Source organism: Beta vulgaris, chromosome 2 (assembly GCF_026745355.1).
Source record: "Beta vulgaris subsp. vulgaris cultivar EL10 chromosome 2, EL10.2, whole genome shotgun sequence".
Lineage (NCBI taxonomy): Eukaryota > Viridiplantae > Streptophyta > Magnoliopsida > Caryophyllales > Amaranthaceae > Beta > Beta vulgaris.
Window position 1 is genome coordinate 15,538,986 of NC_079203.1, and position 67,886 is coordinate 15,606,871.

Here is a 67,886-nt window from a genome sequence, read left to right on the forward strand (position 1 = left end):
TGGGGTTGTAAACTGTCCTAAGGGCATGAGAGTGGGCCAATTTGTGTTGTACCTTAAGGATGAGGCTGACTTATGGTGGAGAGAAAATGGAGCTAGACTGAGTGTTGTGGAAGGATTCACTTGAGATGCTTTTGTTACTACCTTAAGGGGGAAGTTTTACCCTGCGTTTGTGAGGAACCGGAAGTTCATTAACCTTACGATGGGTAGTATGACCATCTCTGAGTATTACAACAAGTTTATAGCACTCTCAAGGTTTGCACGTGAGGTTGTAGCTACTGAGGAGTTGAAGGCTCAAAGGTTTGAGCAAGGGTTGACTGATGAGATATAGTTAGGGTTAGGGGGTGAGACCTTTACAACCCTAGATATTGTGTATGGGAGAGCAATCCACATTTATGGACTTCATTCGAGGCGGGATAAAAAGAATGTTGTGGTAGATGAAAAAAGGAAGGATTACAATGCTGGGGGAAATCAGGAAAACTTCAAGAGAAACAAGAATGGGAATTTTCAAGGGAGTAATAACCATGATAACAACAATAAGGGTCGAGCTGAGAGTGTATCACTGCAAGAAGTGTAACAATAACCACCCTGGTAGAGACTATAAGAGATACCCAGTAACTTGTAACTAATGCCAGAAGACGGGCCATAAGGAGTATGAGTGCTTTATTAAGCAAAAGAAGAAACAAAACGACAATGGGAGTGGTAACCAGGTCAGATCGGGGTTCAACCAGTCGGGAAACAAGATTCTAAGCCTGTAGGGTCGAAGAACAACCAAGAGAACTATAATAAGCCTGCTAGTGAGAACCTCAACCAGAATAAGGCTACAGGTAAATTGTACGTGATGAGTCGCAATGAAGCTGAAAGATCTGCCAACGTAGTTTCTGGTACTTTTTCTATTAACTCTGTCCTTGTTTAAACATTGTTTGATTCGGGGGCGACTTATTCTTTTGTGTCGTCATCTTTCCTTAAGAGTATGAGGTTAGTAGATGGTGAAGAAATTGACTTGCCTATTAGTATACCTGCTCGGGAGATCATAAGGTGTACCAAATTGTTTTAAAAATTTGCCTCTGAAGATAGGAGATTGTGTGTTTCCATCTGATTTAATAGAGTTCAATTTGGGAGACCTAGATGTTATTCTTGGGATGAACTGGTTAAGTCTCTACAAGGCCAATATAGATTGTGAGGTCCGGAAGGTAGTGTTGAGAAACCCTTTGGGAAAATTGACCTCCTATAGACGTTTTGCGAAGCCTAAGAACTTCGGGGTTATCTCTGTGATGCAAGTGAGGAAGTTGATGAAAAAGGGTGTAAATTATTCTTCAGTAGTGTGCAGGACGTGAGTAAGGAAGTTGGGGGTGAATATTGAGGATGTCCCAATTATGAACGAGTTTATGGATGTATTTTCGAGTGAGATTCCGCATATGCTGCCTGCGAGAGTTGTTGAGTTCACCATAGACTTAGTTCCTGGAATTGCACCCACATCAAAAGTACCTTATAGAATGGCACCACCTGAGATGATTGCATTGAAGATGCAATTGCAAGAGTTGCTGGATAAGGGTTATATTAGGCCCAGTGCATCACCTTGGGGTAGTGATAGCCACTGGTGCGAACGGGGCGGGTTGGGTTGTGGGCTGTAGCTGGCTGGGCTGAGATTTCACGGTCCAGGATCGGACCGTGAAATTCATGGGTTGGGTGGGCTGGTTCACGAGCTAAAAGATCTTGACCCACACCGGTCTGTTACCGGTTTTCACGGTTCGGGAAGCGGTTCGTGGGTCTAGTGGGCTGGACCGAGCTGGCGAGCCGGCATGAGAATTTTTTTCAAAATTATTTGTCATTGAAATTATTCATTATTGTTACATAAAATCTTCAAAATGAATTAAAATATATACAATTATTAATATTAATGAATAATTTCATTATTTTTAAATTTGATTGAATTATAATATATGCAATTTGATTAAAATATATACAATTTGATTCAAATATACACAATTTGGTTCAATATTTACTTGGACTGGGCTATCCGGTTCATGGGCCGGGCCGGACCGTTTCATGGTCCGAGCAGGGCGGTTTTAGTAGTGGGCTTTAGTGGGTTGGGCTCAAGAAGTCTGGCCCACGACCCATTTGTTAAGTTCCCTGTTTTGAGTTTTGAGTGATGACAAACCACATTGAACTATTATATTGCATGCATGTTTCTATTTGTATGTGTAGGTGTCAAAGTACGAGTTCAATGGATAGAAAGACGAAGCTTGTTAAGCCAAGTCTTGAAGAATTGCATGAAGACCAAAATCATGTTGTAGCATTTAGGTCTTAGATGCAATGTAAGTGGTATAAAGATGTTCATGTACTATAAAGGTTTGAAACTAGGGAGATGAGTTATTTGTGGATGACAAGAAACCTCGGTTACTTGTCATATACAACTACAAGTAAGCTTGGTTGATTGGAACAGTCTGGGAACAGATATGAACCAGTCCTCTAGGGTTTATTTCATGCATTCGTATTTTAGGAAAGTTTTCTTTCCGCGTAAAATTGATTTTCAAAATACACGGATGCATGGTTTGTTGTGTGAGCAAGATTTCTTAAGTATGGTAAGTGTGTTATATGATATTATACTGATTTATTTGATATCAAATAAAATTAGAGAGTATATTTTCCTTGGAATAATTTCCATATTTCCGAGGAAAATATACTCTCATAATATCATGTAACATTTACTTACCAAGGCTTATTTAAGGAGTTCTGCTATCACACAAACGGTGGGGATTTTGCGCGCATATTTTCATATACTCTAAGCAAAAGCATTCTCTCTCTCAAGCTCTCAAACCTAGCACAAACCCTAATACCACATAGATCTTAAACTACTCTCATTCTAAGCGTGTAAGGCTGTTTATTTTGGAGAGAAAACTTGTTGTAAGTGAGCAATTGTGAGTTCAGTTTGCTGGGGAAGTTATCGGGGATCAACTTCATTTGAACCATCATAGTTGGTGGTTGGGTCGAACTTCCATAGGTGGAAGTTGGGGAATCATCTTGTACGTAGGTGCATAAGTGATTGAGTGTAATTCTTTTGTTATTCTGAGTTGATTAATAAAAGAGTGAGTGAGTGGAGGACATAGATTATAGAAGTCGAACCTCGTTAAATCCTTGTGTTGTTTATTCATTGCTTTTATTTCCGCTGCTAGAGAATGTTCCTTTACTGTTCTTACTATAATCGAAAATTTACACATTCGGACAAACACTCAATTCACCCCCCTCTTGAGTGTCACTTACACTTACAATTGATATCAGAGCCTAACTTCTTGAAAGGGTAACACCTAGAGAAGGAAGATATAATGACTACTCAAGAAATGACCAGTGGACCCGGAGGATCAAGGTTGCCAAAGTTCAATGGAACCAACTATCCTTGGTGGAAAAATTGCATGAGAAATCTGATCATTGGCACAGACTATGAGTGCTGGATGATCATCAAGAATGGACCAAGGAAGGTGGCTAACAATTCAGATGGAACAGAGAAGAAGGAGAGTGAGTACACTACTACAGATCTGAAGATCTCGAGAAGAATGCAAAGGCCATGTCACTACTTCAACAAGGTATTGCTGATAATGAGGTAAGCCGTATTTTAGCATGCTCTACTGCTAAGGAAATATGGGAAACCCTAGAATTAGCCTATGAAGGCACTAGTGAAGTCAGGAGATCTAAAGTTGATATGCTTATGTCTAAATATGAAACTTTTGATATGAACCGAGATGAAAATATAAGAGATATGTTTACTCGTTTCATGACAATTATCAATGAACTTAAATCTCTTGGAAAGAACTTTACTAATGAAGATTTGGTGAGAAAGATCTTGAGAAGTTTGACAGGTAAATGGCTGCCCAAGGTGACTGCTATTCAGGAGGCTAAGGATCTAACGACCTTGTCCATAGAACAACTTATTGGTCATTAATGACTCATGAGATGTTGGTGGATTCAAAGGAGGAAAGCACAACCAAAAGTCGTGGGTTAGCTTTGAAGGGTGAGGAAAATGATGAAGATCTCGATGAGATTGGACTCATGGCTAAGAGGTTTGAGAGGAGTCTCAGAACGCAGTTCAAGGGGAAGTCTTGGAAGAACAAGGGCAACTCGAAGAAGACCAGCTCCAGCACTGGTTGCTTCAAATGTGGAGAAACTGGACACATGATCAAGGATTGTCCAGCATGGAAGAATGATAAAGGAGGACAAGAGAGAAGAAAATGACTAAGAGGGCTATGCTAGCCGCCTGGGGTGATTCTGATTCAGGTGGTGAAAGCGAGGAAGATGAAGCCCTAATGTGTGTGACTGCACTGATTGGAGACATAGACTAGAGGCTACCAGTTTAGGAAAGAAAGGACACATGTGTCTCATGGCAGGAAGCAGCTCTTCCGACGAAGAACAGGTAACTATCTCTAATATGCAAGAACAAATGAGATATTGTGATAGAGATGAGTTACTAGGTTTTATTGATTTGCTATTGAACAAAATGTTAAAGCTAATGCTGCTTATAAAGCTAACAAAAAGAAGTTGAGAGAGGTAACTCGAAACTTAGACCTAAGTGAAAGCCGTTCGCTGAACTTGAACTTATTTGTACAGAACTGAAAGAAAAAATTTCAGAGCTTGAAATAAGTTTGGATCAGAAGAATATTGAGCTTGAGATGCTAAAACCTCAATCAGATTTTTCAAAAACTGATTTTTATCAAAACAATGATAGAGGATTTAGTAAACTCAAGGAGGCTGAAGTTGAAGGTATAAATTTCGAGTTACTCAAACAGAAAAGCTTTACTTTGAACATTCTGATTTAATTTTGGCTCATAATTATCTGATTGATGATGTGGAAGAATTGTTCAATGAGTATGTGGATTTGAAAGCTTCTTTTGCTAGCACAAGTGGTCCTAGTGTTAATGTTGAAGACTTATGTTTGGAATATGAGGGTAAGATCTGTGATCTTCAATCCGAAATATACGAATAAGAAAAGGCAAGAACATTGCGACCACTTTGAACCAGATCCAGGTTTCAAAACTTAAGGATGAGCTTCATAAGGCAAAGTTGGATCTTGCCATTGCTGCAGAATTTAATGAAGCTCAACTTAAGAAACTTGAAACCAAGGAACAGATTTGAGTGACTGCTTGAGACAGATGAACAGGTTGCTCGATGCTCATAGTACTTTAAACATTCTGACCTCACAACCTAGTAATCCTTAGAGGTTTGGATTAAGGTATTCTGGAACCAGTTCCCAACAGCCACCAAAGTTGGGAAGAGATGAGACTGTGAATTCAAGAGAGGTAAGTACGTGTTTGCAAAGGACTGCACTATGTACCTACGTGGTAAGAATGGTCATGTTATTAATACTTGTTGGACTAAGCAAAAACATGATAAAAGAAACCAGTCTCATGTTCACAATGCTTATCAGAAGGGTCACACACACAATTGGTCTAACAATGGAAAACATGATAAAACAAAGAAGACCAATGTAAAACAAATCTGGGTTAGAAAGGACAGAGTCAAACAGTTTCCAAGGACAAGGAACCCAAGAAAATCTGGGTTCCTAAAACTAAACCTTGATTTGTTGTGCAGGTTAGAGTGAGAGCAAACCATACTGGTATTTGGACAGTGGTTGCTCGAGCACATGTCAGGAGATAAAAGTCAATTTCTCTCACTCGTAGCCTATGAAGGAGGAAGTGTCACCTTTGGAGACAATAGCAAAGGTTTGATTAAAGGTATAGGTAAAGTTGGTAAGACACTTTCTCAAGCTATTAATGATGTTTACTTTGTAGAAGGTTTGAAACATAACCTCTTGAGCATTTCTCAACTATGTGACAAAGGAAACCATGTTGAATTTGAAACCAATCTTTGTCATATAGTCAACACTGAAACAAGGGAACTGGTCTGCAAGGGATTTCGACATAACAATGTTTACATAACATTTTTAAGTCAGATTCCAAAGACCAGTGCCACTTGTCTTAGTGTTATAAAGGATGATCATTGGCTGTGGCATAAGAGACTTGGACATGTAAGTTTTTCTTTGTAATAAACTGAGATCTCAAGACTTGGTGACAGGTTTACCTAACATCAAGTTTGCTGCAGATCATATTTGTCATGAATGTGCTAAATGTAAACATGTCAAGTCCTCTTTTCAGCCAAAGAAGTTTGTAAGCACAACTAGACCTTTCGAACTTGTACACATGGACTTGTGTGGGCCCATGCGTGTGCAAAGTCGAAATGGTCATAGTTATGTGTTTGTGTTAGTTGATGATTATTCTCGTTTCACTTGGACAATCTTTTTAAAGTTTAAAAATGAAACTTTTGAAGAATTTGAAATTCTGGTAAAAGTCCAAAACAAGATTAGTCATCAACTGGTCTCTATCCGGTCTGATCATGGTTCTGAATTTGACAATGTCAGCTTCGTAACCTACTGTAATGATCATGGTGTATCTCACAATTTTTCAGCTCCTAGAACTCCACAACAAAATGGAGTGGTTGAAAGGAAAAATCGCACTCTAGAAGAAATGGCAAGAACAATGCTTCTAGAGAGTGGTCTTCCTCGAAACTTCTGGGCTGAGGCTGTGAGTACTGCGTGTTATATTTTGAATAGGGTAATGTTGAGACCTTTACTGAAGAAAACACCTTATGAGCTCCTTAGGGGAAGAAAACCAAACATTGTACATTTACGTGTTTTGGGTGCAAATGTTTTGTACACAACAATGGTAAATCAAGTTTGGACAAGTTTGATCCAGGAGTGATGAGGCTGTTTTCGTTGGATACTCTTCACACAGCAAGGCATACAAAGTTTTCAATAAAAGAACCTTGTGTGTTGAAGAAAGTATCCATGTCTTGTTTGATGAGACTAACATGTTCAGCAAGCATGTGCAGGTTGAAGATGCTGATGAGTTCGAAATTGGTATGCTGAACTTTACAGAGCTAAGGATGAAGAAGGTGCTGAACCAGGCTCACCAACAACTCTCATAGAGAGGAAGAGTCTGGTCCAGCACAGAATCAGGTAGCTCAAGAGGTAAGGGAAGGAGATAGTGACTCAGATGCTCATCCACATGAAGATGATGCAGATGAGACCACTATGGAAACTGGTTCACCTGCTCAAAACAACAATGAGACAGGGGGAACCAGTACAGGAACAGGTTCAACATTAGAAGGCACAAATGCAAACTTGATATGAACAAATCTTTTAAGTACAAGTCCTCTCACCCCACTGATCTAATCATTAGTGATATTAAAAGGGGGTGCAGACAAGGAACCTACTTTGCAAAACTTTTGTGCATTCTATTCCTTCTTATCAAATGTTGAACCTACTGACTATAAGGTTGCTTTAACGGATCCAGATTGGGTTCTAGCCATGCAAGATGAACTCAATCAGTTTGAGAGAAATCAAGTATGGCATCTTGAACCCAGGATCGAGAACATGTCTGTTATTGGAACTAAATGGGTGTTCAGGAACAAATTGGACGATTCAGGAATTATAGTCAGAAACAAAGCTAGGCTAGTGGTTCAAGGGTTTAATCAACAAGAAGGAATTGATTATGATGAAACCTTTGCTCCAGTAGCCAGGCTTGAAGCTATCAGGATATTAATTGCATTTGCTGCTCAAATGAACTTTAAACTCTTTCAAATGGACGTTAAGACACCTTTCTTAATGGTTATTTGAAAGAAGATGTTTATGTAAAGCAACCCCCTGGTTTTGAGGATAGTGACTTGCCAAATCATGTTTTTAAACTCGACAAAGCTCTTTATGGTCTCAAACAAGCTCCTAGAGCATGGTATGAGAGACTTTCCAGTTTTCTTTTAGAAAATGGCTATAAGAGAGGATCATTGACAAGACACTATTCTTGAAAGAAAGGGGAACTGATCTGTTAGTGGTCCAAATATATGTTGATGATATTTTGTTTGGAGCTACTAATCCTGATTTGTGTAATGAGTTTGCAGATTTGATGAAGAGCGAATTTGAGATGAGTATGATGGGAGAACTTGGATTCTTCCTTGGCTTCAAATCAAGCAAACCAAAGATGGAATCATGATCCATCAACAGAAATACCTCAAGGAGCTGCTGAAGAGGTATGGTCTGCAAGATAGCAAGTCCTATGAAACACCTATTCCAACTTCTACAAAATTGAGCCTTGATGAGAAGGGAAAGGATGTTGAGGGCAAGCTATACAGAGGTATGATTGGCTCATTGCTTTACTTAACAGCCAGTAGGCCAGATATAGTGTTTTCAGTAGGGTTGTGTGCGAGATTTCAAAGCAACCCTAAAGAATCTCACCTAAAGGCTGTTAAAAGGATTCTAGATATCTCAATGGTACTGATGATATGTGTTTGTGGTATCCAAAGGGCAGCAGCATGAGCCTCATTGGATACACAGATGCTGACTTTGCTGGTTTTATTGTGGACAGGAAGAGTACTTCTGGAATGGCCCACTTCTTAGGTTCTTGTCTCATTTCATGGGGATCTAAGAAACAAAATTCTGTAGCCTTATCCACAGCTGAGTCTGAGTACATTGCTGCTGCTTTGTGCTGTGCTCAACTCTTGTGGATAAAGTCACAACTAAAGGATTTTGGGGTCTGTTTCGGAAGTGTTCCTATTTTATGTGATAACACAAGTGCAATCAATATTTCGAAAAATCCTGTCCAGCATTCTAAAACCAAGCATATTGAGATTAGGCATCATTTTCTAAGGGACAAGTTGAAAAAGGTAATGTTGAGTTGGAGTTTTGCAAGTCAGAAGATCAACTAGCTGACATATTTACAAAACCTTTGAGCAGAGAAGTGTTCATCAAGCTTCGTACCTTGTTGGGTATGATTAAGATTAGACAATGAGCTCTTAGGTCTTGACTTGTCCCTTTGGCTAGTCAAATGATGTCAATTGTGTATATATTTCTTTTTCTCTGTAATTTTTTTTTTCTTTGCTTTTTAGGGTTCACAAAGTTCTTATGCGATGTGAACTGATCATCTTAGTACTTGGGTACTTAAGCATAAGTCTTAAAAAGGTAAGTTGGCACAGACCGTTGCAGACCACTCGGGAACCAGATTCTTGAGGCGGTCATTCTCTGAATATCTTATTTATTTTTCAAATTTCAAATTAGGAAAATAAATGAAGTGACGGTTGTAATTAAGGCAACTGCAGATCCGTTTGATTTTTTTTCTTGCCATCTTATATATATTCTTGCATGTGATCATACTTTCCTTATTTCCTTCTTATTCTCTTTGATCACATATCTTCCTGATATTTTTTCTTTTCCAAATTTCTTTTTCTACTTCTTTCTCGAATTCTTGAAACACAAATTGTTCAAGTTTTCTTTTCTTGTTCTTAAGTGCTCAAAACAGAATGAATTCAGTCTCATCATGTCAAAAAGAAGGAGTACTAGGTTTGTAGAAAAGGAGGTTGAAGAATCTCCCGAAATTGCAACTAAGAAAATAAAGGAAGTGGCTGAACCGGTGGAGGAACCGGTTATGGAGGAAGAGATTGTAGGTGGAGGAAGAAGAAGTTGAGAAGGAGGATGTTGTAGTTGAACCATAGAGGAAAGAGCTGAAAGCAAAGAAAGTTGCTGTCAAGAAACCGCCATCAAAAGCGGTTAAGTTTGTTGAGAAGGAGGTTACCAAACCCATCACCACAAAACAGCCAGTCAATACCACCAAGCCCAAAATCCCTACCCCTAAGATCACACCTAAACCAGTGGAGAAATTAAAGAAGAAGGAAGGTGCTGATGTTGAGAGGGAAGTTACTGAGAAGGAGGGTGTTAAGGCTGTTGCTAGCAAGGGCACAAGGGTAAAGACGGTTGCTAGGAAGGGTGCTGAATCTTCCAAAAGCAAGGAGATTGAGCAGGAACCAGAACCAAACCAGTTCCCAGCTGACAAAAAGAGGAAGCTGACTGCTATTGTTGCTGCAAAGGGTTCTAAACCCAAGAAAAGTAAGTCTATCACTCCTGAGCCTTTGTATGATTTGAGGGATAGGTCTATTCTGGTTGGTTTTTCTGTTGCAAAGAGTTGGGTTGATCAGAAATTCTTGCATGAGGTTAAGGAAGCTTTAGAATTTCAGAAATGGTCTATTTTGTTTGCAAAAGAACTTGATTGTTTATGCCTTTGGTTGAGGAATTTTATGAACACCTGCATACTAAGGATGATGGGTCCTACTTTGCTCTTGTTAAGGGCACTCCCATTAATTTATCTGAGAAGATTTTGGCTGAAATTCTCAAAGTCTCAAACAAGGGACTTGATGTGTATTCCAGGGAGAACTGGCCCACAGTTTATAGGTCAGAAGGGCATGACATATGCAGGTGGTGTTCTGAAAATGAAGAATGAAGCAAAGGGTGATGCAGCTGGTGCAGGGACCAGTACGGAATCAGTTCAGGCCACTCATGCTTTGGTAAAGCAGTTGAGCGAGCAGAATCAGATGATGCAGAACATGATGACCATTGGTACTGAGTTGTGTTCTGCACTTCAGGAATCCTACAAGAGGGTTGAGGTTTGCCTTGACAGAGCTGGCATTCAGTGAAGAAAGGCTTCTGAAGAAACGGAAGAGTCATCCCATGCTGCTGGTGATGAAGATGATGATGAACTGGTTTCCGAGGAAGAGAAAGAAGAAGATGAGGAGGAAGAGAAAGAAGAAGAGGAGGAGGAAAAAAAATGAAGAAGATGTTTCAGAGAATCTTGAGGAGGAAGAAGATGATGATGGGACAGAAAACAACTCTGGAGCTGATTGATTTCTTCTCTTTTTCTTCTCATTCTATTTTGCTGCTAACCCCTCTCTTTTATTGAACTTTATCTCTGGTTGCCCCCCTTTCCCAAATTACAAAAACATTTAATCGTATGTAATTTGGTCTACTACTGGTATGTAATAACTATTATTTAGGACTTGTAGCTTTTGGTACTTTGTAGGAACAATGGTAGCATCAGCATCCCTAGAATGCTGTTTGAGCTGCCTATTTAGCATGAACTTCATAAAATTGGTAGTTTAACTACTGATTGTGTTTTGTTACTTGTTAATTTGTGTGGTTCCTTGATCTATTTTGATGATTTCCGCCTAATCTTAGGGGGAAGCAGGTCTGGTGTTACAACCTATGTGTGTTGCAGCAACTAGAGCAAGGCTGAGTGCCTTGTTAGAGGTGACATACCAGAAGTGGTCTGGAAGTGAGTGTATTCAAAGCACTTTACTTCTTTTCACCCTAATGGCTTAGAAATAAGTCTGAACAGCTACTGATGTTCTTCTTGCGAATGCATGTTTAAGTCTAAGAGCTCTGAGTCTAATTAGTATTTGCCTATGGTACTTAGAAACTCTTTCTTAAACTTGTCATTATGTACGATGTCGTTGTGTAAACGTGGTGTACTTGTAAATGATGCTTAATCTGCAGGAACAGTACGAGACCAGTGCCTTGATTCTTATCTTAAGAATTCAATTTGTTTGAAAAAGTTCCCAAAACTAATGATATTATTTGCAGGGGGAACTTCAGGGTTTGTCATCATCAAAAAGGGGAATTTGTTAAGTTCCCTGTTTTGAGTTTTGAGTGATGACAAACCACATTGAACTATTATATTGCATGCATGCTGTTTCTGTTTGCATGTGTAGGTGCCAAAGTACAAGTTCAATGGATAGAAAGACGAAGCTTGTTAAGCCAAGTCTTGAAGAATTGCATGAAGACCAAAATCATGTTGTAGCATTTAGGTCTTAGATGCAATGTAAGTGGTATAAAGGTGTTGATGCACTATAAAGGTTTGAAACTAGAGAGATGAGTTAGTTGTGGATGACAAGAAACCTCGGTTACTTGTCATATACAACTACAAGTAAACTTGGTTGATTGGAACAGTCTGGGAACAGATCTGAACCAGTCCTCTAGGGTTTATTTCATGCATTCGTATTTTAGGAAAGTTTTCTTTCCGCGTAAAATTGATTTTCAAAATACACGGATGATGGTTTGTTGTGTGAGCAAGATTTCTTAAGTATGGTAAGTGTTATATGATATTATACTGATTTTATTTGATATCAAATAAAATCAGTGAGTATATTTTCCTTGGAATAATTTCCATATTTCCGAGGAAAATATACTCTCATAATATCATGTAACATTTACTTACCGAAGGCTTATTTAAGGAGTTCTGCTAGCACACAAACGGTGGGGCTTTTGCGCGCATATTTTCATATACTCTAAGCAAAAGCATTCTCTCTCTAAAGCTCTCAAACCTAGCACAAACCCTAATACCACATAGATCAAAAAACTACTCTCATTCTAAGCGTGTAAGGCTGTTTGTTCTTGAGAGAAAACTTGTTGTAAGTGAGCAAATTGTGAGTTCAGTTTGCTAGGGAAGTTGATCGGGGATCAACTTCATTTGAACCATCATAGTTGGTGGTTGGGTCGAACTTCCATAGGTGGAAGTTGGGGAATCATCTTGTGCATAAGTGATTGAGTGTAATTCTTTTGTTATTCTGAGTTGATTAATTAAAGAGTGAGTGAGTGGAGGATGTAGACTTATTAGAAGTCGAACCTCGTTAAATCCTTGTGTTGTTTATTCATTGCTTTTATTTCCGCTGCTAGAGAATTGTTCCTTTACTGTTCTTACTATAATCGAAAAATTTACAACATTCGGACAAACACTCAATTCACCCCCCCCCCCTCTCTTGAGTGTCACTTGCACTTACAACCCACCCACCAATTTCACGATTCGAGATGAGCTGGACCAGGCTTTTTGCGGGCCCGAACCATACGGCCCACTAGGTGGGCTGGGCTGGATTGGCCCGTAGTGTTGGCCATCTCTACCTTGGGGAGCTCCTGTAATTTTCGTGAAGAAGAATGATGGGAGTATGAGGTTGTGTATTGACTATAGGAAATTGAACAATGTAACCATCAAGAACAAGTATCCTTTGCCTAGAATAGATGACCTATTCGATCAATTAAATGGAGTGAGTAAGTTCTCAAAGATTGATTTGCATTCAAGGTATCACCAATTGGGGGTAGCTGATAAGGATGTACCTAAGACTGCCTTTAGGAGGCGTTATGGTAACTATGAGTTTACTGTAATGCCATTTGGGTTAACTAATGCTCATGTCATATTTATGGACATAATGAATAGGATTTTCCATGAGTTTCTAGATAAGTTCGTGGTGGTTTTCATTGATGATATACTGATATATTCGAGGAATGAAATAGAGCATGATGAGCACTTGAGAATTATTTTGGAGACGCTTAGAATCAATTATATGCCAAGTTCTCTAAGTGTGAGTTCCGTTTGAATAAAGTAGCATTTTTGGGTCATTATGTGTCTAAGGAAGGAGTCTCTGTAGATCCTGCTAAGATTCAAGCTGTGAGTGAGTGGCCAACTCTAAAAAACGTGTCAGATATTAGAAGTTTCCTAGGTCTAGCTGGCTATTATAGGAGATTTGTGAAAGATTTCTCGAAGATAGTGAGGCCCATGACCAATTTGATGAAGAAGGAGCCAAAATTTGAGTGGAGTGAAAAGTGTAAAGAAGCCTTTTAGATTTTGAAGGAACGTTTAATTTTCGCACCTATTTTAACCCTACCTAATGGGAATGGGGATTTGAGGTGTATAGTGATGCTTCAAAGAATGGTTTGGGATGCGTGTTACAGCAGAATGGGAAGGTAATTGTGTATGTGTCGCGTCAGTTCAAACCTTATGAGGCTAATTACCCTACCCACAATCTAGAGCTAGCCGTCATAGTGTTTGCATTGAAGATTTTGAGACATTACCTCTATGGGAAAACCTGTAAAAATATTTACCGACCATAAGAGCTTAAAGTACATTTTCACCCAAAAGGACCTGAATATGAGGCAGAGGAGATGGTTGGAGTTAATTAATGACTATGATCTAGGCATCTAGTATCATGAGGGGAAAGCAAATGTAGTTGTTGATGCCTTGAGTAGGAAGTCGAGCCATAGCATGAGTGCATTGGTAGTCCCTGAGGAGTTGTGTCGAGATATGCAAAGGTTGAGCCTAGAAATTCTAAATCTTGGGGAAAGTGAGGCAAGACTGAGCGCTTCATCTTTGGAGTTGTCAGTTTTCGACGAGATCAAAGAGAGCCAAGTTGGGGATGAGCACCTAGATAAGATTAAGGAGAAGATGAATCAAGGTAAGGAGGCCGACTTTAAGATCCATGATGATGGAAGTTTGAGGTTTAAGGGAAGGTGGTGTGTACCACATAAATGTAATGAGCTTAAGAGACGTCTTATGGATGAGGGGCATAGCACTCCATATTTTGTGCACCCTGGGAGTGGCAAGAGGTAAAAAAACCTTAAGGGTATCTATTAATGGCCAAACATGAAGCGTAAGGTAGTCGAATATGTGTCTAAGTGCCTAACCTTTCATATTGTGAAGATAGATCATAAGAGAACCATGGGGAAGGTTCAATCCTTAGAGATTCCTGGATGGAAGTGGGATTATGTTGCTATGAATTTTGTGACTGCTTTACCTAGGACGAGGAGTGTCAATGATACTATTTGGGTTATTGTAGACCGACGGACGAAGTCCGTCGTATTTATACCTATTAAGGAGACATGGAAAAAGAAGCAACTTGCAAAGACATATATTAGGCATGTGGTAAGATTGCATGGGGTTCCAAGGGATATTATTTCTAATCTTGATTCAAAATTCCTCTCGAAATTTTAGGAAAAGGTCGAATTAAATCTTGTGACAACTTTGAAGATGAGTACAACCTTTCACCCTCCGATGGTTAGACTGAAAGGACTAATCAAGCCATAGAGGATATGTTGAGAGTGTGCGCTATTGATTTTCAAGATAGTTGGGAGGACCAATTAGACCTGATCGAATTTTCATATAACAATACCTATCATACGAGCATTAAGATGGCACCTTTTGGAGGCACTATATGGACCGAAGTATAGAAGTCCCATTTGCTGGAATGACTTTAGTGAGAATATAGTCTTGGGGACAGAGTTTATTGAGGAAACCGTAAAAAATGTCAAACTGATTCAGGCTAGAATTCAAGCTGCTCAAGATAGGCAAAAGAGTTATGTCGACTTAAAACGACGCAAAGATGAGTTAGCAGTAGGTGATAAAGTGTTTTTGAAGGTATCACCAATTAAGGGCGTCATGAGATTTGGGAAAAAGGGCAAGTTAAGTGCCAAATATGTAGGCCCATATGAGATTTTGGAGCGAATTGGGGAAGTAGCCTATAGGTTGGCATTGCCAATGAAATTTGAGAAGATGTGTAATGTGTTCCACATTTCCCAACTAAACCGATATATCCCTAATGAGTGCCATTTTTTGGAGCCTGAGAGGATACAGATTGATAGTAGCCTCACATATGAGGAAAGCCCTTCTAATTTTTTTAACAGAAAGGTGCGAAGTACACGCAATAAGGATGTCCATATCGTGAAAGTACTTTGGTCTAACCACGAGACTGAAGAGGCAACGTGGGAAGTCGAAGATGAAATGAATAAGAAATATATAGAATTTTTCCTTGATGTGAGTTACGAGGGCGTAACTTGTTTTCCTTAAGGAGGGTAGAATTTAATGCGATAGAATTTTGCGCTTTTTACCTATTTTTATGAGATTTTTATGCTTATTTTTGGCGATTTGCACATATTCATGCAAAATAAATAGATTGTCCGCATAGAAAAATGTATTCAACAGTAACGCAAGTATTTCTCAAATGAAAATTCAGATCAAATTTTTCTAAATATGGGAGTTTTTGTATCAAGTTTCGGGACGAAACTTCTTTTAAGAGGGGTAGACTGTAATCCCCCGTAAATTTATGGATTTTATTAATATATTTTAGATATATATATTTATATTTAAATATAATTTAGTTTAAAATAAATTATTTACTTAAAAGGTTGACTATTTTGAAAGTTCAAGGAATTACTTGAGGAATCCAAATATAAAATACTATTTGGATTTGAAAAAGAAATTTAAATGGGCTTGAGGAATCCAAATACTAATTAGACTAGGAAAAGAGACTTCTAGTGATGTTAGGAGTTTTACTCATCAATCCTATTCATCTTTCAACTCTACTTAAAACTCAATTGCCTTTTTTCTAAGCCCAAAAGGAAAACATGCCTATAAATACCTTGAACCCAAATATTTTACCCACACAAATTTTCTTTCTCCTCCCTCTCTCACTTAAAAGAACCGGCCACCCTTTTCTTCTCCCTCTTTCACAATTTTTCTTTCTGCTTCTTCTTTTTTTCTCTTGCAAGAAACACTTTCTTCCTCAACAAGAAATTCCCCAACTTCACACCACCACCGCCGCCGACCACGAGCTGATATGAAAAATTGCCAGCAATTTCCTCGGGACTATATCGCATAGATATACGTCCGATTGAAATTAATATGATATCTAACCAAAAGTTAGATAACAAAAAATCATTTACTCTATGGCATGACCGATTAGGCCGTCCCGGCACAGGAATGATGCATAGGATCATTGAAAACACAAATGGACACTCAATAAAGAATGTCAAAATTCCTCGGTCAAATGAATTAACATGCTCTGCATGCTCACTTGGCAAATTGATAATCAGACCATCTATAAATAAGATTGACACTGAATCTCCAATATTTTTGGAAAGAATACAAGGAGATATTTGTGGGCCTATTCACCCTGCATGCGGACCATTTTGCTATTTCATGGTATCAATTGATGCCTCTACTCGATGGTCAAATGTAAGCCTTTTGTCAAGTAGAAATGTTGCACTTGCAAAACTTTTAGCTCAAATAATTCGATTAAGAACTCAATTCCCAGATCATACAATAAAGAGAATAAGATTAGACAATGCTGGGGAATTTACATCCCAAACATTTAATGACTATTACATGTCTATTGAGATTATTGTTGAGCACCTTGTACCTCATGTACATACACAAAATGGTCTTGCTGAATCATTAATCAAGAGACTACAATTAATTGCAAGACCATTAATAATGAGGTCAAAATTGCCCTCCACTACTTGGGGTCATGCTATATTACATGAATCATTCATGAAAGATTAAGGCCGACAACCTATCACAAATTCTCACCGTTACAATTAGTATCAGATCGAGAACCGAATATCTCACATTTAAGAATTTTTGGGTGGCTTGTACATGTACTATTGCTCCGCCCCAACGTACTAAAAGGGTCCGCAAAAAAGGATGGGAATATATGTTGGATTTGAATCTCCATCAATTATCAAATATTTAGAGCCAACTGGTGATTTATTTACGGCTCGATTTGCCGACTGTCATTTTAATGAGTCAATATTCCCATCCTTAGGGGGAGAGAAAGTGGATCCACAAAATATAAAATCGGAAATTACATGGAACGCATCGCAAATGTCGTTTCTGGACCCGAGAACAAATTCATGTGAACAAGAAGTCAAGAAAATTGTTCATCTGCAAAGTATTGCAAACCAATTGCCAGATGCATTTACAGATACTAAGAAAGTGACAAAGTCACATGTACCTGCTGCGAATGCTCCGGAACGGATTGAAATTCCTAATGACAATAAGGCCATTGAAAATGAGTCAATACCACGTCGAAAACGTGACAGACCAACCGGTTCTAAAGATTCAAAACCGAGAAAAATGAAAAGGCAAGGTGAAACAACGAACGAAATTAATATAAATCCTCCAACAGAGCATGATGAAATCCTTAATGAAAACAAAAATGAAGACAATGCTGGGGAATTTACATCCCAAACGTTTAATGACTATTGCATGTCTATTGGGATTCTTGTTAAGCACCCTGTACCTCATGTACATACACAAAATGGTCTTCCTGAATCATTAATCAAAAGACTACAATTAATTGCAAGACCATTAATAATGAGGTCAAAATTACCCTCCACTACTTGGGGTCATGCTATATTACATGCAGCAGCATTGATAAGATTAAGGCTGACAACCTATCACAAATTCTCACTGTTACAATTAGTATCATGTACATACGCATCGCAAATTACAAATGTATTCTAGAAGAACAGGATCATGAAAGCGTAGACAACCATGAAACTTCAATTAATTATGTTTCTACAAAGAGACAATGGAATCGAAAAGATGTTGTCTTGAAAAAAAATTTTGCTTACTCGATAGCAGTTGAAATGACATACGATGAAAATGATATAGAACAAAATACAGTTGATGAATGTCGCCGCAGAAAAGATGGACCAAAATGGAAAGAAGCAATTCAAGCAGAATTGAAATCACTTGAAAAACGTGAAATATTCGGTCAAATAACCCAAATACCAAAAGGTGTAAAGCCAGTTGGGTACAAATGGGTATTCGTGAGAAAACGAAATGAGAAAAATGAGGTTACTAGACATAAGGCAAGATTAGAAGCCCAAGGCTTCTCGCAAATGCCAGGGATTGATTATGATGAGACATATTCTCCAGTAGTCGATGCAACTACACTAAGATTTCTGGTAAGTTTATCAGTTTCGAAAGGATTGCAAGTCAGATTGATGGATGTAGTGACAGCATATTTGTATGGCTCACTTGACACATATATTTATATGAAAGTTCCTAATGGACTAAAAATACCAGAAAATCACATGCCCAAAGAGATGTTTTCAATAAAATTGAAAAAATCACTATATGGGTTAAAACAATCTGGAAGAATGTGGTATAACCGTCTTAGTGAATACCTATTGAAAGAAGGATTCAAAAATAATCAAATCAGTCCATGAGTTTTCATTAAGCGATCTAAATCATATCTAAGTGCAATTGATGCCTTAATGTACTTGGCTAACAATACTCGACCTGGCATAGCTTTTTCAGTAAACTTGTTAGCTAGATACAACAATGCACCAACAAAGAGACATTGGAATGGAGTCAGACACGTATTACGTTATCTTTGAGGAACACAAGATCTTGGATTATTCTATCAGTCGAAACCAAATGCGTCACTCATTGGATATTCAGATGCTGGATACCTATCAGATCCACAAAAGGCTAATTCTCAATCCGGGTATCTATTCACTTATGGAGGTACTGCAATATCTTGGAAATCCACGAAGCAGACTTTGACGGCCACATCATCAAATCATGCAAAATTAGTTGCTCTTTATGAAACTGGAAGGGAATGTGTATGGCTAAGATCAATAATCAAGAATATCCAAGAAGAATGTGGGATGGAAACAATAACAACAAATCCAACTATCATCTAGGAAGACAATACTGCATGCATCACCCAAGTAAGCGAAGGGTACATCAAAAGAGACAAAACTAAACATTTATCGCCAAAGCACTTCTCACCCATGACCTCCAAAAGGAAGAGACGATAAACATCCAACAAATCCAATCATGTGAAAATCTTGCAGATTTATTCACCAAATCCCTTCCGACGAAGAAATTTTAAGAATTAGTCCGAAAAATTGGAATGTGTCATCTTCGTGATGTATGCTAAATTCAGGGGAGTATTATATGCGATGCACTCTTTTCCCTTCGATCAGGTTTTTATCCCACCGGGTTTTTCCTGACAAGGTTTTTAATGAGGCAGTTGATTTTAAGCATATAAGGATACACAACAGTTGTACTCTTTCCCTAGTTATGGATTCTTCCCACAGGTTTTTTCCTAACAACGTTCTTAATGAGACGTCTATTATGAGTTATCAGTGGATATTCAAGGGGAGTTTTGAGAAACAATGGAATGGTAAATTCTACTGTTCACATGTAAAGTCCACATTTCCTGCATGCATTTAATGCATGTCAGGTAAATTTTCTTCCGCCGCGCGCGCTGTCAATGAATTTACAATTGTGCACAGTAGGAAAATTTTGCTTATAAATACCATCGATGTAAGAAATCAGTTTTACATCAATACGAATACAATACACTCTCTGATATATTTATAGCTTCTCTCTCCATATTTCTCATAACAATTTATATTATACTTAAGACACATTCTTTTTTTTTAACATAATTGTTATACTTCCTCCGTTTTTTTTTAGATGTTACACTTTCCTTAAATTGCATGTTTCTAAATAGATGTTACACTTTTTTTTATTTCCTAAATTGGAAAATTTTATGCTGTAAAATTACTCACTTACCCTTACTTATAAGGATTAATCACAATTAAACTAACTTAATTTAACCTTATTATATATTAATCCAAAATTAATTAAACCCCCTCCCTTCTCTTCCACCACCCCTCCCACACCACCTCAGCTGCCCCATCCTTTCCCCCCACCTCGCAGCCTCCTTACCCACCACCACAGAAGCCCGACGAATTCCCACCACCACTCCACCACCCACCCGAAATCGCTACCCACCCACCCGAAATCGCTACCCACCCAAAACCCCACCCCACCCACCTGAAAACCCTAAACCCCCACCCACGAAATTATTCCCCACCACCCCCACCTACCGAAACACGACCACCGGCCAGGACGAAACTTGCAAGGACGAGCGCCCAGATCGAAACACGACCACCGAAAAACTAGGGGGAGCAGCGACGACCAAACGAGCCGAAACTCGAGGGAAGACGAAAAGGTGCCGACGAAAACTAGGGAGAGCAGCGACGAAGGTGCCGACGAAAAGGCACCGGCAGAAGGTTAGAGAAAGGCGCGCAGGAGGTGAGAGAGAGGCGGCAGGAGGTGAGAGTTCTGGCCATGGTTGGGATGGTCGTGAGAGAAGATCGGCAGGAGGTGAGAGAGAAAGGCCGGCAAAGTGAGAGGTGAGGGTGAGAAAGAAAAGCCGGCGAAGTGAGAGGTGAGGGAGAGAGAAAAGCCAGCAAAGTGAGAGGTGAGGGTGGGAGAAAGGCCGGTGAAGGTGAGATGTGAGAGGTGAGAGAAAGGATAGATCTGGAATTTGAGGTGAGGGTTGCTGGTGGGTGGGTGGGTGGGGTTTCAGGTGGGTGGTGGGGTGGTGGTGGGGAACCCTAGTTAGGGTCTCTTTTCCCTCTCCTCCCTTCCCTTAAACCCCATGTTAATTCTCTCCTAATTACTCCTCCAATTTTTGCCTAGAAAACCACAATTTTTGAAAGTGTAACATCTAAAAAAAAACGGAGGAAGTATGTGAAAGTATTGTGTCAGACCGTCTGACACAATACATTTGGTCGGACCATCGTCATCGCCGTCGTCGATTTCTCTCTCCTCTTGCTTTTCCGCCATATCTGAAGAAATTAAGGATATTTATGTAAATTATGTAAGACCAGCCACATCATTTGAAGATATACTAATGGGCAATGGCACAAACTGACTTACCGATGACAACCTCCAATAGTCAATAGCAACGGCAGGAGCAGGAAAATTCTTGATGTTGCCATTGTCAATCTCCTTAAGGAACTCAGTGTAAGAGTGAATGAATTTCTTTCAAGTTTAATAGTTTTTCTTTTAGTCGAATTTTTCTTTTCAGTTAGTCGAATCATCTTTCAAGTTCGTATGGTCTATTCTTTCAGTTGGTTGGTTTAGCTTTCATTTGGTTACTTTTATTCTTTCAGTTGGTTATTTTATTTTTTCAGTTCGTTCCTTTATTCTTTTAGTTCGTCGCTTAATTCTTTCAGTTCGTTACTTTCATTTAGACCTGAGTTACTTTCATTTAGACCTAAGTTACTTTCATTTGGACTAACTGAAAAAAATGAAGACTACCTGGAAAAAAATGAAGACTACCTAAAAAAGAATGAAGACTACTTGAAAACAAATAAAGACCAACTGAAACCCAAGTAAGTCTAACTGAAGCACAAGAACCAACTGAAAAAAAAAAGAGACTAACTGAAAAAAATGAAGACTACCTAAAACAAAATGAAGACTACCTGAAAATAAATAAAGACCAACTGAAACCCAAGTAAGTCTAACTGAAGCAGAAGAACCAACTGAAAAAAAATGAAGACTACCTGAAAAAAATGAAGACTAACTGAAAAAAAATGAAGACTACCTGAAAAAAAATAAAGACCAACTGAAACGCAAGTAAGTCTAACTGAAGCACAAGTGCTTCTAACTGAAGTCGTCCGACGAGAATATTGTGTCGGACATCCGACACAATAACTCTTTTTATATCTGTTGGGAAAGCAGCTCAAAAACTCATCCGGAATTGGTGGGCTAGACTCTAATTAGTGGGATGGGGTCGAAAATCGAAATCAGGCCCTCTAAACTGTAAAAAAGGGTTTAAAAGGGGTTTTATTTGTTTCCATTATTTTGCTCCTCTCTCCTAGAACAAAAGACAAAAACCCTGCACTTCCATTTCAATCAGGGGAGGATTTACTATGGGTTCACTGGGTTCAGGTGAACCTAATGATTTTTGGAAAAAAAATGCCCGGTTTTTTTTTAAAAAAATTAAAAAATATTTTAGATATTAGATATTATATATGCGTGCATAAAAAATGAAAAGAAGCATGTGTCCCAGTGGTTTTGTGTCTCATGGGGCGCGGGATTTGAAATTTGAGGTTTGAGGTTCGAAACCTAACAACCTTTTTTTTTTAACCCTTCTCATTCTTTTCCCCACACCCCAGCCAACATTTTTCATTTCCTCCCAAACCAAAACCCTAACTACTAACTCCCTAGCAGCGACCCAAAGACCAAAGTCACATCTGTGATCTGCCGACTGACCAGCCGCCAGCGACGCTGCACACGGACGCCCACGGCCAGTCCCCATCGCGACGGCGACCAGCAGCCAGCAGGTAGTTCGCACTTCGCAGGAACTTTTCCGGCCGTTTGAAAGGTAAACCCGAACCCAGTTTTTCTGTTTTTCAATTTTAAATACTTGAATGAATAAATGTGGATTGTAGTCTTTGTAGAATGACAGAATGTTGAATGAATTTTCAATGTTGAATAATGATAACTTGAATACTTGAATGAATAAATGTTGATTGTAGAATGACAGAATTGTAGAATGACAGAATGTTGAATGAATTTTCAATGTTGAATAATGATAACTTGAATACTTAAATGAATAAATGTGGATTGTAGAATGCAGGGGCGGATTTACTATGGGTTCACTGGGTTCAGGTGAACCCAGTGATTTTTGAAAAAAAATTGCCTGGTTTTTTTTTTTAAATTAAAAATATTTTAGATATTAGATATATACTATATGCGTGCAAAATAAAACATGAAAAAGCATGTGTCCCAGTGATTTTGTATCTTTGCACATATGCGCGGCGCGGGACTAGAAGGTCTGGGGTTCGAAACTTAATACAACCTTTTTTTTTTTTACCTTCCCATTTCTTTTCCCCACAAACCCAGCCAAAATTTTTCGTTTTTCTCCCAAACCCAAACCCTAACTAGTAACTCCCTAGAAAGTAGAAACGAGCCAAAGCCACGACTGACCAGCGACGCTGCGCCGGCCCACGGCCTTCCCCACCGCGACGGCGAACAAGCAGGCAGGCGGCAGCAATCTTTCCAGCCGTTTGAAAGGTAAACCCCAAACCCAGTTCTTCGATTTTAAATATGAATTTTACTATTTCAGATTTTAGTCTTTTACACATTAGATTAGATGATTAAAATATGTAATTGTAGTTATGTAATTTTGTTAATCATTTAAATGTTGATTGTTGTCTTGTTGAATAATGAATACTTGAATGAATGAATGTGGAATGTGGACTTTGGAGTTTGGATTGTGAAGTTGTTACTTGTTAGTATTACTTAGCACTTACTCAATATTCAATTACTCATAGAATGAATTTGTTGCTTTATGAATTTTAGATTTAAATGTTGAATGAATGAATGAATGTGGATTGTAGACTTTGGAGTTTGGATTGGGATTTGTGAATGTTGAATAAATTTTCAATGAATGATTGTGGATTGTGGATTGTGGATTGTGGATTGTGGATTGTGGATTGTGGATTGTGGATTGTGGATATTGTGGATTGTGGATTGTGGATTGTGGATTGTGGATTGTGGATTGTGGATTGTGGATGAATGAATGAGTAATGTGATTGAACTTTGTAGTGTCTAGACTCATGGAGTTGAAATTTCTTGCTTGTGTTATTGTGTAGATTGTATTGTGACTATGAAGGGTTTATTGATGTAATGTAATGAATTAACATTCTATTTAGCTATTGTAGTTTGATATTTGAATTAATGTATTGAACTTTGATTGAATGAATGTATTTTTTTTACCGACTCCGAACCCATAGGGTTGGAATCCTGGATACGCCACTGGTAGAATGACAGAATGTTGAATGAATTTTCAATGTTGAATAATGATAACTTGAATACTTGAATGACTAATTGTGGATTGTAGAATGACAGAATGTTGAATGAATTTTCAATGTTGAATAATGATAACTTGAATACTTGAATGAATAAATGTGGATTGTAGAATGACCGAATGTTGAATGAATTTTCAATGAATGAATTTATGAATGTGGATTGTGGATTGTGGATTGTGGATTGTGGATTGTGGATTGTGGATTGTGGATGATAGAATGATTAATGTGAGTGAACTTTGTAGTTTGTAGTGTATAGACTCGTGGAGTTGAAATTTTTTTTTTACCGGATTGTGAATTTTTTTTTACCGGCTCCGAACCCATAGGGTTGGAATCCTGGATACGCAACTGATTTCAATTAGTGCTTCTTCTCAGAAATTCATACATTCAACTATTTGAGAGAAAGGGCAAAATGGGATGGAAAGCAGCTCAAAAACTCATCCGGAATTGGAAGATTGTGAGAGGAGACGATGTAATAAATAATTATTACCCTTCATTTCTTTTATTTAATCTGTAGTTTTTCAATTTTGTTGTTGAACCTCTGTTTGTTTGAAATTTTATAAACAGGTGATGATAATTAGGGGTAAAGAGAAAGGCGAAACGGGTACCGTTAAGCGTGTCGTTCGATCTCAGAATCGTGTCTTAGTTGAAGGAAAAAATCTTGTAAGATTCTTTCTTCAAATTTGAATTCAAATGTTATCATGGAAATCAATTCCTTTGATGTTTTGCTCAATACTTCAAATTTACAAATACTGTGATTTAGGGCATGCAACATTTTATTAAGGGTAATTTTCAAGTAATTGAGTGATAAGGTAGTTTTCCTTGGAATTCTTTGTTAAGAGTAATATCTAGGGTTATATGGCAAATTTTAAAGTTTAACTTACTAATTTCTGAAAGCAGGCTTTTGGTTAGGAATAAGGGATTAAAGAGATTTTCTTATCATGAGCAGTATTCTAAAATCATGATGAACTGAAACATGTCTAACTCCAAGACCACATTCTGAACACCTTGTTGTCACTCCATTAATCCAATTGAAGATAATATTCTGCATTGGCTCTTTGATACAAGGCTTCCATTTTGTTCAAACTTGTTTCCAAGTGGCATAGACCGAAGAGCCATTAACCTCCTTTTCCGTGAAACTAATCTGTCATGTACTTCAATCTTTCCGCAACCTCTAGCACCCAAAAGACTTGAACACATGAAACTTGGATGGTGACCAAAAGTAGCTTCCAAGGACAACTTGTTGCCATGCAACTAGATAATCTCTGATCGAATAGAATTTGCTGAGCTTGTTTCGCAAGCATGGCTGCATTAAATGACGTATTTGTACTCTATAGTCTATAATCCCATAGAATAAATTCCAGGGAACTTGATTTAAATCAATTTGAGATATTTGCTGCAATCTTTTTTTTTTTTTTGATCTCATATTCTAATTGTAAATCATATAAATACAATTTTGGATTTATTGTAACGATTTGTGCAAGTATACTACAATGAAGAAGCAACCGTCTCTTGTACAGATCGTGTATAGATTTGTTATGGGCTTATTATTTTTATTTTATGTTGTTAATTTAAGTAGTGTACTTGTGCTAGTTTTTAAGTCTTGAACGTTGTTCAAGAGTCAAGGTTGATTATATTTGGCCATAAACTACCTTTTAGCATACTTTATATGGCATGAAGTCCGGTCCATTGACCATATTTCAGCGTTGATCCCTCGTGTGCACCAAACGTGATCCCCCCCCCCCCCTTCTCCCTTATTAACTACCTCATTCTCTCTCTGCCTTCGTATTCCTTCCTTAGTTTGTTCCCTTCACTTCCTCCTTTATTGCCTTTCTTCCTATCTCCACCACTGTCCCGGCTTAATACCATTTTGGTCGTTCTGCTCTCCTCCCTGTTCCCCACCCAAGCCCCCTTCTTTCTCCTTCATCTCTCTGCTGTATGAACAAAACGGAAGGATAGCCATGAGGTAAGTACAAGTACTCTATTGATGCCCAAGCAATCTTCTCTCAGATGCTAGAGCAAAGATAACCACCCTTCTTTCTCCTTCATCTCTTTGTTGTATGAACAAAACGGAAGGATAGCCATGAGATAGGTTCAAGCACTCTATTGATGCCCGAGCAATCTTCTCTCAGATGCTAGAGCAAAGATAAAACATCATACGAGGTTTTTTCTGTGTAAATAAAAGGTGTCCCTTACAGTTTTCTAGTTCTGTTTTGGACCAAAAGACCACCACAAACCACCAATTTTCGGCTACCCGTTGATGCCAGAAAATACCATCCGTTAGCCACAAAAATTTAGTGTTTGAAGCCCTGAAACCTGCCCTTAATCTTTGTCTGACTTTCTTGCACTGCTTCTCTTTGTGCCCTTATTTTCTCTCTCCCTGCTTGTGGCTCCCGCTGCTGCTTGGTTGATTTGTGGTGGTGAAAGGGGAATGGGGATAAGAGAGGGATAAAGAGGTAAAAAGAAGGGAATAATCCTCAGGTGAGGGGCAGCATTTGATATTCGGTCAAGACATCTGATGTCAGCAATTGGTACGATTTTGCAAGAAATAGTATCTCAAAAGGTAGTTACTGCACAAAATAACTTTTTGCAAGTTAATATTTTTACAAGAAGGCACTTATTTAAAGTAGTTCTTGGCAAATTTTCCTTGGAATATATAGTCATTTAAATTGCAGGTCCCATTTTAGTAGAATGTATTCAGTTACACATATATGTACTGGTATGTGGTTTGAGTTCTTGCTTAATTCCTTGAATAAATTGCAGGATTGAACATATTAAATGATGATGTCATTATTTAACTTTAAGAAGTGTTTGGTTGAGAGGAAAGCATTTTCCTCAAAAAGTGGTTTTCCCATTATATTTTGTTGGAGTTTGTAAAGGGTGGAAAATAGTTCTCCCAAGGGATGGAAACCATTTTCCATACTAAACGGAGGATATCAAATTTCTCTTATTATCCTTTACCTTTTTTTTTTTTTGTTTCTCCTATTTATACTTCCCCTTCTTAAATTTTTTACAATTGGATTTAACTTGAAAAATGATTTCCATGAAAAATCAAATTCTATGAAAATTGTTTCAGTCCAACCAAAAAGAGCCACGAGGAATGTGATCAAAATTCAGATATACATTTGCATGTCGCTGTTTTCTTAAACTTCTTTTGGATGTCTGCATGGTGTAGTATATTCCTTATGCTTCTATTTTCTCTTTTTTTCTTGAACTTGCCAGGTCAAAAAACACATAAAACAAGGGCAAGGTCATGAAGGTGGCATTTTTACAGTTGAAGCTCCACTGCACGTTTCAAATGTGCAAATTGTTGATCCAGTTACGGGGTATATATCCAACCAGTCAATTCTCTCCAACGACCTACTAGTTACTATGCATATAATAATTCCAACTGTATATTTGAGTATTTGACTGATGTTCTTTTGTGCAGAAAACCTTGCAAGGTAGGGATTAGATATCAAGAGGATGGTACAAAGGTTCGAATCTCAAGGGGTATAGGAGCATCAGGGTCCATAATTTCTCGCCCTGAGATTTTGAAGATAAGGACCACGCCAAGACCTACTGCTCGTATGTATCTGATTTTCACATTCTGCAATCCGCTGTCCTTGTTTGACATTTTATACTTAGCCATCTCAGTTGAACGTGGTATAATTGACTTAATGGTCAATTTTAATTAACTCTAACCATTATGTTCCATCAATATATCGTTACTCATTAAACAAGTAGTAAATGTTGCAAAATCAATATTTGAAAGAAGTTCAGCAATTTTGATACATTAGTATAGAAGGCTAACAAATGTCGACGATAAAAGTGAAATTTGGCAAATTGTTTGTGATGGAGATACTGGAAGGTCTTTCATCTGATGATTGTTTGCTAAGAGCTCTTTGTTGCAATAATGCAATAGTGGCTTTTTCTTTATCTTGCATTTAGGGCCATAATGTGGAACTTCTTGTCATGTAGGTTGACTAAATTAGGGTATGTTATTTTCAACGCAGAAAAAGTTAAAGTTTCTTGGGGTTAAGTTTGTTCAATAAAGACCAGTGAGCTCAACTGAGGCTTAAGAAGTTCAATTCACAATTAAATGTTAGTTGAGCTTAGGGCTCATACCATCATACTTTAGATAAGATGAAATAAAGTCTAAAGAGTTAAAATAAAATCTGGGCTGAGATTTAGGGGTATTCAGGTGGAAGAAGCATAGCCTTATAGAAAGATATTGGTCATAGTATTCTCAAAAGAATTCTAGAGATAATGTTCAGCATGATTTACTGAGTAAAAATTTATACAAAAAATTGGTCATGATGGGGTATAGAGTAGGAAAGTAGGAAGAGATGATAACAGATTGAGAGAGATGAAAACTTGGTGAAATTCCAGAAACATATATATTGAGTCCATCTGTAGGAGCTATGTGAGTGCTTTGTTTTACGTATCTGTCATAAAGCGAACTGATGAAGCAGATTCCTACAAAAATTGCTGTTCATGAGCATATATAGGACCCTGCCAAATTGCCTCGGGAGGCCTTAAAAAGAACTTCCTTTTTCCAAATGTTTCAATTTTGATTCTGCCATTCTTGACCTATTTTATACTATTCAGCTTTGAAATATCAAAGAAAAGAATCAATGTGAAACAGATTGTTCAATCTTGTCTGATGAGCGAATGAATAGTTTACAAATGAAACTAGTTGGATAAATTGCTTTTACAAAAATCTACAGGAAGTCTCAAATAAGAGTTGCAGTTGCAAATATCGAAATTCTATTTTAAAAAATCTGTCAGGCTCTGAATACACCTGCATAATACAGTACTCTCTTCTTCCAAAAATAATTGTTGTATCTATTTAATAATAATTGTTTACTAGGAAAAACCTCCAGAGTATGCTGCTAGTTCCACTGAAGGAATATCTATTAAGTTAGAAGCATTTGTCAAAAGATTACCATTACTAGAAATGTGATGAAATTAAGAAAAAAATTGAATGATAGGCAACTTTCTAACTTTGGCCTTACATATTAAAATACAAAACTCACTTCCCAAAGCCATGCTATTTCAATGGGTCTTGATGGAGGATTTCGTTTAGTCTCTTGCACATTGTGATGATAGTTTTAAAAAGCATGTAGAAACCACATTTATTTCTTGAGGGAGAGTACCTGATAAAGGGTCCGGCTTTTCTAAGCATGGAGCCTCTACATACCAAAAGGAAGTATATTGTAAAAGGACAGATACAAAAGCTTGACCTTTTCTTTTCCTTTTTCCCTAGTTGCATTTTTCATTTTTTCATCGTGTTGTATACTTGATTAAGAGCTTATACAAATAGTGGATTCTACTCTACCCAAGGGCAGTGATTCAGAATTATTACTTTGGTAAAAAGCAACTACTGGAAGCAAGTTACCATTATCTTTGTCCACGTCTGACATCAAGAGCTTGTGAAATATTGCTGATATTCAGATTGTAAGGCTATCTATCTTGTGCTTCTCTTGTTTGCTTATACATTTCTTTCTTATGCAGCTGGTCCTAAGGATACCCCGTTGGACCTTGTCCTGGAGGAGACATATAATCCTAAAACTGGAAAAGGAATGCCAGATCTATAAGGGGCTGAATCTGTAGGTGGTTTAGATGGAAAAAGCATTGGCTCAAGGACTTGCTGACTGCAAAGTTGATATTTTCATATGTTGATGCAGTAGTTTTCTCCACCTGATATAATGTGTCATGGTGGTTAGTTCTAATAACGCCTTGTGGTGATTAATTTTGATGTAGCTTGTGTATGCTATAAAAGATTGTGCAAGTGATCTGTTTCTTTGCAGAGTGAGCAATTGTGTTGTGTTTTTTGTTTGAGCATTTGCCCAAATGCTAAAATATGCAGTAACTGGGATATCTTAGAAACAGAACGGATATATAGTGTTTTTTTCCCCTTTTTTTTATTATCTTCTGGGAGTAGGGGTTTGCAGGGTGAAGCTTAGTAGTGGAAGATTTTTGTTTATGACAATTAACAACCTACAGTTTCTTGTTTTGCTTTTACATGGTGTTTCGTACATTAGACGAAAATCATGGGGATTAGAAAGTGGAATGAGGATAGAGAATTTGATGGGGACAAGGATATAGTTCCTCCATTTTCTTTCACTTGCAACTTTTGAGAATCTATACTATTCATTTGCTTGCATTTGACCACCTTTAGAGATCTATATGTAAGGGAAATTATAGTCACATGAAATCTTGTTAGATTGGTCTCAATGTATATTTTTGCAATATTTAATTTTAATAATTTTTACATATCTATAATTAAACATATGAAGGGTTTAAGTTATGCATTGGTGAACTTGAAAGTCAAAATATTGTAAGAAAGAATCACGAAGTATATCTTGTATTTCGGGGTATAAGTAGTAAATTGGAAGTACATAGCAAATCTATTAAAATAATCTTACTAACTCCCCCCTCCCTTTTCACAAAGAGCAAAAATGTATTTTCTCCTCAATCCTCACCCCTCTCCTTGTACTGGCACCCTAGGTGTAGATTTGGTAGGACAATCATGGATTTTTACCCCTATCTATATTGGGAGAGAGTATCATTATCAATACAAAGAAACGAGGGGGTAACAAAATTATGAGTCAATTTGGTACCAAATTCAGACTTGGTACCAAAAACTTCTAATATGCTACCAAAGTACAAGTAAATTTGATACCAAATCTAAAATTGGTACGAAAGTTTAGCATTGTACCAACTTACTTCAAATTACGAGGACACGAGCACACTCCAGATTCATTTAAGATTTTTACTCCTTTCATGAGCACCTTGAATATTGTTAGTGTATAGCCAACAAAATTTTACAAACCAAACTTTCATGAATTATCAGCAAGGACGGGGTGATGCCTTGCCAAGCATCCTATGTAGCACACATTCATGAGTTTTTTTCATTCAATTATATCTCAAAGGTTAGCTTATTCATACTGTCTTGCACAGAACATTAATGGGTTGCTCTAAGCCAGCAGGTGTTGAAAAGAGCTATGTATAAAGTAGAACTGTTATGAAACTTCTTCAAATTTATATCCCGATAGATACTGGAAAACTTGAAGTATTAACTAATGACGTGCTTATGACAATTCATTAAAATTAAGAAACCGTATACTTCTACGTTACAAAGTACTTCTATTGCCCACCAGGAAATGGGCAGCGGAACCAATTCTAAAGCGTAAAATATCATATGCACACGTCTTGATATGAAGCTTACATAAGCTGAACCAACATGGTCCGTGATAATGTGATTTTAGTAGTGACAAGGTCTTCTTCACATCTCTCTCTGTTTTGATCTACAAAGTACAACATGCAAGCACCGATAATTCTGCAGGCTGCGATGGAAATTAAAATAGGATAAGTGCAGGATGATTAAAGTGTACAGAAAACAAAAGTAGGGGAATAGCTTTCTAAAAGTCTGGAATTCATGGCATAGATGCAATTTCAGGCATGAGTAATAATTATGACTTGTTACAGTCCAAAGGCCACTCTCTGCACAAAGTCTGGGCGCCTTTTCGTAGGCATTCGAAGTAGTCCAGTAACCTGGAGCTCTGAAACTCCCTTGCAGAAACGTGCTCTTTCAAAAACAAGATTAAGGATATCAAAGCCAAAAAGATTCTGAACTTATGGGACGATTCCCAGTGCAAGAAAGCATGATTAGAATCATGAATAAGCAGCAATTGGCATGAACCCAAAAGGTAAAATATTTGCCCTATGCTTTATCATCTCTTGGGGTTAGTAGTAAAAGATGATTGAAGCTAAACAGAAATATAAATTAAAAAAGCCATACCATGCTACAAGTAGAGACATGGCCATGAAATCTCTAATAAATAAGCAAATCCATAGTCCTATGATTCTATAAGTGCACATTGACAACATAAGAATGACAAAGAGACAGAAATACTATTAATAATGATAAAGGATACTGAATTGCCGCTGCACTGTAGCTATCCGAATGTTCAGTATTTTTCTTTTTCTTAGGTGTTGAAGAATGCTTTGACTTACTCCTAGCTTTGATAGATGGATTTACGAGAATGGCCTTGAAAGATTGGAACCAATCGTGAACATTAATGATATCACCATGCTCTTGAGCCAGAATATACCTGGACAAGAGAAATTGCAAATCAAGTAATAGTACAAAAATATCACATAATATATCTTCTGAATAATTTGAATACCAACTTCACAATTTTAAATTGGTATATGTTAATTAATATAAGAAGAAAACTGAAGTTCTGTTGGAGTTCTCTCACTGAAGCAGCCACCACCAATCGTAACTTGACCCAATATATAGTATAGTCTTGCAGAAAAAACAACTAAAACTCCTCCCAACGAACATCCTACCACTAGAGGATTTTGAAGTTCCATGTTGTACAGATCAGTCAGTGCCTTAGCTCAGATAAGCAGCAGGTTGTTGTCTTATTAACCAAAACATCCTTTATTTTTAGAGAAAAATGAAAAGAAAAGTAGTAGCAAAGGAAATCCGGTAGAGATGAGACAATACTTTTACTAAAAGTAGAAGTAGACTAGCTGCAGCCTGCAGCTACAAAGGCTACTTTTAAGAAATTGGAAACCGAAGGAATTAGATGAGAGCAAAATATTACACAAGTACAAAAATGAGACAGATACAAGTATACAACAGCTTAATTTCCACTACTGCACAGGAGATGTTAGCAACTACTTACAAAATTGAAGTGTCATGGAGAGATGGCAACAATCTACTTTCTCTACTACTGCAGCAGCCGCAGCGCAAATATTTACGGACCTCCAGCAGATCAGCTTGAATTCTTTTTCTAGGATCACCCAGTAAGGCCTAACACAGATGAAAATTGTCAAGCTCCGACAACCACAATAAGGAATGTATACAAAGAAGAATCATTTACAGACATTCCATAGCCACTAATCCAGATTTTGTCTACAAAAAGATAAAACTGTTGCCCCAGGAAAAGACAAATCACATCTACTCAACCACACAAAAGCTAATCCTATGATTCAGTGCAAAAGGAGTCCATAAGAGATGCTAAAGATTTCATCCCTGAAGTCATTCGCCTTCAGGTATATGAGCTAGAAACTTTATAAGTCATAGTTCAAGACAAATGAACAATGGTCTCAAGCAAACATAATGTTACGAGCTTTGGTGGGATATAGACTGCAAGATCTCATCAACTAGCAAAAACCCAAACTTCTTTTTTCATCATCGGTATACAGAACCAATCTTCCTCTATGAGAACCTACAACTATAAAAAGCCTCCAGGGCTAAAAGGTCAAGAAAAGACTTACTGTTTGAAGCTTGTCAACCTTCTTAAAGCACAAGATTTCGTGAAAGGGCAAAGACTCAATGGGCTTCATCTGATCTCTGGGCAGAAAACATTAACCCAATGACTGTCAGTATAGGCATATATCAAAACCTATCAAATATAAACTAGTTCATCATCTGGCATACAGATGACCCTGATGAAATTTACGAGCAAGTGAGACTGAGGGAAAATTTAATCAACAAAAGATAGAAGCTTATTGACAGCTAAGTTTGCCAAGTTTGACATCACTACAAACCAAGACAGGTGAACACCCATGTATGGATATCAAGAATAAAGGTTATGTATCTGGATAAATTGTCATACCCTGACAAAACAAATCTAACTAGTGATGAAGAATAGTAGTGTTTAGTGGATTCAGTTGAACCCACAAAAAACCTGGGGAAAAAAATATATAAACAAGCAGCATCATATTAAAGCAGAATGAAACGCTTGGCTCAGTGGTAGGATAACCTATAGAGTCACCCACCACATAGGTAATGGGATCAACTCCTCACTGGGGGGGGGGGATCTAGCGAAGTTCAGTGGATTCAGCTGAACCCACAAAAAACCTGGGGGAAAAAAAATATAAACAAGCAGAATGAAACGCTTGGTTCAGTGGTAGGATAACCTATAGAGTCACCCACCACATAGGTAATGGGATCAACTCCTCACTGAACTTTTGTTTTCTCCCTATCCCTTTTTTTTTGCCTTTCCCTTTTTTAGGCTCATTTCTTACTTTCTAGTTTAAGGAACGGACAATCTCTCTGCACGATTTCACTCAATCAGATTAGGATTTTTTGGCGATTGCCACAAGTTATTTTTGCGCAATTTTCCCACCTTGATTTGTCCAAAATTTATAAACTTACCACCAAATCATGTTTTCCATCAAATTTTTCCTATGGACCATTATACCCTTTGTTAATTCAACGGCTATTTGCCAAATAACCACGATTTTCCCTCCTTTGCCTATATAAACTCAACAAACACACATTTGCATCCAAATTTTAGGGTTTACAAATCAGATTGCATTGATTTGAGGTTTTCAATAGGTAGACTTGGAGCTGCTTGATGGAGTTGCAAGGAAAGAATTAAATTTGAAGGTACGAATTGAGTTGCTTTTCGCAATTTAGGATTTTTTTTCAATGTGAATTAATAAACATTTGCAATTGAGATAGAATCTGGTTGATTGCTGGCACAGATTTGGGAATTTTTCAATTGAAGTCTTTTGAAATCGGGTTCCAATGTTTTTGTTTGTAGGCAATTGGGAAGAAGACTAATCCACTCTTGTCCCCTTCAAAAGAGAAAATGTGTGTGTGGGATTCCTATAGCATTTTGCAAAACCTGGACAGATGATAACCCAGGTAGAAGATGAAGATTTGATGCTGGCAAGTTTTGGGATCCAATGTCTGGTTGGAACTGATATGGAGAGAGAATGTCAAAGACAGTAACAAAGGTTGATGATGATGAAAGAGAAAGAAGGAATCTGAGATTGAAGAACAAAGAAAATGGTGGAAAAGTGAAGAGTCATCAATGTTACAAGTGAAGTAGTGAATGAAGGTGGTGAAAGGGGGAAATCGTGCTTATCTGGGGGGTAGACGAAAAAATTAACGGAAAACGTGATTAAGTGGTGATTTAGAAGCTGTAGACAAATCAAGGTGGGAAAATTGCACAAAAATAACTTGTGGTGGTAAGAGCTGCAAGTGGTATAGCCCATCAACCTGATCTTTTGGTATCTCTTACCATTTAAGTATGAGACAAATAGAGAAAGTAATTAACTTTCAATATAGAATTAATTTATCTCTTAATTAGTCATACTGCACATTCCTATGAACCGGTAGTTTAAAAATATCAAAAAGCAATACAAATAGAGTGTAAACATGTAACCGAAATTAAGATCCTATTTCTTCAAACGCAACAAATTTACCGAAATGAAACCAAAAAATAGAAAAGCATATACGAGGGCCTGAGGCTGCTATGAACTCAGGTATTTTAAGCAAATTGAATCAAACAAACAATTAGTAGCCAAGATAGAATATTGTCTTGATTAACCAGTGTGATAAATAAATTACATCCCACAATTCATCCGAGAGGATTGTGGTGCTCTCACAATGTGTTTTCTTTTCTTAACTATCTGAATGTTTTCTCTCACCCCCTCTATATTTATAGCTACACATCATGAATCCTTACTAGCAAAATAATTAACTCCAACTCTGCTTCATAGTTACCCCGATAACATAATATATTCCTTGTCGCCTGCTACATAAAATATACCTCTTCCATCTCTTATACTTGCAACCGTTTGACTTTTGCATTATTTATCTATTGGACTTTGACTATACCTCTTTTATGATATACTTCCTCCGTTTCTTTTAAGTGATACACTTCTCCTTTTAAGTGAGGGCTTTTGTGAGAAATGTGTCACTTATAAAGAAACAGAAGTGTGTCACTTAAAAAGAAATGGAGGAAGTATAAAATAAAGATGTTATTAACTAAGATCTTGATTAATCTCAATATGTATTTTTGAATATCAACTTTATATATTTTAACTAATTGATAATTAGAGATTTACGGGTCAAAGATGTGCATTGGCAAGCGTGAAAGTGAAATGATTGCACATATTGTGAAAGTGAAATAGTTGCACATATTGTGAAAGTGAAATGGTTGCACATATTGTGAAAGAGAGGAAGTAATTACTAATTGTAAATTTATTCTCGATAAATAATATCCACATCTCAAAAAAAAAAGAGACAGACACCATTCTATCACCAAATACACTCCAAACCCACGTGGGTCAACTTCTGGAACCGCCACAATCATGGTTTACAGGATCAGAACGGATAAAGATGACATGTCTATTTTGGTGCAACACTATATCAGGCAAGATCGCCAGAGACAGTAGTATGCTACGGAAGGTTTATGACTGTTTGTGCACGACTAGCCAGTAGCTGTTATATGGAACTGAGGTAAAATGACGCAGAACCATCCTGGACCAGAAAAAGCTTAGAATCTAGTGAGGAGAGAGTTACGTTAGGGATTCCCTAATAGAGGTAGGCGATTGCTGAAAAAAAAAAATTAACCTCAGGACAAGTATCAATGGTCTAGCAAAGGGATGATGACATTACCGAAGCATCCATTCAATCAATGCAACAGCTTTTCATTCAATACTTTTGGATCTTTAGGTGCATCTGTCCCTCGGGAAGAAAACCTCCTGAAAAACATTTTCTAATGGAAATTAATCACTCAAAATAATGAAAAGCATAATTGTTTCAGCACAGTATTCTACTCTGATGTGCTATTGCCTTCAAAAGCATCATCCTGAAATGAAAATGACTAAATGTAGACAGCAACCTAAACAATATAATAAACCATGAGCAACTGCTCAGCAAAAGCATGATACTTCCTCCGTTTCTTTTTACTCGCTACACTTCTCATTTCACGGACTCCTAGGCAATTTTTGGAGAAGAGAGAGGTAGAGAGTAAAAGAAAGGGACCCATGTGGGAGGAGAGAGATAGAGAGAGTTTATTGCCCAAAAAAGAAGTAGCAAGTAATGTGAAACTTCCCATAATGGAAAGTGTAGCGAGTAAAAAGAAACGGAGGAAGTAGTTACAATAAACTACGAAAATTTAGCACCTCGAAGATGCCTACATTCAGCACATTGACATGTTCCTCATATTATACCTAGTTTTCACACTATTAAGATGTAGAGGTGTTGTCTTCACCAGCAGGAAAACGATTACTATTAATGCTTAGAGAAGAAAATAGGAAGTGATATAAATAACAAAATTAGGTATTGAGGACAAATTACGTATATAACAGAGACTATTTAAGTGCCATACTGGAGTCAACCATCAAGTTGTGGACTATGGACCCGAGTGCATAGTGTGCTATGTGCACATGGGTCATAATGACATCCCTCTCAAAACAAAACGCATGAGAAGCAATGAAAATTAAATGAAAGGAACCTCCTCTAAACAGAAAAAGAACATGTGCAAATTGCAACTGACTGAAAATGATGAAAAAAACTGAATACAATACCTATCATAATAAATACACACTACACTAAAAAAGAAGAAAGAAATTAAAAATACTAACCCAATATCCTCTAATTAAGGAAAAGATTATTATCAAACTAGGTTACAAAATATTAGTGTTAACCTTTCTACTCTCTAAATTGCATCAAGCTGCTTTCTCTGATAGTATATTCTTCATTTTATATTTTCTTTTTGTTTATTTTAGGTTGGTCTTTTTTCACTTTATTTTATATCTCCACAAGTCCACATACTCTCAAGATTTGAAGAATTTTATTTGCTTTTATCCATTGATCAACTAAAAGTCTAAAACCGTTTGCTTTTCACACCCAAGTGCTGAATTCAACTTTTCTTTTCACACAAAGATATTGAGAAGCAATTGATCTAAATTGTCATAAGAAAAAACATGCAATTTAAATTTTCACATAATAATTGAGAAGTTATGGATGGAGAAAAAGAACTCGAAAAATCGAATGGAAGAACAACCAAAAGAACACATGGTTTAAAATCAAAGAACATGTCTAATCTATATTCATTGAAAAACATAGGTTATAGTGAAAAAATATACAATTTAAATTTAATGAGCACCCTTTAAAGGTAAAAAGAACATACTTCAAAAAAAGTTCTATTCTATTTTTGAAAGAACATGGGTCATTACAAAGAAGAACCATAGAAGAAGATACAATCAAAATTGCAACTTCTAATTTTTTTACTTATATTTATTTTCAAAACGTTGGTGACTCTCCCTAAAGCAACGTTCTTATTAAAACGAAAAGTTCTTTTTCTTTTTTATTTTGTATTGTTTTTACACATTGGATGTTCTTTTTAATTTCATGCCATGTTTTATAAAATTTCACTCTGTGTTATTTTTTTTCACAATAGTGTTGATTTTGGATTTCAAAAATGTTCGGTTTTGTTTCATGTCATGTTCTTTACGATTAGATGTCATGTTCTTATTAAGAAATAATGCTCTTTTTCAATTTTTTTTTTATAGTTCCTTATACATTGGATATTCTTTTAATTTCATGTCATGTTTGTGTTAATTTCATGACATATTTGTTTTATATTCATACCATGTTTTTTTAAGGAACATATAGTAGAAGAAGAACATACCTTCTAGGTAAAATGAACACATAATTAAAAACCAAAGAATGTGTTATCACCAATCAAGGTTGTGAAAAAAAAGAAGAGATATAGTTAGATCACATATAGTTATAATCAAAATATCATACTTCTTAGACAAAAGAGCACACAATTCAAAATAAAAATAAAAAAACATGTAAAAAACAAATAAAAAAGAACATGTAAAAAGAAAAGCACACAAAATAAAAAAAGAACATACAGAAAATAATAAGAAACATCATCATCTACCTCATGTGAAACATGAAAAAAGAACAAAAAGGAACATCATTTACATATAAATAATTGAAACAATCATATAATTTTTGTTTAATGAATAGTTGTTTTACTCTCGAAAATGATCACAATTAGTCATTGCACATGTATTTCCGAAATGAAATTTTTATGTCTCTCTAAAATTCTCCAAGAGTATGCATATATATATATATATATATATATATATATATATATTATATATATATATATATAATATATATATATATATATATATATATATATATATATCACATGAGAATGCTCCTTACATGAGAAATGAAAATGAATCTCAACCACACCATTGGATTAGAGTTACTTGTTCATTAGAGTTATACCCCCCTCAAAAACATTGAGCCCAAAAAAAAAAAAAATTGAATTTTTTTTTCTAATATTCTTTATTTTGGAGTTACATCACTTATTCATAAGAGTTATAGCGCGTAAAATTCATTCTCATTTCTCATGTAAGTATGCATTCTCATACGAACTCACTTCTATATATATATATATATATTTGAGGGGAAGTATGAACTGGTTTTCCTGGTGAAACTAAGTTGACCATCTAAAAATATCTTTCTAAAAATTTACATAGTCTAGGATTGAAAAAGATCCTTTTCTAATGGAATCTCTAAAAAAACTACTTAGCTAACCGTCATTCCAGTATACTAACTTGCATGAGTTTAGGGAGCCAGGATTCTTCATTCTTTTTTACCGTTAGTTACAGGATCTTGCTGATGATGTTCTGGCGATTTATTTTGGATCTTGCTGATGATGTTCTGGCGATTTATTTTATTAAGTAAAACGACTAACTTACATATTGTATACTAATGTGCCATCTGATAGAGGGTGCACAAAGAGCTACATGTTCTTCGGTGCATCGTCTTAATTGCATTCAACCATCCCCCCCCCCCAATTCTCTCTCCTCCCTTTTCCCCTCTATTATGTGCTTAGTTTCCTAGTGTAGGAGTCATAATATTAAAACTATCTACTTTATAAGTAAATGAGGTGTAATCAATATTAAGGTTATGGCATTAATTTAATCCATTCCACATATATAACCATAGTTTTCAATTTTCCCTCCAGGAACTGTTTGTCATTTGTGGGTACTGGAGTCCAATTGTATACTCACACTTGTAATGAACTGGACTATTGGGAGGGGGTAATATTGGTATTGCATTATTAGGTAGCTTTGGGATAAAGGAAGAGAGTCGGAGGAAAGTGTGATAAGAGGAGAATTGTTATAAATAGAGAGTAGAGAGATTAAATCCTTAAAAAAAGTTTGAATTGTCATCTTAGTTGCTTAGCATAGTTTGGAAATGAGTCAAGCCACTAGAAAGCTTGACAACTAACCTTACTTTCAAATGAAATTGAATATTATTGCTCTTCAACTGATGAAACAAATTAAGGAGAAGTGTCTGTTTTCTCCATCCTAGTTACAATCCGAATTACTTGTCCACATCTGGGTCAGGTCGGGTCAAGTGATGAGTCCAACCATCACAGTATTGAGTCACTCAGCAAAGGTGCTATGATGTTCATAAAACAGAATGAGCAGACATATCTTTTAACAACAGTAAGGTGAAGGACAGAAAATTACAAGGAAACATTCACCAAATCACTTCCTGAGCTCTTGCTATCCACAGAATTCATCAAAACTTGCAACTCCTTGACTTTATCGCAAATCTAACAGAAGAAAAATGATGCATGGAAAAGGGTAAATCAGCTATAATTATACAGAACAATATTTCAGCAAGTGAGCATATATATGCAAATATAGAGCATACATAAAGCATCCATCATAGGAACTTCATACACAAGTCAAAAGGATACAAAAGACATTTAAGAAGCAGAGACTCAAAGCTATCTTATATAATTATTGGTCACTCCTATATTTAAATTATCCACATACTTGATGATCTTGAGTTACTTTTCGTTCTCTTTATTATTGATTTTTCTTTACTTTGAGAACAGATTTTAGTGGACCTAAATGACACTTTTACCATCAAAGTTCCTATCTCCTGAACTAGAATTCTAAACAGGAGTTCAGAGTTTTGCAACACAGTATCTTAGAGCTTAAAAGGCAATTCAGGAACCCTTACAGCTTGAAAAGCAATTCAAGAACTATTACGGAAAAGAGCAAGAGACCAGTGGTTTTCCAATCTGATGGGTTTAGTCATATCTCTGAGATTTGTGCCAAGAATGCATTTTAGGTCTTCTATTACCCAAGGAATGATATTTAGCAACAAATTAAGTGGAGGAATTTTAAAAACACCAAGGAAACATAAATATACTTGACACTTTGCTTCTGATGCTCAGATATATAAGTGAGAAGATTAAGAGAGTTTAAAACATGACACTACACAAGTTCTTCTAATCTTATTTTGAAATGATCTCTCTCCTTTATGGTTCTTATTGGCTGTCAACTTTTTTAATGAGTGTCATCTGAGACACATCAAGGTCAAGGGAAAAATATAACATTACGCAATCTAAGCCAAGCAACACTTTAGCGTTTCAAACAAATAAACAATATAATTTCCATGAGATTTTCCATCACAGAATTCCAGTCTATAAAATAAAACATTACTTGCAATCTGAGCAAACCAAAACATTTGCATGTCAAAGAATATAATTTCCATAAGAATTTCCATCATAAATTGCCAGTCTACCAGAATAAGACGTTACTTGCAATCTGAGCCAACCAAAGATTTGTTTGTCAAACAATATAATTTCCATGAGATTTTCAATGATAAATTGCCAGTATACCATAATAAGTCAAAATCATACCTCACATGCATCATCAGCATGTCTCTCCCAGCTATTAAGCAGTTCAGACAGCGCTGCTGGTGGAAGATCCCTGGTCAAACACATACTTAGATACCAATAATAGAAAGATCCATAATCAAGTTGATGAATATCTCCATGGCATAATTAGAACACAGACTATGTACGTTAATACATGTAATTACTCGAATAATTAAATTCAGACCTAGTACAGGCATGGCTGGATGACTCTTGATAAGCAAGCCTTGCATAAGGTGGGGTGTACTGCTGTACGCTAAGACTGGGGTAATTTTTTTTGAGGCAGCTTAAGGGGAAAGGATGGCTCTTATGAGATATGGGTGACTTGCCCGTCTTACAAGTTACAAATACACCCATTTGTATACAAGTTATTGGCAACAACTGAATATCACTAGATTTTGGTTACTAAATGTAGAAAAAATCACTTCTACATATGATGAGGTTCAAATAAACAAGAAATTAAATTTTGAACGGTATACCAATGTCTATAAAACAATTATTTATTGCAAGCATATTGGAGTTTTTAAAGCTTTACCTGTCCACTCTCCATTGGTTCCATAACTAGTTGCCAATGCCCACCTACCTTCAATGAGCTCGCAAAAGCCCAACTATTTACTCCAACTCCAATACTCAAGTCACTTAATACCCATATATAGTTTCACAGACTAAAAACAATAGAATCCTTGCACATCCACCATTTCAAACTTTGAACAATCTGGTGTTATCTAACAATCTTCTAAGAGTCCCTTAGCTTTTACGATCTGTAGATAGACAGAGATGCGCTTACAAACAAGCAGTGTCAAGGTAAGATCAGCTTCTCAGCTTGTTATGATAACAACTGCACTTCTCATCCACTTTGTATCAGGATAAGGGATGACAGACTAGAATGGTAACTTCATTTACACACCCCTTGTTAAGGAGGGATACAAGGATTATCAGTTTATCACAGCTTGCTTTTGCTAAAACATCTATAGAACTCAAGCCTTATAGTACTCAATTTGTCAAGCTCTTGAGTCTCTAAGATATAAAAGCTTCATTTGACCTCCAATAGTTCAAGCTCTTTCAATGGCCAATGACACTACCACCAACATTCTATAGATCTCAGTATTTCACCACAGGCAGTTGGGACGACAAGATGTATGCAAGTCAACACTGACATAAAACAACTACTACTGCAAACAGATACTAATGCATTTTTTGGGTTTCTGAACATCGGAATTACAAGGGGGTCTAACTGAAACATAATGTAATATATCCTTTAGCTAATAAAAATTACGACATTTTGACTGCAAAACAATAAAAAAAAAAGGGAAATCTCACAAATAGCACCAGCTTGGTCCAGACTCCAGACATTTGCAGTCTCACTCATTTACAATCAAAGATTAGAAGGAACGCTTTCTTCCCAAGAAATAAACCCCACAGAAGAAAAAGATAGCGACAATAGAAACAGAAAAAAAAAAAAAAAAGCCACACATCAGGTGAAGAGAATGGAGGTAAACGTAATACCTATACCCTTATACTAAGAAGTAAGAACAATAAGCCCCATACTTCAATCAGTATTGAAAGCCTCAAAAGGAAAAAAAAAATTACAGAAAAGCACGTTCACAGGTTCACATATGAAACACCTTTACTATATTTCCTATCTCAATTGTTACTCTTATTTTCCTAGGTACTTTTGAAACCCCCAAACTCCTAGAACTTCAACATCTGCAGGCACTATAGTACAAATATATGTTCAAGGCCCTCCTCCTATCAGGTTCACTTATTCAAGAAGGCAATGGCAAAGAAGGGGGGAGTTTGTAATTTTCTGTAGTTTGTCGTGAGTCTGTTACAGTTACTGTTAGTGATGTCAGGGAATATTCAAGGGTAGAAATTGGGTGTGGGCAGGTACATGATGTAAAGTGTGTACACCTCTGGTCTATAAATAGAAATAAGGCTAGAGAGAGAAAGGTATCCAGAAAATAGTGAGGTAAACACATGTGGAGAGCTCTCACTTCTCAAATGGTGAGAAGGTTGTATAAATCATCCAATTAATCAATCAACTTAACTATCCGGTTACTAAAATTATCTGTTATTCCTTTCATTATTTCCAATTCTCTCTCTAACTGATCAACTGAAAAAGGATCGGTTTCCCTAGAACCCAGAAGCCATTGCTGCTTTTAAAGCAGCTACAACCAAAGAAAAAAAATCGCGGATGCGGTTGCGATCACGGTAACGCTTGCGTTGTTGCGGAAGCGGCTTGTAATGGATGAATGGAACGAATCGCGGCCGACACAGCGTGAATTTTCTCAAAAAATTCACATTAATATATTCTAACCTTATTTGCATTGTTTTAGCTTATGAAGCATTACTACAACATAATATAATTAAATCTATTAGAATATTTTGGTTCATCAGATATATGATTAATTCATAAAATAATTTTGGCCAATGTAAACGGGGATAAAAACGTTCTGAGCGGCGAGTTCGCATTACGGAACGGACAACATGGTGAGAAATATGTGATTTTTATTATGGCATTTCGTAATAAGATCTCGCGGTTCCATAACGGGGAGTTCAAGACCTATCAGAGGTTGGGAGCTTAATTGGCTTGGGATGAGGAAAGATGTGACTTCTTGTGTCATATGCCAAACGCAAAAAGTGTCCACCTTCCTGCCGGGTTGCTACAACTAGGGGTGTTGATGAGCCAAGCCTGCTCGAGAGGGCTTGAGTCGAGCTCGAGTTCGGCTCGGTATGCTAACGAGCCAAGCCTAAGCTGCCTTGGCTCGGCTTGAAAGCTCGTGAACATGCTCGAAAATTCTTTAAATAAGGATTTTTATGTAAAATATTAAGTGTCCCACATCGATTTATAGTGTAAAAGATAGTTTTTTTCTCCATTAAATGTTACTACCTTAATTATACTTATGGTTTGATCTTGTTCCACATTGGTTGAGAAACAAAAGATTACACCTATGCCCTTTACAAAAGGAACAACATGTGACCTTTGTTTATATAATGTAAAAAGCTAATTCATAAAGTCCCACATTGGTGGGAGAATGAGACATACAATTTTTGTTCTCTATAAAATACTAATCCAAATACCTAACTGTATATGGAGTGGATTGAGCTCGAGTCGAGCCGAGCTTGTATTCGGCAGTCTCGAGCTTAAGTCGAGGCTCGAGCCGAGCTCGTAATCAAATTTCTCGAGCTCAAGCCGGTCCGAGATTTTTGAGCTTGATGAGCTTCGAAGAGCTGGGCTTTTGCCCATTTTCAAGCCGATCCGAGCCTGGGAGGCTTGGTCTCGGTTCGGCTAGTTAACATCCCTAGCTGCAACCCTGCCTTGGTTTGGAAGACTTATCTATGGATTTTATAGAGGGTTTGCCTGAATACCATGGGGTAGACACTGTGCTAGTAGGGGTGGACCGTTTGACTAAATATGCACATTTCCTAGGCTACATGGGTCCTACTTCCATTGTGTCTGATAGGGACAAGGTCTTCCTTAGCTTATTCTGGAGGGAACTTTTCAAGTTGCAGGGAACATCTCTGAAGAGTAGTACAGCATACCACCCTCAAACTGATGGGCAAACAGAGGTGGTGAACAAGAGTTTGGAAACTTATTTAAGGTGTTTTATCACTGCCAGCCAAGATCTTGGGCAACTTGGCTTCCCTGCTGAGTTTCGGTATAACACATCATTTCATGTTTCAAGTGGGTGCACACCATTTAAAGCCTTGTATGGAAGGAAACCCCTCATCTCATCAAATTCCAGAAAGGTTGCACCCCAGTTTCTTCAGTGGAAGAGATGCTTCAAGAAAGTGATGCCATCTTCGATGATTTAAAAGGGAATTTACTTATGGCTCAACAAGGATGAGAGCTCAGGAGAATTCTCACATAAAGATGTGGAGTCTCAAGTGGGAGATTGGGTTCACCTCAAGCTTCAACCATACAGACAACATTCCCTAACAGGAGGCCTCATGAGAAACTAGCTGCACATTCCTATGGACATTTTGAAGTTATACAAGGGATAGGACAGGTTGCTTACAAGCTGGTCCTTGCTCCCTCTTCTAACGTGCACCCGGTGAGTAGGTACTGCTCATGTTTCCCCAACCATTCATATTGCTCTCACTGAAGATTTGGTTATGGACACTATTCCTAAGAAGCTGCTACGGGTCAGGGGTGGCACAGTACACTGAAATTCTTAGTGGGTCCCAAGGACTGCAGGACTTTGAAGCCACATGGGAAAATATGGCTGCTCTCTCTCAGAGGTCCCTCAATTCCACCTTAAGGACAAGGTGGCAGTTTGGGGGGGAGGGTAATGCAAGGAATCAAGGCCCTCCTCCTATCAGGTTCACTTATTCAAGAAGTCAACAGTAAAAAAAGGGGGGCAAGTTGGTAATCATCTCTAGTTTGTTGTAAGTCTGTTACAGTAACTGTTAGTGATGTCAGGGAATATTTAAGGGTAAAAATTGGGTGTGAGCAGGTACATGATGTACACCTCTAGTCTATAAATAGAAATAAGGCTAGAGAGAGAAAGGTATCCAGAAAATAGTGAGGTAAACACATGTGGTGAGATTGAGCTGAGATCTAACAGATACCAAAACAAAAGCATGACATGTTCATGAGATTGGTTTAGCAGTGTAGAAGGTTAGTGTCTTATTTTCAAAATTCAAAATCTGAAATCCATTATAAAACTGGAACCATTGATGAGGCAGCAATACATATCAACTAAAGCCTCAACCTGTCCAGATATGTTTAGCAACTTAGATAAAATGACAAAACATTAACAAAACTACGAGTGAGCTTTACTCTGCCTGCTGGCTGCTTGATACAACACTCTTGCTAGGTTAAGGAGCTGGACCATTGAAAATCGAGGAGAGATAGTCCGCACAGGCTAGTATAAACTTACCTATGAGTTAAATATATTTGAGGTTCATTTCTTAGGAAGCAATCATCAAGTTGCACAGGCTAATGATACATAAATCTTGTATATCAGAAAGAGTATCAATTTTATGCAGAAGATAAGACACCTACCTTACCTTGTGCACTGTTTTGAAAATGGAAGCTCGTATGGAAGAGCCACCATCTTGACTAGAAAAACACCCATTCCTTGAAGAAGTCCCTTGGTCATAAGAAGTACTCGATTTAGGCATATCAGGATCAAGGGCCTCACTATACAAATCTAACAGCTGTACATTTAAGGGATTTCCAGCTTCATGTAGGCACTGCAATTAGATTCATCCGTTAATTTATATACATGCAAGATCACCAACCAGATCAGTAGTATCAAAATGGAAATGTCTGAATCTTAGATGATAGACATTATTTCTTTTAGCTTCATTTTTTATGGCCAATAATGACATAATTGAGTGTTCCCTCTTTTCATTATGTTTTTCCTAGTTGACTTTTCTCAAAGATCAAGAAAGTGGAAAAGATCCGATAAGAACAGCATTAACTAGAGCAGTGATTCAAATACAGAGAAAATTTTGATAGTTAGGAGATAGGACAAACAATAAGGCACAATAAATAGGATTAATAATTGCAAAGGAGGGACTAGGAAAGTATATCTTGTTAAAATTAATGACGAATTATAATCCACATTATCAAGTGCACATAAATGTTTGTGTAGAATTTTATGTGCAATAGCCTTTAACGGAAAAAAAATTAATGCACAAATCTAAAATCACTTTGAGCTTGAGCACTAAAAGGAACTAATAGAAGGAAACAGAAAGAAGAAGCTTTTGTCAGCTCACCAGGACCACAGTAGCCCAGCGTCGCTGCAGTCTCTTCAGTTCTCTGATAGCATCGACTAAGTTTTCACTGGTGGGTTCACCATCTTTATCACTTTACAAAGATGAACAAATTCAATTGGTATCAAGAGCGAAATATATCAGCAACAAAGAATAGTTTTAACAAAAAGGCATCCTTACATACCTTCCGCAAGAACAAAGTTGAGAAGAATGCTTCAACACCATGTTCTGCATATCGACATGCTTCTCCTTCCAGATTTCCTACAGATGAACTCAACTAAAAGTGTAAGGTTTCACGACTAATATAACAATGAGGAAACTCCACCATCAAACAGTTGTTGATGCTAAATCGTGTCCATTTTGCACATGTAGAGTATAGACATACACAACAAACACTCTACTAATAACATGCAGTTTGTGCTTTTACAAGGTACCGCAGCTGGTGCTGCATCCTAAATATAACGAGTCTTATGCATATGATTTTTTAGGTCAAAGATTACTAACATTGACCATTATTCTTGATCACAAAACAGAGAAATCCCAAACAGAAAAGAAAGTAAAAGAAGATATAAAGAGCAAGGTACCGTTAAGAATTAATTCAATAAGAATCATAGTAGTATATACTACGATAAGTTAATAACCATAGTCAACAATTTTTTACCATATGAAAATACAATATATTTTATTGTTCTGAAACAGAGGGAAACAAAGTGGTGAAAGGAGAAACTATATACTTCCTCCGTTGTTTATTAATCCTACATTTTCCTTTTAAGGAAGATTACTGTTAACACCGCATACCCATTTTTAGCAACTATTCCCTCTCAAAATATTTACTTTTTCCATTGCTTTAGTATGTGTGCTTAAGGACATGTTCTGAGGAAGTGATTAATAAAAAAAAAAAAAGGGAGGAAATTTAAATAATTACAGCAGTGACAACGCATGACACTATCTTGCTTTGCCAGAAAGATACTCGCCTAAACTTCTTCATTCAATTTGTTGAGGAAATTGGGAAAGGTATGATACTTAGCAGAAATTTGCTAGTATATCAAAACAGTCACAGAAGAGGTTCACAAGATAGTTATCCATATCAAGGTCCATTCTATATTAGAATTAGTCAATCAAAGCCAGAACAGATAATAACGGGTAATATTACTATAATTTAGAGCAGCTAGACGGCAACACTCCATCACAAAAAGATTGGAATAATAATAAAAATTGCAGTAAAATGAAGTAATACTTTATTGGGGTGGGGGAGTAGGAACCCACACCTGAAAATCATCTTCAGCACCCAAGTCTTTCAGCAGGAAGCTTAGGGGCTCTGAAGAAAAATGCTGCATACAAGCAATCTGGGAGAGGAGAGAAAATAAATATCAATAAGAGCACAATCTTCGAAGCTTCCATTTAATAAGCTGCGTTGCTATATTGTTGTACCTTTAAAGCTCTTATAAAAGAAGTCAAGGTTCCATCATGTTTCAGAAAATAGTCTCTCATGAAAAGAGCCACCTTGTGGCCAACATTGAACCATGAACAAGGCCTTAGAAGAACAGTTTCAACAATAGCATCCATTCTTTGAAATGGAGATCCCAGTATAAATTTACTAGTGCGGATACACAGCAGAGCATTTGAAGATAGTATATTTCCTGGAGCATCAAGCGTTGTGGCAATTCCCATTACCAAGATGACTGGAATTTTAACCACCCATTTGCTGCCAAAGAAAACAAACAAAAGTAAGGACTCATAGACCCAATGAGGTGCAATATGTGAGGTTATCTGAATACCAGAGAGTGCAAGAGAAGCATCTAGTCATCTCTTACACCAGACAAAGGAAGAAAGCAATAGCTTGTCCACTGTTATTTATAATAAGTAGCAGTGAATTAATATCTGGACTGGACTGATAGTAGCCACTTGTCAACAGCAGCAGTGCAGAAGCAACACATTTGGTGGTCCTTATGAATCCTCGTTAAGGTTGATTTGCTATAAAGCTATTTACAGTAAGTCCGTGTAAGCAGCGCCTCAGAAGGCAAATGTTATGCTACAATTGGGTTTTAGAACTGTAAAAGAAATATTCATCTGACTTTTAAAAATTAAATCAAACTCTTATATATTGGCAGCTTAAATACCTTAACATCAGAATAAAATCAGACAAGACTGAAGCACAACATCTCTCCATATCTTCAATGATTATGACCACTGGCATACACTCACTTTGTCCACAATACCATGATGCTAGAATGGACATGTCAGCATCCTGCTCAATAAACACATGATGACTCTTAATGTAGATTGTTAATAAAATAAAAGCAATTGCAGTAAAGATTTGCTAAAAGTGACTTACATCCAGGGTCATCATCATAAACTTTCTCAATAAACAACTCAAACAACCACCAATCCCGTTCTTAGCTGAGAAGTCCAGTGAAGACATGTTAGCTACATGGCAGCCACGAGACTTCAAGTGATTTCTAAGTTCTTCAAAGGTAATTTGATCATCAACGAACTCCATATTCTCTGCAAACAACATTATATGCTTTATCATGTGAATACAGAACTACATAAATGATCACATTATTCGCTAAATCAGCTTAGAGCTATAAGGTTACAAAGACATTAATATGTTTGATAATCTCACTAAGATCCACAAAGTCATTCAAATTGTCCTCATCTATAGTTTCTTGAGAATATCATATTCCCTCGATCCCATAGATAAAACATACATTTAACAAATAGGATGTCCCATATTAAGGTATGCAATCTACTTGTAGTAGATTTTACTTCTCTACTTTTTCTCAAATGCCACACCCATCCGTCAATATTTCCAATGAACAATTAACTGATCAAGTATTACAATAACTCATACGGAGATGAATGAGAACGTCAAATGGATGCCAAAAGTATAAGAAAGCTGATTTTCTATATGGATTATGATGTAAGCACGAATAGAGACTTGTAAATGAAGTATTACTAGTATAGACAAGCCCAGTGAAGATCTGCTTCGAGGAGGCAGCGAGGGCTATAGGATATGGCTGAGTGGCTTCAGCAAAGCCTGGTTCCCCACATGATCTGACTGCTTTAAATGAATTCTGAACCCAAGAATTTATATCTTTGAATATGCTTATATTAATATCTCTGAGGACACCCTGCATTGAAAATATTAGTTTTCCATGCATAATGGATCTTATATAGTTTGACATGATCACTTTAAGAAAGGTAATATAGAATATTACAAAAAGTGTCTGTATAAAAGTTATAGTGAAGAAATTCCATATTTCAAGCAGCTTAGAGTGAATAGACAATGAAGAACATAATAGTTAAAATGTATAAAGCAAACTAAGACGGGGATCCTTAATCCTAGGCAATAGGCATGAGTGCATGATGTAAGAGGTAAAGGCAAGCTGCAAGTGCCAAGGCAAACCAAGACACACATTTCCACAATTGATATATGATTATCCATTAAAAGGATACTTTTCCAAGAGCCATAAATTATAAAAAAAAATCGGCTTATGACTCCTCTGTTACAGAAAACACAAAAGCTAGAGCCTACATGTATTTGATTATGCGCCGGAAGGCTCATTTCTCATGCCTCAACAGCACTTAAGTAGAATAACCTCAGCAGAGCCTAGAAGACAATCACAATATAGACTATAAGCCTCAAGCATGCTTCTACATAAACTAGAAGACCATTGTATTTCAGAATATATCCATGTAAAAGAAAATATATGCGAAAGTTGTGTGTATCTACGATATAATTAGTTCAATTTAGTTCTCAATGATTATTAATTCATTCTCTCTTCAGATTAGGGTTTGGCTCATAGAATACGGTTTTATCAACTTTCTCTACTCCATATTAGTAAATAGCTAACCGGTTACAAAAATGATTAATAAAGCAAATAAATAATTGATTGGCCCCAATTATCTTATGCACAACTTAACAATTGCACATTACCTGAAACCCTTCCATACCTCGGTTCGAATTACCATAGTTGTTAGTGGTAACACGCTCCTTGTTCACAATATGTAAATTGTAAGGTGTTTGAATTCTAACCAATTCCAATTAGTTTCAACTTTCTAGCAAGGTATTGAAGCAAAAACATTGAAAAGGAAAATGAATATATACCTTAATGGTGCTTTCAATGTTGGACCACACAGAATGGAAAGCACTAATTCTTAAATTGTTGAGATAATGATCATCAAATTCATTCACAGCTTCTTCATTTAATTTCCTCCTTGATTTCGGGCGGGACAACGAGGCGGAGGAGGAAGAACACCCTCTATGAAGAACAAAGAAAGGCTACCCAATTTGGAATTTTGCTTCAATTAGTCCGATTTCGCTTTGAAAAAACTAAATAAAAAGAGAAAAAAGAGGGATTACCTGAAGATTATTTTCTGGGTTATCATAAATTGAAGAAGATTTTTCTGAAATCGAGTGCGCCATTTCAATTTGAAAATCTCTTTCCTTTATAAGCAAATATAAAACATGAACATTGGCATAAACAAATTCAATAATAACTAGAAATGAAGAAATGAAAGTATAATCAACTTATAAAAAAAAAAAAAATAGAGCAAAATTGGAACTGCATAAATTAAACCTGGGTTTAATTGAGAGTTTGAGTGAGAAACTAAGCGAGGGTAGAGAATGGAAGAAAAGGGTTAATGGCAGTGGCGTATCCAGGATTCCAACCCTATGGGTTCGGAGTCGGTAAAAAAAATACATTCATTCAATCAAAGTTCAATACATTAATTCAAATATCAAACTACAATAGCTAAATAGAATGTTAATTCATTACATTACATCAATAAACCCTTCATAGTCACAATACAATCACACAATAACACAAGCAAGAAAAATCAACTCCATGAGTCTAGACACTACAAAGTTCAATCACATTACTCATTCATTCATCCACAATCCACAATCCACAATCCACAATCCACAATCCACAATCCACAATCCACAATCCACAATCCACAATCCACAATCCACAATCCACAATCCACAATCCACAATCCACAATCCACAATCCACAATCCACAATATCCACAATCCACAATCCACAATCCACAATCCACAATCCACAATCCACAATCCACAATCATTCATTGAAAATTTATTCAACATTCACAAATCCCAATCCAAACTCCAAAGTCTACAATCCACATTCATTCATTCATTCAACATTTAAATCTAAAATTCATAAAGCAACAAATTCATTCTATGAGTAATTGAATATTGAGTAAGTGCTAAGTAATACTAACAAGTAACAACTTCACAATCCAAACTCCAAAGTCCACATTCCACATTCATTCATTCAAGTATTCATTATTCAACAAGACAACAATCAACATTTAAATGATTAACAAAATTACATAACTACAATTACATATTTTAATCATCTAATCTAATGTGTAAAAGACTAAAATCTGAAATAGTAAAATTCATATTTAAAATCGAAGAACTGGGTTTGGGGTTTACCTTTCAAACGGCTGGAAAGATTGCTGCCGCCTGCCTGCTTGTTCGCCGTCGCGGTGGGGAAGGCCGTGGGCCGGCGCAGCGTCGCTGGTCAGTCGTGGCTTTGGCTCGTTTCTACTTTCTAGGGAGTTACTAGTTAGGGTTTGGGTTTGGGAGAAAAACGAAAAATTTTGGCTGGGTTTGTGGGGAAAAGAAATGGGAAGGTAAAAAAAAAAAAAGGTTGTATTAAGTTTCGAACCCCAGACCTTCTAGTCCCGCGGCCGCGCATATGTGCAAAGATACAAAATCACTGGGACACATGCTTCTTTCATGTTTTATTTTGCACGCATATAGTATATATCTAATATCTAAAATATTTTTAATTTAAAAAAAAAACCAGGCAATTTTTTTTCAAAAATCACTGGGTTCACCTGAACCCAGTGAACCCATAGTAAATCCGCCCCTGGTTAATGGAGTATAAAAAAAGGCGGGAAACTTTTATGAGGGGGAGTGATTTTTTGGGATAATATTCAGAAGTAAGAAGAGCGGAAGGGAGAGAAACTGCTACTGTGCTACACCGGGTGGTTTTGGTCTATCATCTTATATCATGGCAGTTTTGTTTCCGACGTGTTTTTGTGTCTTTGGGACTGGGGGTATAGAATTACTAGTCTTTATATATGTATGCGATGCGTGAAAAAAAAAGTAGAAAATTAATATTTTATTTAGGAAATGTAGAAAATTAAATTAATTATTAATTATATTTTATAAATTAGGAATATTTGAATTGTTGATAGTTTTTTTTTGTAATTTTTTATTTTATTTTTAAAATTAATTAGGTAGTTTCCTTTTTTATTTTAGAATAGAGATGTAATGAGGGTAAAATGAGGTTTTTAATAATTTAGTGTCCTACCCCTCTTCCCATATAGAATAGAGATAGATACAAGATTGATAGTCTTTACTCTTTAGGGCATGCTTGGTTGGAGGTTTTTTTTGACGTGGAAACGGATTGAGGTAATGGACTCCCTTTTAATATGTTTGGTTGGGTTTCTAACTTATTTCACTCCCTTACTAGCTCAATGTTGATTCCACTCATTTCAAACCCTCCTCTCACCAAAGGAAACAACATCTGTTACCTTCCTCAAACACTTCACCTCACTAACTCTCCTCCGTTCACACCTATCTCTCCTTCGTTCGTCTCCTCTGTTCGCACCTCTCTCTCTCCTCCATGTCTTCAAAACAAATCCAAAAAATAGGATTTTCCAATTTGCAAAAATTCATCGAATTTCTCTGTTGAAATTTCAACACTTTCACTCAAATAAAAAATGGCGGATGTCCAAATCGGTGGTATAATCGAAGGTATTGGCGAAAATTCAAGTTTGTTGTTACATGCATGCTTGAAAAAGAAAGTAAAAATCAAGCTTCGAAACAAGGAATTACAAGGATAAGCAAAGATCTCTTACCATAATTTCAGGAAAGGAAGTATAATTCAAATTCGAAAATAACTATTGTATAATCGAACCTGAAGAATTGCTTGGTTATTGTCTTGATTTTGGTTTTCATTTTGTGATTTTGGAGAAATAGATTCGTGAATCTTGGTGTTGATTTGTAGTTTTTGGACGATTGATTGATTTTGGTTGATTCTTTTTATTAATATTTTGTAAGTCTTGATTATATAATTCTTTATTTTCATATTTTAATTTTTGAATGGTTTTTTTTGCTCTTTTCTGAATTCTGATTTGTGGATGTAAATGGTATAATTGATTTTGGATATATCGATTTTGTTTGACTCGTGAAATGGGATTGAATTATTTTGATGTGGGTAGATGATATCTCTATTATATAAGGGAAGGGGGGAGCAATGGTATCCTCTTTTGAAATGCCTATTTTGCCCCCCTTCCCTTTCTAAATTACAAAAGGAATGTCAAAATCAAAGTCAGCTCTCAAAGAAAACTACCGAAAATTAATTTACAACACTCACTTACAACTCACTTAAAAAAAGAAACTTTACAAATCACTCATACAATTGAGAATTTTACGTAATAAAAATCACGCAAATCACTCAAATAATCGGGAAACTTTATTAAAACTTAAAATTGACATACAAACTAAAACTAATAACCTAGAACGTCAATACATACAAAAACATTTACAAAAATTTACTTACAAATCACTATTCTCAAGAACCATTCACAATTAATGGTGGGTCATGATAAAAATAGAGGTTTGTAGTGAAATCAGAATTTAGAAGTTAGACAAGGAAAAAAATTATTTACTTTTTTATAGTGTTTAGAATTTAGAAGTTAGTATTATACTTAATTCAAAAATCAACTAAAAAATTATAATATTATAAATTATAAATAAATTCAATAAAATTTCTATTTTGTTCATAGAATTTAACTTTGAAAAGTAAAAAAAAAAAGACAAAAATAATGGTGAGAGACTTAAGTGATAAAAACTAAACCAATCAAATTTTGCAACTAAAAACAATTATACTTCATATGTCTAATGTTCAAATTTGGACTCTTATGCCGAAGAAAATCGAGTTTCTGTTTCGAAAAAAATTCAAGCACGCATCGCGTGCAAAAAATTCTAGTGATTACTAAACCAAGAAGTCTAATAATCAAGTATGAATAAAAAATTCTAGTGATTACTAAACCAAGAAGTCTAATAATCAAGTATGAATATGAATATGAATCTTGAAGAAAAGACTTCAAGAACTTCGAACAAGTATAAAGTCGACACTAAGGGATATTTCTTCACTCAAGATCACTCCTGAAACTTGAATAAAAGAATCTAAACACTCTTAAAATCACTCCTGAATTTAAGATGTTTAACACTAAGAATTCAACACTCCTGAAGAATTACTAATGGTTTGATTTGTTAAGCTCTCAAGCAAACAATCAAGAAGATGTATATATCGCAAAATTAAAACTAGTTATTATTGAAAATCCGGCCCCTATATATAGGGTACAACCCATACTAACCCAACTAGAAAAAGATAAAAGATCTATGCTAAACCAACTAGGAAAACATAAAAGATCTATGCTAATTCTACTAGGAAAACATAAACTTATCCTAATCTAATTAGTAAAAAACACACGCCTAAAGATAACATGTACAAGCACATGTTTATCTTATAAAAACATAAAATCTATCTACTAGATATATAATAACATAGCAATCCTAACAGAACTAGGATTCTATGTAGCAAGCAAGAAGTAATCCTAACAGAACTAGGACTCCTCTTCACTCCATCCCACGCCTCCTTCCATGCTCCATGTCACCATACAAGCCAAGACTTGATTCTTACTCTTGATTTTAAACCCTAGAGTTTCCATGATCAAGTCAATAGTTTCATGGATAACAAGTGCCTTTGCATCCATATCAGTAGAAAATTATTGTGTTCTGGAAAGTTATAATTTTTGGGGTATTATGATAATATTAAAAAATATGAACCAAACATATGAGAAAGGGAGTCGTTAGAAAAATGATTTCATTCCTAAGTTAAAACAAACAAATGTTAAAAATAACAGATTCCATTGTCATTCCACCCTTATCTCCATTCCACTCCGTTTCCATTTCATGGTTCGAACCAAACGACCCCTTAATCTTTTATTGAATGAAAGTTAATTGATGCTGCAACAAATGTCAATTTTTTATCACAATTAGTTGAATTAAATTTGGTTTTACTTTAAAAGACAATAGTTTTGAAACTCGTGCGATGCACGGGTTATTGTTTATTTTACTTTTTGCAAATCTTTTTGTAACATTATTGATTTTTTTGTTGTTGTGTAATGAGATTTATCAAAACAATTGTTATATAATTTCCTCATTCTTTTTCTATTACAACAATTACTACTTTGAGTAGTTTCATCTATTCAAATTATTTCATTTTTGGTAAAAAAAAAACAATTATAGTTGACAACATCGTCTTTACTTTAAGTTAATAAACTATCATTAATTACTCAAATTGTCTCATAAAGTTGTGTTTATTTTATTAAGGATTTACTTATCCTCTACTCTAGTTTAACTCTCTATGTTACACTACCCTTTTTATTTTCTTACAAACCATGCTCAAACTCATTGTTACAGTAGAAAAAGACAGAAAAAGTATTTGTTCGTTATACCTTAATTTCAAGATTCGTTATTGTGATATATAAATTTCATATTTTTAAAGTTCAGTTGAAAATTATAGCTAAGTCTATTAGCAAATAATATCCCAATAATTGGTATGACTAACAATAGCTAACACAGTTTTAACATAAAAAATGCCTGAATGATACTTTAAGAAAGTAGAGGGTAAAAATTTAATAGATGTAGGACATAAATAAAGAAAAATTATGAGTGTCAGCCACAACTTCAATTTTTAATTAATAGCACATAAACACTAACGCATATAAAATAGGAGATGGGAAACCAAAAAAAATCATAATGATGGTATCATGAATAAAATAAATTAAATATAAAACTAACCTCTATTAATAATCGAAAATACAATTTAAAAGAAAAATTATCTTCATCAATCATGACCATATCAAGACTTATCAAATTTCCCCTTTTCTTATGATCTGCGACCTCAAATATTCTAGAAACTCGAACCTTGATTTCCCAATTAATTTTAGTATAATTAAGTTCATTGAGAAAAAGAATAAGATCTAACATATATATATATATATATATATATATATATATATATGAAAAAAAACATAAATAATTATTTATACAACAAATATTCTTAGAAAAAAATAATTAGTCAATTGCTTAATACTTGTAACCCCCCATATTTTTAAGTTATTTAATTAAATAGTTTTAATCATTTTTAAATTATTTAATTAGAGGGTATTTTGGTCATTTAACCAAAAGAGTATATGACTATTTTCACGAAGAAGTATTTTAGTCTTTTTAAGAAAGTATTTTAGTAATATTAGTGTATTTTGGCAATTTCATTATCAAATGTATTTTGGTAATTTTATGAGTAAGGGTATTATAGTCTTTTAACCAAAAAGACTACCACTATAAAAGGGAAAACCCTAGTTTCTCCATCATTCTAGTAGCCACCATTTCTAAAAAAGGAGTAAGATGGGATTTTCTCTCTCAAACCCTAATTTTCTTCAAGCAAGTTCTTCAAAGATTCAAGTTTTAATCTAGTTTTGTTTTTGATAATTGTAGGAGGATCTTTCAAATATCAAAGGGAAGCAAGAAGGTTAATCTTTTTCTGATTTTTAATTTTCTTCCTTTACTCTTCTCTTTATTTTTCGGCCCCTCTCTATCTCGCGCGTTTTCCGGCCACCCGCGGTGGTGGGGGCGCCAGCGGGCTTCGACGAAAGACACCTAGGCCAGTGCCGTGCCGGTAGTGGTGGCAGCGGCTGGGCACGACGAGTGCTACCCTGCCCACTGCCGTGTCGGTGGTGGTGCAGGTGCTCGTGGTGGCGTCGTGGGTGTTAGGTTTTGGGTTGTGGTTTTCGAACCACTTAAAAAAATAGTTATTATTTATTAATTAAATTTCTGTAGAATTTAAATTAATAAATTATTAATGTTTAGGAAGTGTTAAGTATTAGTTTATACTGGGTTTTGCCTACTAGTAAAGGTTTTCAAGTTTATGACCGAAAAATAGTTTTTAAAGCCTTTTTATGGAAAAATCAGCTTTATTATTATTTTAAAAAATGCTGATTTTTATTTATTAGTAGCCTTAAATTGTTGTTGGTAAGTACTAATTGATAGTAATTTTTTCTTGTTAGGTTTCAAGCATAGTAGAAGTAATTGAAGCTTTTAATTGTTGAATTTTGTGTGTTATCAGGGTACATATACTTTGATATGTGACTTTAGTGGTCATAAAGGTTATTTATTGAGCATGAGGAGTAAGGAGAGGCTTATGCCTTATAATTGTTTGAGTATATGTTGAGAACTTAAAAAGAAGATTATGAATTGAACTTTTGAGTTATTCCTATATTGAAAACATGTGATTGACAATTATTGCTTTTGAGCATAATTAAAGTTATTTAAAGTTATTCTTGAAGTTAGGGCTTGCATGAGAATATAAACTTCCTTCGTTTTTTTTACTTGCAACACTTTTTTTTGTTAACTCCAATGCAAAATTTGGGTAGGAGAGAGGTAGAGAGGAAAAAAAAAGAGGGCCCCATGTAATTGGAGAGAGATAGAGGGAAAGGAAAAGCAAAAGTAGAAAATGTTGCAAGTAATAATTAATTATTTTCCTTTTAGGAAAGTGTTGCAAGTAAAAAAAAACGGAGGAAGTATATTATTGAGCAAGGTCTCATTAGAAGTTTTATCTCTATTACATAAGGGAAGGGGGTAGCAACGGTATCCTCTTTTGAACTGACTATTTTGCCCCCCTTCCCTTTCTAAATTACAAAAGGAATCTCAATACCAAAATGGAGGTCAAACAAGGCCACTACTCAGAAATCACTTATATGAGGAAACTTTACAAATCACTCATAGAATTGAGAAAATCATGTTGTAAAATCACGCAAACCACTCAAATGATCAGGAAACTTTGCAAAAACTAAAAATTAACTTACAAACTAAAACTAATATACTAGGACGTCAATACATACAAAAATATTCACAAAATTCACTTACAAATCATTGTTCTTAATAACCATTTACAATTACTTACTCACAAAAATTACCTATAAACACAAATTTGAGAAAAACATAAGATTTTGACAGTGATATCACACATTCGTCCATCGGCGATTTGCGAACTTTCAAATAGGTACATAATTTTTTCAATCTTCAAAGTTATTTCACATTAGTCGACTATTATGTAGTTGAAAAAATGGAGATAATAACAATTAGTTGAAAAGGGCTTTTATATAATTAGACTTAAATTTGGTTATTTTCATATAAAATCATAAAACAAGATGTGTATGAAATTTAATTCATTTATGACACTGATGAAAAAGTTACAAATTTAGTTCTTTTTTTTTAAAATTCCAATATAAAATTTTTGCCCAAAACTTTTGCAGAATATCCATGTTCAGAAATAAATTTTGAAAAACAAAACAATATCAAACCTTTTTGCGAACAACTTTTGCAAAAATCCATTTTTAGAAAAAAAATTACATTAATTTGCGAAACCATTTCATGCGAAATCAGATTGTGTATGAAAATTTTGAAATTTCATTTCACCTATAACTGAAACTCAAAGTGTTCAAATTTAGAAAGGGAGAAAAAATTAAAAATGACCATTTCATGCGAAATCAGATTGTGTATGAAAAACTTAAAATTTCTTTCAAATATAATTGAAACTCAAAGTGTGAACATTTAGAAAAGGAGAAAAATTCAAATGATGAACATTCTTAAATATCAATTTGTGAAATCAAAATTTAGAAGTTAGATAAGGAAAAAAAAACTGAAATTGTATTATACTTTTCGATAACATTTTGGGATCACAAAGAAATTACTGAAATCCGTATCAAAAACTATTATAAATTAGAAAAATGAATAAAACCAAAAAAAAAGAACATGACGATAGTTAGTAAAGAACATCATACTGATTATAAAAGAACATGCGCATATAAGATTTGAGAAACAAAAAACTATTCAAAATCACAAAAATGAATAACAACATAAAAAGAACATGGAAGAATCTTATTCACAAATGGAGGTGAACTTAAATACTAACTTGCATTTTCAGTTTGTTTACTACTTAGTATTAGGCCTAAATATGTCATCGCACGCATCGCGTGCACAAAAGGCTAGTATTTTATTGAGCAAGGTCTCATTAGAAGTTATATATTTTACTCAGCAAGGTCTCATTAGAAGTTATATATTTTACTGAGCAAGGTCTCATTAGAAGTTATATATTTTATTGAGCAAGGTCTCATTAGAAGTTATATATTTAATTGGGCAAGGTCTCATTAGAAGTTATATATTTTATTGAGCAAGCTCTCACTAGAAGTTATATTTTCTTGAGCAAGGTCTCACAAGTTTTAAAGTTATTAAGCAAGGTCTCACAAGTAGTTGAGTCATTGAGCAAGGACTCAATTGATTGGATCATGGATCCTTAAGAAAGTAAGAAAGGACTCAAGGAGTCATTAAAGTAATAAGATGAGCAAGGTCTCAAACGATTTTGAATTGAGCTATTTATGATGTTTGTTGCATTCACTTGTTAAAGAAAAATAAGAAATTAATTTATTTGCTAGATATATTATTATTGTGATTGTATCTCACATAATGGGCTTTGGCAATAAAACTCTTGTGACGGATCCCCCATGAGTATTGAACATAAGGGGGGAGTTAGTGTGGAACTACACCCCTGCATATAGCTTAGCATGATGATGCTAATGCTTTTATTTTATCGAGCAAATTTATGGAATTCCAATTATCAAGATCTTTGAGTGGACTAGGTATCACTCATATTCTTTATCTCCGAGATGTTGAGTCTAGAGGCCCACTCTCACCCTCTTTCGTTACTACACTAGTAGAATAAATGCTTATTGCTGCGGTCAAAAAGTGGCCTATCGCTGCAGTTTTGGCGCGCAACAATTAAGGGGGCAGCAATAGGTAATAATTATATTGTTACGGTTTTAACCGCAACATTATGCGGTTTCTAGCGAAAATCGCAGCAATATGTATTTTTTTAATACTAAAAAAGGAAGTCTATTGCTGCGGTTTTTAGTAAAAGCCGCAGCAATATGGTACTGGTATTGGTAAAAAAAATATTTTTTTTTAGTCTTTGCCATCAAATTTTAAAGAAAACAATGTAGGAACAAAATAAGACATTAATGATTCAAAATAATGACAAAAAATACTTATACAAAATTCAAAAACAAACAGAAAAGATACACAAAATCCAGAACCATAAAAGATACATAAAATCCAACACATATAAGAAAAGAAATTCAAAAAAAAATATTAAAAAAATAACTAAAAATCAGAATCTAACCGTTAACATCATATGAATCTTAAAAAACAAAAATGAAAACAAAATAATATATAATTACAGATATAACAAATAATAATAAAAAACAACAGTGATACAGATCTAAAAAAGGAATACTAAAAATAACAAACTGAAAATAAAAAAATCCTAAAACATAAAATTTACAAATCTAAAAAATGAATCCTAAAAATAACAAACTAAAAATAAAAAAAATCCTAAAACATAAAATATACAATTTACAGATCTAAAAAAACGTAAAAATGAAAAGAACAAGGAAAAAATAGAACGAAAAAAAAGTTAAACCGTCGGTCCGATTTCGACGAAGGAACGAATGGCCGACTAAAGTTGCGAGGAACGGTCGACGAAGGTTGGTGGAGCAAACGATCGATGAAGGTTGGTGGAGCAAAGCAGCAAACGGACGAACGAAAAGGAAGAGAGAGAGGGAGACGACCGGAGTGAGAGAGAAGGTGACGACCGGAGTGAGAGAGAGGGAGACGACTGGAGTTTCGAGAGAGAGAGGGAGACGACCGGAGTGAGAGAAAGGGAGACGTCCGGAGTATCGAGAGAGAGAGAGGGAGACGACCGGAGTGAGAGAGAGAGGGAGATGACTAGAGGGAGAGAGAGAGGGAGAAATAAGGGAGAGGGAAGAGAGAGAGCGGCTGGGAGTTTTTTTTTTTAGGGTTTACCCAAGAGAGAGGGATATATGAGAGGGAGAGAGGCGTCCCACTTAACTTATATTTAGGATTTTATTTTTTTTGTTAGATATATTGCTGCGGTTTCTGACAAAACCGCAGCAATATATTAAAATATTGCTGCGGTTTATGTCAGAAACCGCAGCAGTATATCTGATCAAATGTCAACTTTTTTTCAAACTTTTTTTCGTTGAAACAATATTGCTGCGGTTTCCGTCGGGAACCGCAACAATATGGTTATTTTTTATTTTATCTTTTCTTTTAACGTGATATATTGCCGGGTATGGGTAAAACCGCAGCAATATCATCGCAACAATAAGCAATAATTCTACTAGTGCTAGCAAGCATAAAATTCTCAAGTCAAGTTATCTAAAGTTCATGGAACTGTAGTAAGGGGTGTGGAATCTCTTACAGTAAGAGGTGTGGAATCTCTTACACAAGGATTAGTAGCCCGTATGACTCCAAGAGGAGTACGGTGCCTGTTCATTGCCAAATAATAAGAAAAGAAAATATTTAGTAAGTTTAGTTATCGCATGTAGTGTCATAAAAAGAGTAAGCCGAAGTTATTTAAGGATTGCATGCATTATTATTCACATTAGTGTAGTTGTGTTATGTACTCAGTGTTGCTTATGTATGTGTTTCTTTGTTTTCTTTTGGTTGTTGTTTTTCCTCAACGACCCTGTGATGACCCATTTGGCGAGTAGAGCTTAGAGGAGAAGTTACAGGTACAAGTTCTTGATGTGTATGGGAATCATAAGCATCCGGATGGGAGTTCTAGTACATGAGTACTTTCTTAATAAAGTTATTTGAAATATAAGTTTGACTTTACTTGACCATTGGGGTCAAGCTTTGACTTGTTTTGAATATGGAACTATTGTGGGATAGTTTCCGAGTTTGTAACTCATTTACATACTTTCTTATTTCAGTTTTATTAAAGTATTTCCCGTTATTCTAAAAGACTTCCGTTGTATTCTCTGATTAGCATTACGTATTATCATGCGTGGCATAACACTCCCGTAGTTCAGTTTAGCTTAAATCAGTTCAGTTCAGCTTAGTTCAGTTCAGTTCAGTTCAGCTCCATTCTTTTATAACCATATTGTTAAATATTATTATTATGTTGGTATAATTTATTTTACTAATGACTCTTATTATTATTATTATTATTATTATTATTATTATTTTTGGTATTATTTTTTTAATATCATTACTATTAAGTATTATTATTATTCTTATTATAAGTATTAAGGATTCTAACTATTAAGTATTATTATTATTATTATTATTATTATTATTATATTATTATTATTAATTATATTATTATTATTATTTATTATTATATTATTATTATTATTATTATTATTATTATTATTATTATTATTATTATTATTAGTATTGGTATTGGTATTTTTTTTTGATATATTGACTGATGTTTGGACACTTTATACATAATTTGAGTATATCATAGTAAAATAATGTTTGATTTGAAGCTAACAATAACATCGATACAACTTATTAGGATTAAGTGACGTTTGATTTGAAGCTAATTTTTTGGCTTAAAGTGTAGTAATTGTAAAAGCTATTTAAACTAATATATTAAAAAGAATTCTAAATAACGTATATGTGGCTCGTGTTTTTCTCATATAGTTTTAAAAGGAATCTTATTAACGTGAAGCGGTTTAACGCACAGACTCAATAAGTATAACTTTGAGATAATTTCGTTTTTTTTTAATTTACTAATGACGATGATATGTGAGTGGAAAAACTGTGTAAATCTATACAATGAATCAGGTGATTTTTTAAAAAAAAGTAGGCGATGGTTTATTTAAATCTCTTAGCCGAATTGTAAGCATTGTAGAAACATGGATGTAACCACAACGGTTAATGGCATTTACGCATAACATACGAATCGACGCATAAGGCTAAATAGAATATAACCAATATGGAGGTATGACAGTGGGTGGAATGAGGTGTAAGTCATGTTATGGTATGTGAATAGAAAACTATAGGAATCTATACAATGAATTAGATGATTTTTTAAAATTGAGCATGAAATGACTTTTTGAAATATTGCTAAACTGATAAATAGTGACAAAGTGAGCAATTGCTTAGCCAAATTGAAGGCATAGTAAGAACATGGATTTGAACAAATGGTAAAGAACACAGAATTATAAATAAAGGAGCATCTTATAAAGATTAAGTATGCAAACTTGATAAGTTAGTGCACAGGTAATATTACAGATCTGGTAAGATAATGCTAGACCTGATGCAAAGTGTTTGCACAAAAAAGAGGAAAGCTAAGAGTACAAATCCGGTCAGTTTTTGCTAGAGTTTATGTTAAGTGTTTCCGCACCAAAAAGGACCCGATACAAAAGGCTAATGCCTAATAAATGTAACACATACCACTTGCTATTGCAAAGCTAAACTAAATATTAATCGGCAAGTAGTAGGGGTGTCTTATAGGAACAAAGAACATGAGTAGAAGTTAGGTAGACAAAAGGACCTTGTTCCTATTAGAAGCCCACATTATGCAAAAAAAGTCAGTTTGGTTATCTGAGATGCACTAATTCCAGCGAATCGCCTTCGGAACCCAAGTCAAGATCTTGTTCCGAGCAAGCGCGGTTCCCGGTCCGATTTGTAGGAGAAATTTTGAGCTGAGCGGTGTGCAATCGGCTCAAAGTTGAACATGCCCTGCATCAGGATATGCAACATGGTTTAAGTGTGTTGTGTTTAGTTTAATAGAGGAACCTGATTTAACATGGAAATTATATTGTAATATGACTTGAATATAACAATCATGGAGCTACTGTGGTGAGTGGAATGATGTGTTAATTACAGCAGTTCACTACGTTTTTATGAAGGTCTGTAAATAACTAAATGGTACTGAGCTCAACCATGTTGATATGGTTGTTACAAGGTAGAATACGTTTACAGAAGCATTTAACTGTGGAAATTCTGCAACAATTGTTTGGAAAAAGGGGGGAAAAAGGGAAAACATACCTAAGCTTCTGTGATTAGCTTGATTATTTCTTAGTTAGGCTGAGAAGAGTATAGGTAGGTAGGACCAAAAGCAACTGGACTTGTATTCAGACATGAGGTGTTTTAAGTTTTTCAGGTCAAGTGGGTGCTAAAAGGTCTTAGTGAGGGCACAAATTAGTTTAATAAACCATTCTGTTGCCTTAGCTAAGGTGTCACTCATGGTTGCATGCAGGGCATTGGGCATGGGGAAGCAGTGAAGTCAAGGGGTTCAAGTGTTAAGAGCAGGGAAATGAACGACCATGCTGTAGGGTGCCATGAAACCAAACAACTAACTATTATGCAAGGCATGTGTACTCACATCAGTAATCTGAGCGTATTTCTTAGATGCAGTCATCTTGAAAAGAGCTTCACACTCTTATGTGAAAGCTGTGAAGGTCATCTCTCTAGTGCCATCAGTAGCATCGAATTTGAAAGTGATTATGTACAATGACAATAGGGCGAATAGATCAAAAAGTGTAAGTAAATGGTACTTGTGAAATGGTGCATTGATGCAAGAAATACCTAGGCGCTGCTATGCACCCTTCTTTGCTGCAGAACTTGCATGTGAAGGAGGCGTCGCAATCCACTTCAGTTCTCTTACCACAGTTGTTACACCCGACATATGGCACAATTTTAGATCGTGCGGGTTCTGGAATGGTAACCTTAATCCAATGTTTTTCCTCTTGCAGAGTATTTCCAACCTGTGTTTGGGAGGACAATTTTGGCTACTAATTAGATGGCTTACTTCACTAAGGAACACATGACAGTGCATATTCTCAACAAACAGACCAGTTTGGCATAAACAGTTGTATGGATTACCTGTTTTAGTTTGATCGACTTAATGGAGAGGATTTCATTTTGTTCGGAGGGATTCCGAACCTCACGAATGTGTGCCATCCTTGCAAGCACCAGTGCACGCTTCTCTTCAGACCTATAGTCATGTTTAGGAATACGTAAGATATAGAGTAGTTGAAGTAGTGGATGAGAGCTAGTATGTATTGAAGGGCCAAATCATTTGCGCAACGCATTCGCTCTATCTCCAATCGGATTTCGGTGAAACACAATTGTAATAGTAGTTGATAGAGAAAAGCCTGAAAGGGGGATGTGTGAGTTAAAGTTTGAGTACAAATGTGTATATAAGGCAACACTTTGCAAGTTGGTATTTATTAGGCCTCTGAGAAGTAACATAGAGTTTGTGAGTGTATGCAGGATAGGTTATTTAGGAACATAAATGTTTACATGAGTGAAACACAGCATATGTAACAAAGGCGTAAAGTCAAAATAATGCATGTATTAAAGCTCTCAGGTAGGTTTTAAAGTTGCTTTTCATTTAGCTGCATAGTATGGAAGAGATGACATTTGTGGCTAGATGGTTTAAGAGATGTAAAGCCAACGACAAGGGCTGGCCCAACCCATGATTTTAGGAGGTTCGCTTCTGTTCCTGTAAGATCGTCCCACACTGAAATGGTCAAGGGTTGTTCAGTGCTGCATGAGAAAAGAGGATGTTCATTAGTGTTTGCGTGTAGATTTTGAAAGATATGAATATGTGAGGAAGTAATTCAGACCTATGGTCAGTAATGACTATCTCTCGCACTTCATGTGCAACACCAGCTGAAGTTGTGATTGCTCGGGTATCCTCAACGAATAGCATAATGCCTAACACATCTAAAAAGTGGAAGAGACATAGTTAAGATTAGCGCAAATGTTAAAGCAAGGAAAAAGAACAGGGGTACACACCATATCGACCACTGGCATCAGTTATGCGCGGAATAGCAGCTATTGGTTGATTATTCAGGTTCCGCAGGCTTCGCTTCAGGATCTAAGTCTTGGATCATGGCTTGACCGCCAAAGCTCATCTGGCAATCATCTTCCCGGGTGGCGTAGCGACCCAGCACTGCTTTTAGGGGTGCATGCAATCTCGTACTCGTGGTTACTCTTGAAGACAGATTCATATTCCTCAATCTGATTCTCAAACAGTGCTTCGCGCATTGTATTACCCTACCATAAAAATGAGTGGTATGTCAAGTAGCTATTTATAATGTACAAGTAGATTACTGGTAATGAGCACAGGTCAAACAATGCCTCAAAACTTATTGCTGGTGAAGGAAAAGAAAGCAAGACTATCGATTGTCAGTTGAAGATCTAAACGTAGGGAAATGTAGTGTATAGTAAGGTAATTACCTTTTCATCCTCAAAGAGGAGCTGTTGGTAGCGAGTCTTTTTTTGAGGCGAAACCAATGTACGTGATTTTTCTTTGAGCTTCACTTTTACCTTGTATGCTTTGGTTGTGGGAGTTAACTTATCGAGGTAAGTTTTCTTAGGTTTCATGCTGCAAAAAAAGATGCGTACACACGTGTTAGACATAACTAATATGTGAATTCTAGTTGGGCAGCCTAGGTTATGACCTTTTTACAGAGGGCTAAGATAAAAAATAGGCATAACTAAATATAGCAGCTTTCTGTATAGATCGCAAGGAATGTGGTCTAGTCTAGGAATACAC

The 67,886-nt window shown here is 35.9% G+C and overlaps 2 protein-coding genes across 2 annotated transcripts; one reads left to right on the forward strand and one right to left on the reverse strand.

Annotated features, from left to right (window-relative positions):
* Window positions 1–24,300: 24,300 nt before the first annotated feature.
* Window positions 24,301–30,002, forward strand: LOC104906172 (uncharacterized). Its single transcript, XM_010694888.4, has 5 exons — window positions 24,301–24,569; window positions 24,665–24,760; window positions 27,320–27,423; window positions 27,528–27,664; window positions 29,594–30,002. The coding sequence occupies exons 1-5, from the start codon at window positions 24,510–24,512 to the stop codon at window positions 29,674–29,676; spliced, it is 480 nt and encodes a 159-aa protein (XP_010693190.1). The 5' UTR covers window positions 24,301–24,509; the 3' UTR covers window positions 29,677–30,002.
* Window positions 30,003–31,102: 1,100 nt separating this feature from the next.
* Window positions 31,103–53,052, reverse strand: LOC104906174 (origin of replication complex subunit 3). The gene is given in 19 exon segments (XM_057392517.1): window positions 31,103–31,670; window positions 32,020–32,196; window positions 32,779–32,906; window positions 33,374–33,449; window positions 36,513–36,546; window positions 36,549–36,598; window positions 40,406–40,491; window positions 41,593–41,662; window positions 46,616–46,806; window positions 47,335–47,425; window positions 47,516–47,592; window positions 48,600–48,677; window positions 48,763–49,036; window positions 49,452–49,579; window positions 49,667–49,836; window positions 50,291–50,465; window positions 51,443–51,616; window positions 51,698–51,781; window positions 52,799–53,052. Coding segments are annotated over 18 exon segments (2,148 nt in total). The 5' UTR covers window positions 51,761–51,781; window positions 52,799–53,052; the 3' UTR covers window positions 31,103–31,564.
* Window positions 53,053–67,886: the final 14,834 nt, after the last annotated feature.

Excerpts from the sequence above, each read along its gene's own strand:
- LOC104906172 (XM_010694888.4), top strand. The coding sequence starts at position 24,510 with ATGGGATGGAAAGCAGCTCAAAAACTCATCCGGAATTGGAAGATTGTG. Across the intron at positions 24,570-24,664 it reads AGATTGTGAGAGGAGACGAT|GTGATGATAATTAGGGGTAA; the intron begins GTAATAAATAAT and ends TTTTATAAACAG. Across the intron at positions 27,424-27,527 it reads ATTGTTGATCCAGTTACGGG|AAAACCTTGCAAGGTAGGGA; the intron begins GTATATATCCAA and ends TCTTTTGTGCAG.